This window comes from Neolamprologus multifasciatus, chromosome 14 (assembly GCF_963576455.1).
Source record: "Neolamprologus multifasciatus chromosome 14, fNeoMul1.2, whole genome shotgun sequence".
Classification (NCBI taxonomy): Eukaryota; Metazoa; Chordata; class Actinopteri; order Cichliformes; family Cichlidae; genus Neolamprologus; species Neolamprologus multifasciatus.
In genome coordinates this window covers 36,838,780-36,909,230 of record NC_140452.1, presented here as the reverse complement: position 1 = coordinate 36,909,230, position 70,451 = coordinate 36,838,780, and the positions used below count along the sequence as shown (strand labels likewise).

Genomic DNA, 70,451 nt, shown 5'->3' with positions numbered 1-70,451 from the left:
GTAAATACAAAAAAGTTGCACAAAATAGTTTCCCACCACAGGAAATTTATTTTGAGTGTCTTCATAGTTTTATTTTTGAAATACACCAATTTTTATACACTGCAGGAAAAACTAAAATAAATATTATAATGCAAATTTGCAAAAAAAAAAAGCATATGCATCAAAATAAACTATTTCCAGCAGTGCAATATGAGTCCTAAGCATCCCAGAAACCACACAGAAAGTCATAAAGTCAAACATAACTTTTAAAAACACCAGTATAGGCTCATGAGGCCCTGATGGTAAAAAAAACCCCTACATTTCTGCAAATTACATCACTTCCGGTTTCGGGCAGGTCATGGCGGACATGCGATAGTTCGCACTGATGGACGTAGGAAGTGTTACAAACAGCTGATCGGATCGGCAAAGCGTGTTTCTGGAATATTATGTTTTTGTTGCTGCAAGTGCTTTTTATGCAGTTTTTGCAAAGTTATATGTGGAAGGAAACTGTGACCGAGGACAAGCTGATGGCAGAAGATGTAAGTACAACTCCTCCGGTTTTATATGGAAAAAAAATTATTGCGCTAGCTCACGTGGTTGCAGAGCTACCAGGATTTAAAAATAGTTACGCAAAACAGAGCGTGCTGCTCTAACCGGCTTTAAAGGGTTAACACAGCCACACTCTCTACTTTAAAGCTTTCCCCGCATGTGACTGAAAACTGTCTCAGTGTCAAAAACGACTTTATTGTCGCACTAAAGGTTGAATAATGAGAAGACTTTACACTTTAACATGTGGGCTAAAGGAGTCAGGGATGATCTCCTGAAAATCAGCTGCCCGTGGCTGAGGAACAACACTGCATCATCCATAATGCTGAGGAATTCTAACTGAAACTCTACAGAATAACCCGACTGGATTAACTGGATTGAACAATCCTCCTACGAATCCAAAAGGACGGATTCACAGTTTTATCATGAGGACTTCTGGTCCTCGTCAGTCAGTGATGATCCTGTGGACGTGGAGCTTAACGCAAACTAATAAGAATAAAGAAGAAGAAATCAATAGTGCCAAGGTTACTTAAGGCTGAACAACCAGCATGTGCAGTCTGAGTCACTGCTCTTATACTACAGCGTTCCCCCACTGTGCACCTGACAGCAGTGCCACTCGTGTTATCACTGGTGTCACTGCTTGTGTGGGTGTGGAAAGGATGATCTTATTACTAAATCTTAAGTCAAAGATTCTTTGGTTCGGTCAACGAAGCGGACGAGCAGCTGACACGACCCAGACACCTGGGAAATTTTACCAGCAGGCAGCTTTTAGTCCTCAGGCATCATCTAAGGTCCTGCCAGGCTGAACCGTGGCCATCCATCGACACGCCGACTACTTAGTTTCATTTGAGAAAATTCAATTTTTAATTAAAAAAAAGCCTTTTCTTTTCATTTCAGTCTCTGTAAAGCATTTATAATAATAAAGGTTAAAGTAGCATATATATGAAATATCATTTTTCTGACATATATAGATGCGTGAGGAGTGGACAGGACAAATGGACAGGAGGTGAGAGCAGAGAAGGAGAGAAGGAGATGAGACAGTGTGCAGGTTACAGTTACTGAGGCTGAGAAGACATGAAGAGATGGAAACACGTTCAGGAAGCATCCGTTTAGGGGGAAAGCCAGATGAGGAATAACTGGGTGAATGAACGGCAGCCAGCAAGCTACCAGGTAACACCCAGTGGACGATTTCTGATATGTTTAAAAGAAAGAGTGACGTCCATATACGACTCCTGCTCTTAGAGTTTATCTGCTGTTCATATTCAGGGAGACAGAGAACCGTGGAAACAAGGATTTCTGATAGGACAGACCAGAAACACCTCGCCTGAACATCCCTAAACTACCCCACCTACCCTTGAGATGAAGCTCATTTCCACTGCTTGTGTCTGCAGAATTATTAGCCCCACTATGAACATGGATTTTTTTCATCCATCCATTCGCTTCCGCTTCTCCTTTTCAGGGTTGCGGGGGCGCTGGAGCCTATCCCAGCTGTCATAGGGCGAGAGGCGGGGTACACCCTTGACAGGTCGCCAGTCTGTCGCAGGGCCAACACACAGAGACTGGCTGTGTCCCAATTCAGGGTCTGCAGCCTTAAAGGCCACATTTTAAGGCCGATTACGTCACAGCGACGCGACGAAGGCTGTCCCAATTCGAAGGCTGCTCGAAATGCGGCCCTCAAATGCGTCCTTCATTTCCCTGAATTTTAAGGACGTGGCGGTGTAGACTTCGTGGCCCAACATATCCCAGAATGCATAGCGTGGCGGTGGGTGTGGATAATTTTGCCGGAAAAAAACGGCAGATGAGGGGCGCCGAAGAGTAAACTTTAAGTAAGTACTGAATATTATGTCACTTATTTATGTGCAAATGTTTAATAACGAAGAACATTAAAACATTACTGTTGGCCACATGTCAGCAAAGTCATGTGACATTAGCGACGTTTGTACTAACTTGGTTTTAAAGCCTTTACTTTAAAATATACGCCGTTCAATAGCTGAGCTTAATCAGAGAATGATCAAAGCTCATGTAGAAACAAACAAACAAATGAACAAAAGATGTTCTCCTTCATTTCTGTCAAACAAAGCTGTATGAAACGTTTCCAGCTGGTAGTAGCATGGTTGCTAGGCAACCTCGGCAGCGCAACGGAGGCTAGACCGTCCCATTTCACAAGCCTCGCACTTCCGGCCTTAGCGGTCTTTGAGGATCGCTGAGGCTGCGTACTTTAAGGCTGCAGACCCTGAATTGGGATACAGCCACAGACAACCATTCACACTCACATTCACTCGCACATTCACACCTAGTGGCAGTTTGGATTATCCAGTTAACCTATCCCCACTAACTGCATGTCTTTGGACGGTGGGAGGAAGCCGGAGTACCCGGAGGGAACCCACGCAAACACGGGGAGAACATGCAAACTCCACACAGAAAGACCTGATGGTGGAATTGAACTCAGGACCTTCTTGCTGTGCAGCAACAGTGCTAACCACCGTGCTGCCCTTTTTTAAAAATACATATTTCACAAATGCTCTGAACCACAGCAAATGATTTCTGATCCTTGTCTCACAAGCTCCTCTTCTGGCACAGACCTTCTTCAGTTCACAGGTCGGGTTTTGTGCAGGTCAGTCAGTAAGACTCACTTTGGTCTTCTGATGGTCTTCTTCATCAGGAGTGACGGATGTTTTGGGTCAGAGAATAAAGCAACGACTTATCAGAAGTCTCTACGTTTTCTGTTATATTTGGACATTTAATTAAATAGTCAGAGGCCAAAACCTCTTTGCAGCATTTGTCATACTCAGGTGACTTGGCTGATCTGCAGCTATAGGCGGAGGCAGCTTTGTAACCAGCATGGAAGCTGTGACTCATACAGTACTGCGAGCTCAACGAGCCGGTCAGGAGGGGCAACCCCCCTGTGTCCGGCCACACACACACACACACACAGGCTTAGAAAGGTTTTGTACAGCCTCTCTATGAAATTAGGTTTCCATTATCTCCATTGTGATTACTAACGCTCCACTGAGACAGCAGCACAGTGACGTCAAAGGAAGTCCTTGATGAAGAAGTAGCATTAAGTCACCTGGTAAGGAGTTCAACAAGTTTAAGTGTGTGTGTGTGTGTGTGTGTGTGTGTGTGTGTGTGTGCGCTAAATGATGTTTAGTGAGAACGTTTTACAGAAGGGAATGAAAATTACATTGACGTGAAAATGTGTCATCACCCCAGCAAATCCAGATAATCACTATAAGTCGATGTCACATCCTGTGAAGACACTCAACTGTACGTGTGGTGGAAAACGAGAGAAGAGGAAGAGTACTCACTGCAGAGAGCGATGATGTGGCTGCTGTCTTCGTGGACAAACTTCTTAGTCACTGCTTCCTCCATAATCTGCTTCACCTGCACACAGAAGAGCCGGAGTGACGCTAAGAGTCATCGTCTTTAACCTCAGCTGCATCGGTGCCTCGCTGAATAGAGATGGAAGCCGCAGCCAGTCTCACAGTCAAGCTGCATCAGTTTTACATAAAAGCTACAGGAACTGAACACACCCGCTCCAGATGATGGTACGGTAATGTTTGCAGTGCTTCCTCATCGCCACTCTTTTATGATGACATGTGGAAAGCACTTTGTACAAATAATAAGAAAAGATTTTATTTTAAAAAAACAACCATTGCCCGGTGCACCCGGCTGATGATGATTGGTCAGATTGATGGTGTGTGCTTTAAACAGGCTTCACTCATCCAATCAGATCACTGAGCTTCAGCTGTTGGACTGAGACTAAAGAGCAACTGTGCCGACTGAACAGGTGTGTGGGCAGGTGGGTGTTTGTTTTCTAAACTAACTGAGACATAAATCACATTTGTAACTAAAACTGAACCTTTGTGTAAACTATATGGACCAATAGTGCTTGAGTTTACACACTTGTGGCAATGGGACTGAAATACCAGATTTCATTGAGCTGTGGCCCAAAACTTTAGTCCACAGAGTGTATGATGGTGATAATGATGATGATAAAACAAGACCAACAATTATTAAAGTGATAAGCTTTAAGCATGATTTTCTGAAACGATGCAAAGGTAGGTAACTTATATAGACACAAATTTATATAACACAGTTCTTTGAACTGCAAAAGCTGGTGGGTGTCACACATGACTCCCACACAACACGTTCACACAGACGTGAGATTTGATCCCCTGTAAAAGCATCACGGTGAAGAGTTTTGCACTTTATTTCTTTCCCACCTGTTTTAAATATGAAATTAGAATATTTAGCTTCAGATATTTCGGTGGTATATTAGAATAAATAACACTGGTGCTAAAAAGCTGATTCACTATACTGTAGTTCTGTAAATGATCACAAAGAAAGAAGCAAACACACTTAAATCTGCTGAAAGGGCAAAAACCTTGAACAGGTAATAGACCAGTCAGAGACTGGACTGATACTGACTGAGTATGGGGCGATCGTGGCTCAAGAGTTGGGAGTTTGCCTTGTAATCGGAAGGTTGCCGGTTCGAGCCCCGGCTCCGACAGTCTCGGTCGTTGTGTCCTTGGGCAAGACACTCCACCCGTTGCCTACTGGTGGTGGTCAGAGGGCCCGGTGGCGCCAGTGTCCGGCAGCCTCGCCTCTGTCAGTGCGCCCCAGGGTGGCTGTGGCTACAATGTAGCTTGCCATCACCAGTGTGTGAATGGGTGGATGACTGGATATGTAAAGCGCTTTGGGGTTCTTAGGGACTAGTAAAGCGCTATATAAATACAGGCCATTTACCATTTACCATTTGATACTCTCATACATCAATGCAGTACCAACACTGTGACACGTGCCTGACGGTGTAGTTCTACTTTTCTTTTACTCTGTTAAAATAAAGATCACTGGCTTCATATCACCAAAGAATGTAAAGACGGCTCAGCAGCTGTTCATTGCTGTTTACTGATTGGTTATCGGTATGGAAACCAATGTTTTTCTATGGAACGTCAATTACCCCATTACCAAATATCTATCTATCTATCTATCTATCTATCTATCTATCTATTAGGGGTGCAACGATACTCGTATCGATATTGAACCGTTCGATACAGTGCTTTCGGTTCAGTACGCATATGTATCGAACAATACAAAATTTTTAATTTATTTGATCAACTTTTCTTCTGACGATGCTGTCTGTGTTGAGCGCTCAGTGGATCTGCGTTTGACTACTCCGCCTAGGCTGCACTGTCAAGTGCAGATCCACTGAGCGCAGCGCAAGCTAGCAAGACAGAAGCTAAGCTCGTTGCAACATGGCGAATTGAACCTCCCCCACCCTCATTCAGATCTGGCGTTTGGAACTATTTTGGTTTTCATGTGACGTATGACCCTGAAGGTAAGCGCGTCATGGACTAAAGTAAAACAGTATGTTGGATGTGCCACGCAATGTTCAATTACATTGGTGGGAACTAGTGCGTTAGCGCAGTTAGCTCGTTAACATGTTGGCCGTCCAGCCCCACGCACGGGGCGATCTGCGGTAGCTCGTTAACGGAGATTTGCCGTGTTGTGGCGTTAACGTCATTTCAGATTAACGCTGACAGCACTAGTGGGAACACAACGAATATGACTGCACATTTACTCCGACATCATCCTCGTGGAAAGAGAAGTGGAAGCAGACAAAAACAACAAGCACGCATGCTACAAACTTTACCCGAGTCATTTAGACAGCCGTTAGCACATGATTCTCCTTATGGGGACCTGATATGTTTAATATGCTGCTGAGAATATAGCCCAGAAGAAGCGTATAGTATAGCTTTTATTTTGGAAAGAGACATTTCTCTGTAATAAACTCTCTTTTCCAAAGATGAGGGATTTCTCCATCAGATTAATTTTTTTATTATGTTGTTGTTTCAGCAACATTAAATTTAAAAACTGTACTTTTGAGTTAAAATATATATTTATAATTTTAATAAATGACAAATTAAAAAAGCATGAACATTTTTTTGTATCAAAAAAATATCGAACCGTGACACCAAAGTATCGAACCGAACCGTGAATTTTGTGTATCGTTGCACCCCTAATATCTATCTATCGAGAGAGAACAACATCGGAGATCTTTGTCCAGAAGAGTCCAGGCACAGCTGAGATACTGAGCAGGACCGTCAAGCTCCCAGGCCTCTGGTAGAGGACCCGAGTTTGAAGGATCAACCACCCACAGGGGCGAGAGGGGAATTTTTTTTGAAAATATATATAAATAAGAGTGACGCAGTCTCCCCTTCAAATTGTGACACGTAGGAATAACAGCTCTGACAATCTCACCCAAACATCCGCACTGCTGACTTCCAATTAATATCTTGGCATCCTGGAAACATTCAAATGAGTGTTTCTGCTGCTATCTGTTGTGTCTCTGGGGAGGAGAGCCTGAGCGAGTTCAGCAACACTGACTCAATCTGCCGCTCGCTTGTCCAAGTTCGCTCTCTCCAAAAAATTAATTGCAGTCGGTAATTAATCCAGGATGTGTCTGGCACCTCCGCCTGGTTCGGGTCTAATTGATAAACAGAATGGATTTAATTGCTTGTGTGGTTGTGTTATAATGAATTTCTTACTACAATATCGTTCTTTCGCTCAAAACCTTTTCCCTGTATTGTGGAGGAGTGGGAGGTTAAGATTTTAGTGAGGGGTGGGCTAAATCGCTCGATTTGGAGAGCCAAACAAACAAACAGCTGCTATAGACTTGTTGTTCCTGAAAAGAAGAATAGGAGTTTAAAACAGCTCCAAACTTTCCTGTTTCTTAAAGCGTATAGTTCGGGCTGGATCAGGTGACCCTGAATCCTCCCTTAGTTGTAGGCTGCTGGGGATTCCCATGATGCACTGGGTGTTTCTTCTTCACTCACTATGTGTTAACAGACCTCTCTGCATTGAATCATATCTGTTATTAATCTCTGTCTCTCTTCCACAGCATGTCTTTATCCTGTCTTCCTTCTCTCATCCCAACCAATCACAGCAGATGGCCCCGCCCCTCCCTGAGCCTGGTTCTGCTGGAGGTTTCTTCCTGTTAAAAGGGAGTTTTTCCTTCCCACTGTCGCCAAAGTGCTGCTCATAGGGGGTCATATGATTGTTGGGTTTTTCTCTGTATGTAATATTCTAGGATCTACTGTACAATATAAAGCACCTTGAGGCGACTGTTGTTGTGTGATTGTGATTTGGTGCTGTATAAGGCTGCCACAAACGATTATTTTGATAGTCGACTAGTCACCGATTATTTTTGCGATTAGTCGACTAATCAGATCATCATCCATTGGACGTAAAACTACAGCTTATTGCACCAGCAGCATCTGCTCTTATATAACTATCATTAGCTTACAGCTTGAAGTGTTTAAGGTCTGTGCTAACTAAAAATAAAGACAAGATGATAGTTTATTAAATTTTAATGAAATTTGCAGATTGTTTCGGTGAAGTTTAATAAACTCCTTGCTATCTAAAATATAACAGGACACCGGAGTAAATTCTCGAGCATCTCACACTTCTGATAATCAGCTGTCTGCTTGATGTTTATTCAGCTGTGTAAAAACTATAACTTTAATCTCAGCCAAACCGATTTACTCAGGAACAAATAAAATACTGAAAAAAGCCAAACAACAACATTTTTAAGTTATCTAAGTGACTTATATATCATGTTTAACCTGAGTAGTGAAAGACGGCGGTGGGTTTGAAAACGATTAGCCGGGAGTCCGGTGTTCTCACGGCTCTAGTGAGCCTAGCCCCCGGCTAGCTATCGAGCTAGTGGCTAACAGACGTCTCCGAAAACATCGGAGCGCTTTTGAAAATATGTGGTGTCTTGATAAACTGAGCAGATATTTGAGGTTTACACAGCTACATTCTCGCCTGAAAATATGTTAAACGTTTATTTTGTGACCCAGAAAGAATAATAAGAGTAATATTAAAACTAACTAGCTGCCGCCATTGTTGGAAACTGAGCTGGGCTGCGCTATGAATTCTGGGACACAGCTTCTTCTTCTTCGGGGTTTAACGGCAGCTGGCATCCTTGTACATGCAGTGCTGCCATCTTCTGTTTCAGTCCGTTATTACACTCTTAAATCCTACTATTTATTCCTGCGTCTTTTGGGATCTTACAAAGCTTCAAACGACGCGTCGACTATTAAAGTAGTCGTCGACGATTTTGATAGTCGATGTAATCGTGACTAGTCGACTAATCGTGGCAGCCCTAATGCTATATAAATAACATTGAAATTTGCTGGACAGTCGACAGGTTAAACTGGTCACAAAGAGCTTATACGATGCTGCACTGAAAACCTGCAAATACAAATAGTCACTAAGACGTGTTTAACTCTGACTGAGGGTTAAATTTGTACTTGTTAAATAAAACTTCAGTGTGGTAAAAATAAATTTTTATTAACTGCTGGAAGGCGAAGCAAACAGCAGTTTCTACAGCAGTTTCTGGTGTCATGTGTTTGGTTCACTTAAGCTTTCACCCTGATCAGCTGTGACTTGTTATTTAAGGTCTTTTTTAGTATTACTACTACTAGTCTTATAGTATTATAGTAGTACTGCTGGGCTCTGGGGTCATTCCCTTAAAGGAAAGGAAATAAGCAATAAAAATAAAACTTCCTAATGACGGAGCCTGTTATGTTACCAGATGGACACGTGCCAGTAGCCCACAGATCCAGTCAAACTGGCTCTTTACCATTCCTGTCTCTGCGTAACAGTCAGTCATAGATGCCACAAGGAAAAACAAGGAAATGTCGTGGCATTTGAAGGTCAGAGTGGCAAACACTGAGTCATCTGTTAACACATATTCTAAATATTATATTTCTGCGATTACCTTTAACGAAAACAAAATGCTATTTTCAGTCTACCAACAAATCCCGCTCAGTTATAAAGGCTTCACTATTACCTGCTCCTGTATTTGCAGGTACATTTCCAGTCAGTATGCTCAAAGATCCACGACTCAGACGCTTGAATTAACATGTTCACAGAGACAGGAGCAGACCCATGAGTCAGGTCAGGGGAACTTTCTCCTTCTCATCCACTTTTATAGATGTGCAAGTAGATCCATATATTCACGCAGAGAGCAGCTCCACCCACACCAACAGCTCCACAGAGCGGGATCGATACCTTCACCTGGTGGGACGATGAAACTAACAAGTTTAATTAGTTCTAGTTGTCAGTGATTACACAGACTTACCGTGAGCTCTAGGAGTTTTAATTCCAGCAGATAAAGTAACATCACATTTGCAATAAACATGGTTAAAAATCCAAATTCATAATAAATGTTTCTTAAAAACACACAGATGTTAATAACTGCTCAGATCGGCCCACCTGTTAACGAGCAGGCGTATAAACACTGCAGGTCAAACTCACGTGACTGGAGTACGTTAGATAGGGGTGGGGGAAAAAATGGATACTGTGTAGTATGGTGATATTTGTTTGCTAATAATGTATGGATACAGGGACACCAGAAATCGATATTTTGTTACAAAAAAGGTTTTTGTGCTCTGACTTCAGAGCATGTTGATCCTTTTTCTGAGCAAGAATCCTGACATTCCTTCACTGTCCAAATGTGTTTAATAAACATGACAGTTTACTTATTTTAATTTAAGACATGTTTTATTTTAATTAAGTTTAAAACTTTTTTATTTAATGTAAAATTATATTTTGTTTTAATTTACTTTCAAATTCTTCAGTTGCTGAAGGGGCTGCATAGTTTTCATAAACTGCATAGTTCAGAATAGCTATAATTGTACCAGATGGTTGATTCAGTTAAGTTGGACTAGACTGTAATACAAACCGTTCAGTTTGTCAACAATCAAACTGAAATGAGAGAAAGACTGAGTGTGAGACTTTGATATTAGATAAAATGAATATTGATAAAGTTTACCTTTATGTACAGAATCTGAATATCGCAAAATATTTTTAAAAAATACAATAATATCGTATCGTGGGATGTATGGTGATTCCCACCTCTAACGTTAGAAGCTCGTTTTGTTGGCACAAAGTTCACATGACCTCAGAGATACCTGCATTTATGGACTTTAGCTTAAAGATGACGTTCCTGCATTAATAAGCACGCACTTCCAGGGACAACGTTGAAGACAAATTCACTGTGTTTGGGGTTTTTGTGCCGTTCATGGCTGAGCAGAGCTGGGTGATTCTGACACACTTCTACGAATCCTGAAGCTAATGCTTTCTGGGAGGAGAAAGGAGCTCATTAGCCCCCCTCTGCTACATAAGGAGACGTTTAATTTTCCCTTTATCTCGTGTTCGTGACTGGACAAACAAGCGAACACCAACAGTTTGTTTGTGCTCACCAAGAACCATGCTCCTGATGCAAACGTGCTCCACACAGTGGAAAATACAGTAAGTGACTGTGCAGCAGACAGTTTGCTGTTTATCGTCCACCCAGGGTGGTGCTGAGGTTATGATTAAGGGCTTGTTCACTTCCTGAGGTGGGTCAGTTCATCGGAGCACCAGCCTCTTTGGTTTGTGATAAATAACAATATTAAAGCATTTTTGTGCCACCTTTAAACGTGCTTCACTATTTTTACATGACCGTAAGGTGACAGCTGAGAATTTCATTCATTTGTCACATTTTCAGCTCATCATTTTGTAATTAGCGTGAAGCACGGCGCTCTTCTCTGAAAGGTGAACAACAGCGGCACGGCTGCGCACTGTTAGATACGAGTCGGGCTCATTAACGGCGGCACAGGTGTTTCCACTTCCTGCTGATTAGACATGTGTCTGAGAGTGGAACACGGGCAGCGCTGTGACGGGGATTACTCACGACTTTAACACAAATAATTAGTTTGAATGGATGCTGAAGCCCGAGCGGCTCAGTCGCCATTGTTCGTTTTTATCAATTACAAGTTTGTCCTCCTGTGAAACACACCTACGACCCAGGCGGGACCTTTGCTGCCCCAACAGGTGGAGGAGGCAACGACAGCCTGTGTCTCTATTAGGTGTGTTTGATAAAGGTGCACCATGTGTGGCTTTTAAAACAGCGCACTGCAAACATTAGGATGGTGTTAACTGCTCGCTCTTTTGTCAGCTCTTGCCGCTCGTCTCCGTGTCAGGTGGGAATTTAGAGGAAGCACCTTGCTTTGAGATGATGCAGAAATGACAAATGTCCAAAATAAGTGTGATTATGATTTTTGCAATAATCTCAGAGCCTCACGTGTGTTTTTAGATTCGTTTCCCAGTTGGAAAACCAGCCACACTGACTTTATCTAATCCTGGATGTTCAATTTGATGGCTTATAAAAACTGTAATAATAATGTTCATGTGTTTGTTTGTTTTTAAGACTTTTGGTTTCAAAACTGAGCGTCCCTGTTGTTGAAGAAGCCTCTAACTCAGGGGTGGGGGGGCCTCAGGGCCCGGTGTCCTGCAGGTTTAAATGTGTCCTTGATCCAACACGGCTCATTTAAAAACTTCTCCAGAGGCCTGATAACAAACTAATCATTTGATTCATGTGTGCTGACCCAGGGTGAGATCCTCACCCCTGCTCTAACTACTAAATACTTCTTTGGATCATTAATTAGGTAAAATTACGACAACCGGATTTTTCTGATGCCCGTGTTGTTTCTTCAAATACTGTTCTGAATCTGCTGCTGAATAACTCTGGTCTCTGATGTGGGCCCTCTACCCACATTATCCTCACACATATATGGTTTTAACTACTATCTAAGAAAATTGCGCTCTGGTTTGTTGTACTGCACGCCTTCACTGAAGAGCTGCTGTCAGGCCACAGAGACACCGTCATTACTGAGGTCATGAGCAATGCCCTCGTAACACTGGTGGTGGAAGAGGGAGGCTGAAGGATCAGTTCATTTGTCCTCACTCATAATGCAGTTGTTGACCTGATGCTGCTTTTCACAGATACTATGACCCTGAGATAACTCTCTCCTTAAAGAGACATATCCTGTATAGTGCTGCCACAAACGATTATTTTGATAGTCGACTAGTCACCGATTATTTGTGCGATTAGTCGACTAATCAGATCATCATCCATTGGACGTAAAACTACAGCTTATTGCACCAGCAGCATCTGCTCTTATATAACTATCATTAGCTTACAGCTTTAAGTGTTTAAGGTATGTGCTAACTAAAAATAAAGACAAGATGATAGTTTATTAAAGTTTAATGAAATTTGCAGATTGTTTCGGTGAAGTTTAATAAACTCCTTGCTATCTAAAATATAACAGGACACCGGAGTAAATTCTCGAGCATCTCACACTTCTGATAATCAGCTGTCTGCTTGATGTTTATTCAGCTGTGTAAAAACTATAACTTTAATCTCAGCCAAACCGATTTACTCAGGAACAAATAAAATACTAAAAAAAGCCAAACAATAGAATTTTTAAGTTATCTAAGTGACTTATATATCATGTTTAACCTGAGTAGCGAAAGACGGCGGTGGGTTTGAAAACGATTAGCCGGGAGTCCGGTGTTCTCACGGCTCTAGTGAGCCTAGCCCCCGGCTAGCTATCGAGCTAGTGGCTAACAGACGTCTCCGAAAACGTCGGAGCGCTTTTGAAAATATGTGGTGTCTTGATAAACTGAGCAGATATTTGAGGTTTACACAGCTACATTCTCACCTGAAAATATGTTAAACGTTTATTTTGTGACCCAGAAAGAATAATAAGAGTAATATTAAAACTAACTAGCTGCCGCCATTGTTGGAAACTGAGCTGGGCTGCGCTATGAATTCTGGGACACAGCTTCTTCTTCTTCGGGGTTTAACGGCAGCTGGCATCCTTGTACATGCAGTGCTGCCATCTTCTGTTTCAGTCCGTTATTACACTCTTAAATCCTACTACTTATTCCTGCGTCTTTTGGGATCTTACAAAGCTTCAAACGATGCGTCGACTATTAAATCAGTCGTCGACGATTTTGATAGTCGACGTAATCGTGGCAGCCCTAGTTGTAATGCTAGAATATTTCTTCAGAGAAGAAACTATTTAATGCTGTTACACAGCAGCATCCAAGGCTACCCAGTGTAGTACATAAAGGAAATGAAGGCCAACTTCCAACACTACGGTCACAGTATTGATGTTGGTCATGTGACCGTTTCCTGATCTTGAAGATGATTTTCCATTTCTGTGAGCAGCTGGAGAACTACTCATGAAGAGCTTTTACAACTATACAACTGTTCATGAGTGGAGTGTGTGTGTGTGTGTGTGTGTGTGTGTGCGCGCACATGCATTTCACCCGGCTCTCTGCTTCTTCTAAAGAGAGAGCCTTTATTTCTATCACAGAGCAAACGTGAGGCCAACATGTGGAGAGCTGTTACACTGACACGTGTAAACACTGCAGGATTTAATCCATCATATCAGCATGCATGGCTACAGTTACATGAGGGTAACAGTTCAGTACAGCTACATGCATACACTCGATTCAGCTCAGGTTTGAACAAAGTATCTTTTACTGCAGCAGTAAAACAGAAAAACCCAGGATGCTACATTTTAAGCACATATACTTTGATTTGTTATCTGACTAGTTAAGAAACTGCTAGAATAGCTCTGTGTTTAGGGGGAAATTAATTTCCTCCAAAAATCTTCTATGTTGTGGAGACAGAGAAAATTATGGATCTACAGGACGACTAAGCTGCTTCTGCAACCACCAGAAAACTACTACAGATTTTATAAAGGAGAAGGATGCTTAAGGAAACAGGTGACTACAGAAAAGCACTTTTTAACTCGGTATAAGAGACCACCTGACAGGGCCGCTCACTGCTCACTGCTGAGATATTAATCGCCAACTGATGCAATTTAACTTCTTAGGGAGCTGCACAGGCTTTCAGTTGCCAAGCAATAGTGAGCGAGCAGAGTGCCGCTTAAAGAGACAGAGAGCTTTAACGCAGGAGCCAGTCAGCCCGTTCAAACCAGGCTCTCTCCACACAGCTGGATTTACCATGCTTTAAAACATCCTGAGACAGTGACGGGCGTGCCATGGATGAACTCTGGGATAATCGTGTATACCAAATATATACAGAATGTGAAGAGTTTAGAGCAGATAGAGCAGATGGCAAAAAACAGATAACTGATCCTTTCTTAAGCAACAGCATCTCCTTCACGTGAGGGCACATTAATCCTCGTCTGAAGTTAAAAGATCTGCGTTTAATTGACAGAAAACAGGAAGTGGTGTGTATGAAAAAAAGAACCTGACAATAACCCCTGTGTTTGAGAAGCACTGCGCTGTATGAGGAGAAGCAGATGGTTCAATATTACATGTTGAACAAAGGACCACCTCATCACATGTAGAGAGGATTTTAATACAACTTCAATTATTTCAAAATTCAAACACAAAGACACTCCACCGAGGCGCCGAGGCGTTGTTTAAATGTTAACAGCCAGCATGCATTAACAATTGATGCTACTGCAGCACAAGACGGTGACCGGAGGTGTATTTGAAGATGCAGCTCGGCGTATCAACACCTTTCAGTGGCTCAGTCACCCAAGACTGCAGCAGTCTTTTTCTTTTCCCACGTGGTCTGTGTTTAGTAGACGCAGACCCCACCACCTGCAGTCATCCTGAGAACTGGAGCTATTTTGAGCCGGAGGCGATGCTATGACTCAATTATTTAAGACTCAAACCTGTAGGTGACTATGGAAGAGCTGGAGGAGAACACAAGTGTTTAGCCTGGATATTCAAAATGAGTCTTGCACCTCCGACTGCCAGTATGTGTGACAGGCAGGAGAAACACCCTTCAACCACGTAATTAATGCTGATGTTTCACAGTTTGTCCACCAGAGGGCACTCTGCAACCTCCCTTTGCTGGCAACACAAAGGCAGAGAGTGAAGAAGTATTCAATGACTTCTAACAATAAAAAAGGATATTTTTAAACTGCACTCATATATACAACACATTACAACTGTTAGGAAAATATGTTTATTATTGTGGGTCTGAAAAAAATTAACCAACATATCACATGTTTTAAAATCACTAAATATTAATATTGGCCTTAAAAATCCTGTCAATCAATCTATAATAATGATAAACCTGTATGTTCATGTTTAATGTTACTTGTTTGAAATACAGGTTTATCAGCCCAGAATTCTGCATCCTGACTGGACAGGAAGACAAAAGCTAACACGCTGTTAAGTGGTCAACACAGAATGAAAGAGAAACAACTGCAGGAGTAACGATCATGTTTAGGTCTCACTGCTCGTTCTGTTGATTCATGAATGTGCATGCTGTCAGCAGGCCGTCAGCATTTAGCATCTTTAGTCAGTTGTAAAAGATGAAAAGTGTGGTGAGGTTTGCAAGTCACACAATGGCTCCAAACGTCCAACTCAGCTGCAGCTTTTATCCCCTTAAAGTCAAAGTGTTTCCATTTTCTGCTTTCGTCTTCTTTTAGATGCAGCAGTGATATGAATCCACTAAACCACAATCTTCAGTCGATGTATCTGAATACTGGAGCAAACACGACAACTAAACGATATCAAGTCATTCGCTGCCTGAAGCGAAGCAGTGACGGAGAACTAATGAGGTTCTGTTTGATGAACGGGATACTTGAACTCACAGCACAGAGAACACTGATTAGGTAATCCCCCCACCTCTTCACTCTATCAGATTTTTGGCCTGTTATTTTTAGCCTGACCTTTCTTCTCCACTATAATGGCAGGAGCTTCAAGCTCAGACTGAGGTACAAGCAGTGAGCCACACCTCGCCACATCCAGCCTCCTAAGAGGCTGCTTTTGGTTTTTACTGACATGTCATCTGCAGGGAAATATCTCCAGTTGTAGCTTTCAGCATGAGGATTACGAGAGTGGGTAGAAAGGTTAAAGGGGTAATGATTTATTCCCCACTGGGGAGATGTGAGACATTCATCATGAGGAAGAGAAAAAGCCTGTAGCACAGTGTGCACCGTGGATGTTGGTGCTGCTGGTAGATGCCGCGGCTTATCACTTAAAACATGAGGTTTCTAATGCAATCCTCCTGCAGGGCCAGCTTATGATTGGATGCAAATTACGGACATCATCATGTTGATACAAATAGTTTGTAAATAAGGGGTTCCTCCTCCCCACTTTTGCCAAATGTTTGATGATGTTAGCTGTCAGATCATTAAATACTTGATATCATTTAAACATGATCGGGCTTTTACACACAGTCACATTTTAAAATGCCTTCATGTGCACTAGAAAGTGAATTACTGTGGACAAAATCAGACATGCTGACATATTTGAAATGTAACAGTAATAAACACGAAGCAAAGAAAGCAGGTGTTTTATTACTCACAGAGTGCAGCTGCATGAGCACTGATGCTGCGTTTATTTAACTGTTTGGCAACTTGAACTTGTGACGCTGACAACTGAGCCCCACACAGCACGAACACGCTCCCCTTCCACCCCAAACACCCCCCTCTCTGTGGGCATTTTTGAGTCCAATAAAGTAATAGAGTACTGATGTGCAGCTCGGCAGGCCGTCACGTGTGCGCGCCTACCTCTCGTTTGACGTTCCAGAGTAATTTCTCCTTGTACTCTTCCTCCGTGCAGCCCTCCATGTCCGCGGTGTTCCTCACGACGCGTCTGTATGTCCCCGTCACGCTCCGTGCGCTCTGCTCGGCCTTTCCGAAGCGCTCTCCTTTTATTTCTCGGTTCCTTCTTCCTTGGTTCAGCAGGACTCTGACGCAGCCGAGCAGCTTGACGGCGACGTCAGAGGATCCGCCTTCCTCGCGTTACTGATCAATGGAAGCGCAAGAAAGGAGGAAAACAATCACTGGAGCGCACAGCATCCAGCCCCTCCCCAACCTGCCGCCTGCAGCCACTCAGCATCCAACACACCAACCTGTAGAGCCTCGAGTTATTTATAGCTTATTCTGTGAAAACGTGTGAAAATGCTGCTCTGGCTCAGTCGATGTTTGCAGCTCCACTTTATGTTTGTGTGGAGCAAACGCCTCCTCACAGCTTTGCACCGGGACTCCGGTGCCGTGAGCGTGGAATGAGATGGTTAGGTGCAGTATTCCTTCTGTCTTTATCCACACGCTTACAGGAGGGCGCAGCATCTGATCACAGCACATGTGGACAGTGCAGTCGCCTCTGATGCCAGGTTGGCCTGATGCAAAATGAATGACGTCACGGTAACGTGACGCACAGTAATCTCTTGTGGAGACCCCGTCATGAAACATTGTGTTTGCGCCTCCGTGTGGACTGAGTGTGCACCTGCAGCACGACTTATGTAGTTTCACATGAATGTGACAGTGAAGTCAACTTGACAGCAAACGCATGCTGCATGTAAGTGACGTTAGAGGATGAGAGAAGATCAGTTGGTGCTTTTTACAGCACGGACTGCATCTCTGCATCACTCGGTGATTGGTCCAGAAGTGCCTTTAAACCTTTTCCATGTCGTGTTGACTCATAGGCTGCGTTCACTCTGCAGGTCTTGATGCTCAATTCCGATTTTTTGATCAAATCCGATTTTTTTGTCTGCTCGTTCACACTACAAATAAAATGCGACAGCAAACGCGCTCTAGTGTGACGCTCAAAGCGGCCGCATGCGCAAAAGAAGACGTCACACACAACGCACTCTGTTTAGACCCAGAGCAACAGTATTGTTTGACTGATGGCCTTAATATAAAGACTTCGGACTTTACGTTTCTCAATTTTTGCTTTAAGTTATTTTGTTATTTACATAATAATGTAAATAACCTAATAATGTTCATTATTGCTGTTTTAGAGGAGCACTGCTTCAAAGGATAGTTACAGATTTCTGTCAGAATCTGCAGATTATACAGTACAAATAAAATGTTCACGTTTCTCCAACGTTGTCTTCCCAACAGTTTCACCGGATGGACAGGAAGCGTTCGCGATGTCTTCTCCAGCGCTGATAATTGGCGTCTGTCTTGTGTCAGTGACGTAAAAGACGTTGAGATCAAGAATCTCTCACCCCAACCAATCACAGCAGATGGCCCCGCCCCTCCCTGAGCCTGGTTCTGTCGGAGGTTTCTTCCTGTTAAAAGGGAGTTTTTCCTTCCCACTGTCGCCAAAGTGCTGCTCATAGGGGGTCATATGATTGTTGGGCTTTTCTCTGTATCTATAAAGCGCCTTGAGGCAACTTTTGTTGTGATTTGGCGCTATATAAATAAAATTGAATTGAATTGAATAGAATCATCCTGAAATTGTGCAACAGGTAAAATTGGACCTTTCCCTCATGGAGCAGCTGTCATGCGTGGATCCAGATCCCTGCCAGTGTGAAGTGGAACAACTTTCATCAATGCCTGTTTGACTGCTGTCATCATAATCAGCGCTTCCTTATAAGAGAACTGAGTATAATTTTATATCAGCTGCCAAATGCCCCGTCCTACCTGAGCTCCATGGTGACCTCAGACCTGGTGATGTCAAAATCATTGACTCTGGCCCTGCACGTCCCATGTTTGCAGTGATTCTTGGTGTCTGTGTGCACATGGTTTGGTTCAGGGCACCAATTCAGTTTTATTTACATAGCACCAAATCACAACAACATTTGCCTCAAGGTGTTTTAGATTGTAAGATAAATGCTCAACAATAATACAGCAAAAAACCCAACAATCATATGAACCCCTATGAACAAGCACTTTGGCGACAGTGGGAAGGAAAAACTCCCTTTTAACAGGAAAGTTAAAAGGCAGTTTTTATGAAAATCTTAAAAGTAGAGATAGTGTCTGTCTCCTGAATCCAAACTGGAAGCTGGTTCCACAGAAGAGGGGCCTGAAAACTGAAGGCTCTCCCTCCCATTCTACTTTTAAATACTCTAGGAACAACAAGTAGGCCTGCAGAGCGGGAGCGAAGTGCTCTAATAGGGTGATATGGTACTACAAGGTCATTAAGATAAGATGGGGCCTGATTATTTAAGACCTTGCATGTGTGCTCTCACTGAAGCATTTTGTTTAGGAATCTACTCATCTTGTTGCATGCAGCCTCTATGTTGGTCGGACGCCCAGGTACTCCTCCATCACAACAGCCGATGTTTCCGCAAAATCCTCGGCGGGTGCTCCTGTCACTAACACATCCATCCAGTTGTATTTGTGAGTATTTGTGTGGGTGACATGACCCGAAGTCGTGCTGAAAGTCTTAGTTGATGGTGAACAGAAACAGAGATCACAGTCGCCTTGTACGGGTACGTTTCAAGACATGTTTTCACCTGTGGTCTGAGGTGGGCCGTGACCTGGTGATGTCATGGTTGTGGACCTCTATCAGTGTCTCCAGTACCTTCATCACATGTGATCGAGGGCAACTGACAACCTGTTAAACTTTGATGGCGGTGACTTCTTTGATGCAGGAACTAGACAGTATCTCAGTTTCCTGTAGCACAGTCAGGTTTGATCAGTCTTAATGTGTGCACACTCGCCCTCTTGTGGCCAAAGAGCGTATAACACATTTCCAGTGAACAGCTTTGTTCCATCGTCCATTTAAGACTAAATGAAATTTTACATCCACACAAAGAAACTGTATATTTGGTTGGGACAGGCCAAGGGTTCGGCATTAGTGAGCATTATGCCCACTATAATTTAATAATGACACCTGACTTGAACCCACAGGATGATGAGTGGATCCGTCTGTGTCACTGAAAGTGGGAACAAGCTCCAAGGCAGAGGACACAAGGTAAGTGTTGCAGTGAGTACTGTGATCCTGCAAAGGTACCAACACATTTGCTCTTTGAGCATTTATGCATCGGTGCTTTGGGTGAATAATAAAGAGCTGCAGTCACGCTGTAGCAGCCGTTCCTCCATCTACTGCGTCTGTTGCTTCAGGTGTTTCAATGCCAGCAGCTCAGAGTCACCATGGTTGACTTAGAATACTTGTTTGCACAATTTCCCTTTACACAAACACTTTGTATTGTACTCTATTACAAATGAATCAATATTAAACCTGTAAAAATCTTTAAAACACATTTTTCCCTCCCAAAACATCCATGCTCCTGCTACGGTTTGGAAACCCTTGGTGGGATGTGGTGCTGCTGTAGAGCTCAACCTTCATCTCTGCAGCTACAGCAATAGGATTGGTTGTGGAAGAAACTGCCAAAGTCTAAGTATCTGTTTAAGTGCTGCCCATTTGCACACATGTAGGTAAATGCTGTCTGTGAGCCACTCTGTGAACATCACCACAACTCCAGCTCCAAGTTTTGCGAGTTTCAACCTTCTTCATGCTTCAGTCCTCGAGGGCCGGCATCCTGAAACCTTTCCATGTGTCCCTGCTGCGACACACCGGACTAACACCAGTCGGTCATTAGCAAGACTGTAGAACCTGACTGATGCTGGGTTAGCAAACCTCTCACCCTGCCCTAAGTACTTTTATTGCCCCGTGTTCATTCAGTCATGAGCTGCTGTAACATGAATCAAGCGACTGAGCTGCCACCTCAGCATGTAGTCAGGTTCTATAGAGTCTTGCTAATGTTATTCAGGTGTGTTGCAGCAGAGACACGAGGAAAAGTTTCAGGACGCCGGCCCTCGAGGACTGGAGTTTGACACCTGTGCTTTAGAGCATCTCCCTGCTTCCCTTTTCCTTTATCCCGACGACAAAATCAACTCTCAGTTAGTGCTGCCACAAACGATTATTTTGATTGTCGACTAATCAGATCATCATCCATTGGACATAAAATGTACAGCTTATTGCACCAGCAGCATCTGCTCTTATATAACTATCATTAGCTTACAGCTGTAAGTGTTTAAGGTATGTGCTAACTAAAAATAAAGACAAGATGATAGTTTATTACATTTTAATGAAATTTGCAGATTGTTTCGGTGAAGTTTAATAAACTCCTTGCTATCTAAAATATAACAGGACACCGGAGTAAATTCTCGAGCATCTCACACTTCTGATAATCAGCTGTCTGCTTGACGTTTATTCAGCTGTGTAAAAACTATAACTTTAATCTCAGCCAAACCGATTTACTCAGGAACAAATAAAATACTGAAAAAAGCCAAACAATAACATTTTTAAGTTATCTAAGTGACTTATATATCATGTTTAACCTGAGTAGTGAAAGACGGCGGTGGGTTTGAAAACAATTAGCCGGGAGTCCGGTGTTCTCACGGCTCTAGTTAGCCTAGCCCCCGGCTAGCTATCGAGCTAGTGGGTAACAGACGTCTCCGAAAACGTCGGAGCGCTTTTGAAAATATGTGGTGTCTTGATAAACTGAGCAGATATTTGAGGTTTACACAGCTACATTCTCGCCTGAAAATATGTTAAACATTTATTTTGTGACCCAGAAAGAATAATAAGAGTAATATTAAAACTAACTAGCTGCCGCCATTGTTGGAAACTGAGCTGGGCTGCGCTATGAATTCTGGGACACAGCTTCGTCTTCTTCGGGGTTTAACGGCAGCTGGCATCCTTGTACATGCAGTGCTGCCATCTTCTGTTTCAGTCCGTTATTACACTCTTAAATCCTACTACTTATTCCTGCGTCTTTTGTGATCTTACAAAGCTTCAAACGACGCGTCGACTATTAAATCAGTCGTTGACGATTTTGATAGTCGACGTAATTGTGACTAGTCGACTAATCGTGGCAGCCCTACTCTCAGTGATCGAGAATCACCCTGTTCCTAGGTTCCTGTTTTTAAATGCTTGAATGACAAACAAAGACTCCAACAGTCCTCTGAAAATGGTCAAAGTCGTCTGAAGACTGAAATCTGAGGCGTTAGAATAGCTCAGCATCAGCTGGTCTCTGCGTTTGAATCCTCTGACAGCTGAGCTCAAACCACTGAGATTTAATAACACCTGCCTCCCACAAACAAAGACAAACAAATACAGAACAACAGTAACTTTTATCTTAGAGGCATTATGAAAAACTCCATTAAAACATCTTCGAGGCAAAGCATTTCCAGTAAACCTCCAACAGATTCGTCAGCGGCAAACAACGACCTGGAAACGTGTCTGTGAAAAATACAGTTTATAAATGTGAAACGTGCTTTGCTGCTATGATGGTTTAATAAACAATGCATAGTAGTGGTTCTCTTTGTTGCACTTCAAAATGTACATTTGATTAGAAAAAGCTGCAGGTATTCGATGTTTGCTCTGAATCCTGATGATGTGTAAAGTAAGAATGAGCAGAGAACATCTACAGTCACGTGCAGTTTCACTGAGGCATCAGTTGCACCTCTGAGACGACAGAAAGTAATAAAAGAAAAACATGAGCATCAATCGGACTTTAAGTTCATCATCATCATCAAAAAAAAGCTGCAGTCTGTGCGGCGGTCAGTGTCCCAGCTGCCTGTCGTCGTATGTGCTGTACCTCTTGACGTGGATTCTACGGACACGCTCGCGCAGTTCTGGACCTCCAGGCCCCTCCTCCTCCTCGCTGTGAGAGCCACAGTTGTTGTATCTCCGACGCGTGGCCTCGAGCAGGGAGTTGTCGGGCAGCGGCATCGTCTCGTAAAGCAACGTGTTCAGAGTCTCCTCGTAGATCCGCGCTTCAGGGAATTCCACCTGAGAAGGAGCGATCGAAAGGAAACGTTGAAATCCCACCACCCAGCTGAGTCACATCACCTGGAGTGTCACAGCAGGTCAAGCAATCCACCTTTGCTGCCACTCGCACCATACAACCTGTGCTAACCGCTGCAGGTCAGCAGTGTGTGTCCAGCGTTTAGCCTCATCCATTAGCGTGTGCTCAGTTTTTAATGTTTTCTTCCTTTTAGTTCAAACTCAACGACCTGTATGTGTGTAAAACAGCAACAAAGTGCACAAAGCTGCTGTCAAACAAGTGTGAAGTTTGAAATCTTTCATACTGAAGAAAAGCTTAAAAAGACAGCTCTTCTTTATGGAAGAGCTGGCAAACACAGCGCAGTCATCATCAGCCGGCAGCAGAGCCTTCAGTCCAGCGTCCATGATGAAGGCTCAGAGAGGTTATGGCTGTGACCAGAAACTATGCTGAGCATAAGAATCTGACTGGAGGAACTAGAGATGGCACGATACCACTTTTTTATGTCCGATACCGATATCATAAATTTGGATATCTGCCGATACCGATATGAATCCGATATAGTGTGTTTTTAAATCAATAAAACGTTTTTTTAATATCTCGCTGCTTTTTGTATAAGTTTATACTCAAGTTTAAATAAACAACAACACTAAAGCTATTCTGTTATACCTGTATGTAAAAAAAAAAACCACTGCACCCAAAATATTTCATAGTTCAGCAAAACTGATCAATCTAATAAAGTTAAACCTGCTCCATCCTCCCTATTCTGGTATTTTAAAGAGTACTTAGCAGAAATATTAAGCAACCTAACTAATAGGGCTGCAAACTCCCAGCAAAAGAAAAAATAGGGAACCACCCCCCACCCTCCACCTCATGATGCTTAATCGATGTAATCAAATTTAATTTGATGCAGTGTGAAAAAAAAAATGCACAGAAATAAATTATTTTTCAAGAATAATTAAATAGATTCAACATCTTTCTTCAACAGAACTGCAGACTGCACAGATGGTTCCCAAAGGAAAAAGTACTACAGCTTACTAGGGTATATTAGACTTAACAGTTACTATATACAGTAATGGACTTCTATACATTTTACATCAGATTAAAACTTTGGGTGTAAGATTCAGATAATTATTTATTAAAAGCTCGACATTTTAAATGAGAATAAGAAAGAAAAGTATGTCTTTGTGCCCCCTTTTCCCTGTTCATGCCCTATCGGCCCCCCTGGCTAAACTTTGCTAGATCCGCCCCTGCACAGTTACGTCAGCTGTAGAAAAAGATCCTGGTGCAGAAAGTAATATTAAATAAATTCTAACAACAGCTGATCAAGCTTAAACGTGCTGCTGTTGTTCAGCCGCTGGTTTCCTCTTTCTGGTGAGAAGTGGGCCAAAAACTAAGAAGAGAGACGATCAGCTGATCATTGATCAGTTTCATGATTGAAGGAGCAGCAAGAAGAGGCAGTCGCTCCATATATCTGTTGTTAAGCTTAACGTGGGAATGCTTTACAGACATTCAGAGATGAACTTACACACTTGCTTTACTTCTCTCTGGGAAAACTTCCTCGGAGATGAAATGCTGGTTTGGTAGCGACGCTACAAATACACACAGCCGCTCTATCACGTGACCACACTGCTGCGACGTGCAACGGTTATGAGCCGAGTTACGCCAAGTCGCAAGTTTTCTGAGGTGCTTTTTTGATATTTAATGGATCGGATTACATTTTTTATTTCTCTCCGATATCCAATCCAGTAATTTAGGTCAGTATCGGACCGATACCGATACGTAATATCGGATCGGTCCATCTCTAGGAGGAACTCGGTACCCCGAAGAAAACCCACAAAACACAAAGAGCAACACGGGAGATTCCCAGCAGCTGTTCCGCTCAGCCTCACCTTGGTCTGCTTCTTCTCGGTGGCGTAGACGATGGAGGTGCAGCAAACCTCCGCCAGCTTGCGACCCTGGCCATAGAAGGACCAGCAGCAGATCTCGTCCCCGATGACGTCTTTGATGAAGAGGATGCGGCCGTTGAAGCTGAGAGACAGCCGGTCGAACAGCTCGATGTTCTTCAACAGGTGGTCGTCAGAGTTGCTGTTGAGATAAAGGCAGAGTGATGAGCAGAGGCTCATTACAGTTTATCAGCTTCAAAACAATCAACAGTCTCCCCTCACAGAGCACTTTGACAGGAAGGGAAACAATTGTTCTTGCATTACGAGAGGCAATAAGATCTTTGGAAGAAGCTTTGTTACCTGGTGTAGGAGTACTTGTTGTTGCTTCTGTTGTATACCAGCTTCACGACAGGCTACCAGGAGCAAGCACAAAGATCCAACATCTGAATTCCACTGCGTTCATATTCAAGCAGGCATTTCAAATATATATAAATAAAAGTGCAGCCTCTAAATGATGAGTTATCAGCTGTGTCAGAGATCAGCTACAATGAAGTTTTACTGACATGTTTCTGCTGTAACAATGAAAATGACCGAGGCTGCACTGACACTGAAGCTACAATCACAAACACATCGTTTCAGCCTTACTTGATGCTGCAAAGACAACAGTGATGCTCTGCATGTACCTTGGTAGAGGACTGGATGAGCTTCTCTTCTTCCTTCATTGAGGTGACTACAGGTATAACACACATGGGCTGCTCTTTATTACCCTGTTAACAATAATTATAATTTACAGTTTACATCTGAGATCAGAACAGTCTTGATTTCCTGGAAGTTTAACAATAACCAACCAGACAGAGGTTGATCCACAGAGACGTTTGTAGCTTCACACAGAACCTGAGACAAACTGTGGGTGGTTACTAGGGATGCAACGATACCAATTTTTTCAAACCGATACGATACCGATACTTGGATCTGAGTACTTGCCGATACTGAGTACAAAAAACTATACTTCTACCACACACACACACACACACACACACACACACACAAATACAATTAATTGGAAGACAGGTTTTATTTTATTCTCTGCCGATAAAAAATAAAATCTTAATGAAAATGACCACAAAAAAATTTCAAGTAAAAAATAAGCACTTCTGTTAAATTATTGCAGAGTCTCCACATTGTAATTTAACAAAATATCACTGAACTATTGGCACTGTCTCGAGCTTTCAGAATAATAAATAAACACTTCTGTTTGGAATAAAATAAATACAAATTAGGTTTGAGAATAAAATAAACTTTTAAATTATTGCAGAGTGTCCATATTGTAAACAAACAAACAAAATAATTATTATAAAATAAATAATAAAATATAAAAATTATAAAATAAATAATAAATAAAATAATAATCGGCCCCCTAGTGGCCAATCTAAAAAACTACAACAGTAATGACAAGCCACCCTCTGATTAATGAAATAAGTTAGTATTGGTTCATGGTATCAGTTAACTTTTACGAGTAAGAGTACACACACATTTTACAGTATCGGCCCCGATACCAGTATCGGTATCGGTGCATCCCTAGTGGTTACAGTGGGGGGAGTTCTTACACAGGGCGGCGTTCCCGTCACGGCCCCAAACAAGACTGTGTTCCTGGCTGGAATTGGACCAGCAACCTTACACTTGCTAAGTAAATGTGAAAACCAGCACACTGAAGGCCAGCTGAATTTAAATGTAACTCCTCAGTGAGCACATGAGTAACACAAACTAGAATTTGGGGAGTCACATGATCAGACACTGCTCGCTTTACACCTCCGATATTTCTATTTTTTTAAAGTCAACAGCGAGATGAATATTTGATATTTTATCTCCACATGTTTTCTTCTCAGCACTTTCACGGCTCCTGCACAGCAAGAACAGAGTAATGTTTCCAGCACATGATACCAAAAGCCTTCACTAAATTCAAAAACACAGGGACGGGCCTCAGCTCACAAGAAACGTCACAGGCGAGACAGAGCTCGTCTTTGGGCCTGCACGTCTGCCAGGTGATAATCTCACTGCTAATGCTAATGTGCTGTGTGAGCAGGAGTAACCACAGAGGTCACATCGTGGAGAACTGGAGCCCTGCTGTGTTCATCACTTGATCCCAAAGCTGAAGATCAGACTAAAGGCTGTGTCCGCACAACCAACAAGAGTCAGTAATCTTATGATTATTAATGATGATGATAATATGAGTGTCTAGGGCTACTCCCATTTGTGTACTTAGATCACAGTTTGGCACTTGAAAGTAGTTTCCAGTGTTTCATTTTTGGGTCTGAAGAGCAACAAAGTGCCCAAACACTGCGTGGACCGTACGAGTCCGTATCTAATCAACATTTATTTAGAGAGCACATATTAAAACAACAATGTTGACCATAGTGCTTCACAGTCAGTAAAAGCACGAGACAATTAAAACAAACAATAAAACAGGACAACAAACAAACACACAACAAGCTAGAACAGCAACTAGTTAGAATCAAAAGCCAAAGTAGAAAGATCCGTTTTAAGACGTGATTTAAAAGACTGGATCGACTCGGCAGTACGAACATGAACAGGGAGGTTATTCCACGGATGCAAAGGCCCGGTCACCTCTCGACTTCATTCGAGACCTAGGTTGTACTAGGAGCCTGTGATTGGACGATCTAAGTGCTCTGTTGGGATTGTATAAGTGGAGTTGTTCAGAAAGATAGCTGGGCGCTAAATTATTCAGAATTTTAAAAGTGAACAAAAGAATTTTAAAATCTATGCGATATTTAACAGGGAGCCAATGTAATTTGGCTAAAATTGGAGTGATGCGTTTGGATGGAACTGACCTGCAGGGAGTTTTGGCAGAGCTCCACTAGGCCCTGGACCAGGAAATGCTTTGCCTCGACCAGCAGCTCCTGGACGGCCTGTCGACCTTTGGGTAAGGCAACTCTGCCATCTCGAAGGTAACACAGGATGCTGCCAAAGTGCTTCCCACTGCGGTCGATCAGGATCCAACCTGAGCAAAGAGACAGTGCTGAGAACATGGACCTGCTGTGGTACCTCAAAGGAAACAGCGTGTAGCCGACATGGCAGCAAACCCAACATCTCTGAGAGGAAGCTGTGTGCAAGTCTCGCTTACTGCTGTCAAAATGTCTTATCCACTGTTGGACCGCCTTTTATTATCAAGCCCATAGGTTTTTATTTCAGACACTGTCGGACACATTCATGACCTGTCTCTAGCAAATTATAAAGGTCATAAAACTTTAGATTTTAACTGGTCTGTGCAATCAAATAGAGTTTAGATCAGTGCAACTCTGCAGATGAGAAAGACGTCTCTATAAGAAAGACGTCTGCTGAAAAACTAATTGTTGCATAGTTGACGTCAACTAGCATTTTCCACAAACAGAGCGAGTTTAGAGCACGCCTCCCCACTATCCAAAAGCACCTGTTGTTTAATCAGTACAGATTGAAATAAATGAATAAATACTGGCAGCTAAAATTTAATTCAAAGTGACTGAAATTTAAAGTCAAGCTTTGATTTGTGAGCCAGAATCTCGACTAAAACATTTAGTGGAACTTTTGTAATCTTTCCTACTTTAAACACAATGAATGCATGCAGTGGATGTGAGGTTATACTTTGGGAAACTTGTGCTCACCGTCTTTATCTGTGAACACTTCCTTCTTTCCACTGAACATAGCCTTCAGCATGGAGTTTTGCTTGGTCAGCACCTGCAGCGTCGTATAAAACAGCATCCCTCCGACGTTGAGCCGAACATACTTGTTGCCCACTGCTCCGTAACGACTACAGGTCTTGGTCTTGGGACAAGCCAGAGGAAGGTCTGGGGAGGTGGTTTCGGACTTGCTGAGATCCTGGGGTAGGCAGCTGTCCCCAGACATGTCCCTTTGGAGATAGATGACCACCCTGCAGATGGAGGTCCGCAGGTCCCCCGCCGTGTTGACCACTATTGATGAGGCCACCACAACCTCCTGGTGCTCCAGGTCATTCCTGAAAACAACAAAACAAACAAGAGTCCTGAATTACACCCCAAACCTCTCTGTAGAGCTACACGGAGGTCAGCGTTGATCAAAACTGTTGCATTAATCATATAAAACACGCAGAGATGGAGGGAATCTTCCCAGCCCAGAGTGGAAACCACCTTCCCTACCTCTATCTCTGCCTCAGAGGAATGAGGCTGGACCGGAAACTGAAAGGGTGGGGAGGGGGCGCGTATAATTAGTCACTGAAAAGAGCCACATGAAAAGCTTTTTAGGTTTTTCTCGGGAATGGTAGTAAAAATATTTATTTTTCAACTTTAAAATCACTACTAACGGGTAAAAGGCTAATAATAATAATCTGGTACAGCTTTTGTTGAGTGCGCATGTCAAAGAAAGAGACCGTTTAGCAGCAGAATGACTTTCAGCAAACTAACCAGATGCATTCACGTGTCAGTGGGGGGTCAGGTCACTCGGCATGCTTTGTTCGGTCGAAACGTTATTATGTACTCATTTCACACCGTTACGTTATTACCGATAATTCACCGGATTCTTGAAATAGTAACGCTGCTGGATTATTAGCTTTGCGTCAATGCTTCACAGCTAGTTACTGCGCATGTGTGTTTCGCTAAGGTTAGCTAATGTTTGAGCAGGATGTCAAGACTTCGAACGCGAAAACCTGGAAATCCTAGATCTTGAAAATGTGTTTATGCGAGCACGTTTTGAATCTATTCAAAGATAGCAAAGCTTGAAACTTTACGTTGCCAAGGAAGTGTGTCACACTCAACAAGTCACATGAAACTGACAGATTTCAGTGGAAAGCTTAACGTTGTCGCCCTTCGCTACATCCTGAGAGTAAACGACACTAAATACGTCTACAAACATTTACTCACCGACCTCCCTGCGCTGTATTTCAGTTGTTAGATAAATGTACACAAGCAGTCAACTTTATCGCTGCTGCGTAACTGTTAAAAAAGAAGTTCAACCAACTCAAGCCCACGCCTTCTTCTTCCACCGAGTTTACTAGTGATGTGTCGGTCGCGAACGAAATGGCTCTTAGAGCTGGTTCTTTGACGTGAACGACGCGAGCCGGCTCCTTATCGCAAGCTGTGGGGTTTCTTTCTGAAAAGCTGAAAATTTAAATAGTTAAAAGTTGAAATGTAAATAGTTGTTTTTTGTATTATATGATTTATTCATTACATTTTATGTGGAGTAAATAAACAAAAGTATATTTACGGTGGCTCCCAGAGACAAAGCACGTACAAACTCCAAAACACATAAAAACTCCATAGCACGTACAAACCCCAAAGCACGTAAAAACTCCAAAACACGTAAAAACTCCAAAACACATATAAAACACAACAGAAGTGCTCCAGGATGCTAGCGGCAGTGTTGAGCTTTTCTTACCTAGTGGCTACACAAGCCAGGAAGTACGAACGACCGGATTTGGTGTGTGGTAGTAACAGGTAAATGAACATATTTTAAATTATTTGAATATATATGAGTGCTTGTGTATAAATACACAAACAATACACATATGCTTTCAATTGTGTAATTTAAGTGATCTAGGTAGCTCTGTTTTGGAAGTTCAGTTAACGCTAGAAATATGTTTTGGAATTTGTACGTGCTTTTTGGAGTTTGAACGTGCTTTGTCCCTAGGGGCCACTGTATATATTTATATATAAACATATATAAATAAAACCACGTTTTATTTGCATAATTTTATATTGTTGTTAATAATAAATTAATTAAAGCAACAAAACAACCTGAAGAGCCGGTTGGGAGCCGGATCTTTTTATTGAGACGAGCCGAAAGAACCGGTTCTCTAAAAAGATCCGGAAATCCCATCACTAGAGTTTACGCTGGCCAGGCCTTCAATTGCAAAGCACAATGCTGCCCTCGTCCGTCAGTAACAGGTATTGCAAGACAAACTGCCTTCATTGGATTGGAATGTTCGTGTACACGCCAGTCCCGTTCCATTTCATTCAGCTATCACGCCTCCCACAGGTCTTACCTTGGTTTTTCAGTTTTAACTCTTTGTTGTGACTGTAGGAAGCACCTTTTATAACATACAGAAGTGCCTTCATATTATAGGGCTCTGGATGAGGCAGGTTACGGAAACAAACGCGCGCGCGCACACACACACACACAAACACAGGGAGGAGCGTTTGGTTTCCCTGGCAGCGAGAAGATGAGGAGGAGCTTTGGTTGGTTGTTACTCTGCCACATAGTCAAACAACAGAGAACCATCTGTGACTGCGGTTAGAAGAGGTAAAAATCACACGTACAAGCGTTTTGAAATCATGTTAGGGGTTAATGAAACCGTGTTGTCCTATTAGCTTTAACGGAGTTAATGTGTTGCGTCCAACTAGCGTTAGTGAGCAGCTTAGCTAACTAGCTATTTGAATTAGCTAACTAATTTTAGCAAGCTAGCTAACAGTGTTAGCCTGGGTCACAGTTAGTGATTTCGACTGGCAAGAAATAGTGAGTAATACTACAGCTTTCTTTTGTTTTACTTACTCAGACTGTTTATAACGTTTTTGTACATTCAAATAAGTTCAGGTTAGTTTCCATTGTATCCGATGTTAATGTGATTCTGATGACTTGCCCTGGGGAAGCCTGTAGTTATGTGTACGTGTTTATTTAATGATAATTTGACGTGAACAGAGCTGCTTGTAAAATGTTCGTTTCGAACCTGTCTGTCACTGAAGACCACAGTTCAACGAAAAGTTCATTTTGCATGAACGGACCATATGTTACCGTTAGTGGCTAAACGTGACTGGACGTCTAGACATACGGTCAAAAACAAGGCTCCGACGTCTGGTTGGAAACACCGACGTCATGTGACCATGGCTACCTGAGGGCTTCCCTGCGGCGATATCTTTGATTGTTAGCCAGTAGAACAAACACGATGACACTAAACTCCCAGAAACCTTCAATCAGCAGCAGCAGAAACAACCACAACACAGGGCTCAACACATAGTGCTGTGGCACTATAGACGTCACAGTGACCTCATGAGACCTTCCAGTTTAGTTTGTTGGTTTCTTTACCTGCAGTTTGATCTATTTTGTGACTTTTGATGTTTTGGAAAACTGCAAATAATGAACAAAAAGACAATATTATTTTAGTATTATTCTAATTATTTTATAACGTATGTATATAATATATAATAATATTATTATATTGTTGTTGTTAGGCACCATAGGGTGAGACTCTATATGTCACTGATCTGTCACAGGGCTAACACAGAGAGACAGACATTTGCACTCACAGTCACATCTATGGGCAATTTTGATTCAGTTAACCTAACCCCACTAACTGCATGTCTCTGTGGGAGGAAGCTGAAGAAACCCGATGCAAACACAGTGTTAGTAAATGAGGGCCAGATGAAGTCATCTGTACTGTGAGAGTTTATATCGGGCTGGAAAGCCTGCTAACTACAGTAGCAGTTAAAGGACTTGTTCTGGATGCTGATATCAAAGCTATATGTTTTATACGTGTTTAACTTCTTCGTCTTCCTCTATCACTCTTTCTGTCTCCTTTGTGGCAGGCCCCGTGGCCATGGCTACAGACCCGTTAGCTGAGGCAGGCTTTTATTTTGATGAACTCAACAAGCTGCGAGTGTTGGAGCCTGATGTCAGCCAGCAGACTTCAGAGCTCAAAGAAGAGTGCAAAGAGTTTGTGGACAGTAAGCACAGACCACATTTAGTGTAACCTGCTCTCCTAACATTAGCAGGTCCTGCATGTACAGACACGTGTTCTTCTTTACAGAAATTGGCCAGTTTCAGAAGATAGTGGGAGGTCTGATTGAGCTCGTGGATGAACTGGCAAAAGAAGCAGAGACAGAAAAGATGAAGGTAAGCTCGATATTTGAAGACTTTTCATTGGCTCTTGCAAAAGAAGTTGTAGTGCTCGTGTACTAAAGCTTTATAACATCTGAGTGTGTCTGTATGATATGTGATCATAAGAATAAGACTTTTATCAGGTATGATTCTGTGTTATTCTCCTTCAGGCCATCGGAGCCAGAAACCTGCTGACGTCTGTAGCAAAGCAAAGAGAGGCCCAGCAGCAGCAGCTTCAGGCTCTCATAGCAGAGAAGAAGATGCAGCTTGAAAGGTAATATAGGAACAAAAAGAGTGGGTAAAGGGCAGTAGGCTATGGTGTCCCATGTGTATAATCAGGGATATGATAATTCTCCAAAACCTTAGTTTTTTTTGTTTGTTTGTTTACAGGATGTGAAACACAATAGGAAAAAAACACATTTAGCATAAACTTTCCAGCTTTCATCAGAGCAGCACGCTCCATGTTGTTGTTATTGTCACACAGTTATACAATATTGCATTTATATTGTATTCCAATGTTTGTTTAATTGTAACACTCCTAAAAAATTATAATAGTACTTGTGTGTGCCTAAATAAATGGCTTGTGTGGAGAACATGTATATTTTCTGTGCAGGAAACATTTCTGTACACATGCTAGCGGAGGAGGCCCAGTGCTGTCCTAATGTGTGCTAGGCGTAAGTAAAGGATAGTCAGGTATCCCTTTCTTATGCCTGTCTGCTGTTTTCTGTTGTCCCTGTCACAGATATCGTATAGAGTACGAAGCTTTGTCCAAAGTGGAGTCAGAGCAGAACGAGTTCATCGACCAGTTTATTCTCCAGAAGTAAGAACTCCCGAGACCAAACGACCTGCGACTTTCCTCAGTGCCTATCCCATTTTCAGAGAACTACTCCGCTGCAGCTCCTTTTCCGAAGCAGTCCCAAAACTCTGACGTCACGGACGCCTCCTCCTCCGACGTGCTGTGTGTGAACTGACCGCCTGCTGTTTCCCACTGTGGACAGCAGGTGTGTGCATTTACAGTGCAGCTTCACATGGTCATCTCTGCTGGCATCAAGTGTCTCGACATGTCACACCAACACTGACGACGATGGAGCTATTTATACAAAGAGAACCTATTTATACTATTTATACTTTAGTCTGTATATCTAGTTTTATTACTTTTTGTATCGATGGAGATTAATACTGCATGTGCACGTAGCTGCAAATACGTTTCAGTTCAAGAGAAACGAGATCAGGATGTTTTTGTTTTATTCCATTGGTTGGTGAAGCCAGTACAGAAGAAACATTCTCATTGTTTTCTTGTATGTGTATCCTTGTTATCCAGCATTCATTTGAGAAAAATGGTTATACTTGAATACTGTGTGTTACACAAAAGTATCACCTTTGCCTCCAAGCTGTAGAAGAGATGCGTGAGCAAAGTTTAACAATGTGCAATTAAGTATTGTGTTAATAAAGATGATGTGATATGCAAATATTCTGGCACTGTTTTACCTCCCATAGGGAAGAACATTCAAGCATGTCACAAGCCTAAAACTGCAGAGTTCACGTGTGCTTCTATATACTGTAGGTCCAGGATGGAGTCACCTAAACTCCTTCCTGGTTGTGACAAACTGGCTGAAATCTGATCAGTTCGTTTTCTTCTTTCAGTACTTAAATAGCAACACTTGATCCTCATTTACTAAAAGAAAAGAGAAATATCTTCTCTTCCCCTGCAATCCTGGATCGGACACCCTCCACTGATGCAACATGAGCAGCTTTTCTATTCGTACAACCACCGACTAGACATTGACCTGCAAATCTGCTGAAACAGGCGTTTAGGATCTGACCCAGGAAGTCTGACAGGGCGGCCTGACAGCTAAAGTTTGAATGATTTTCTTTCAGGTGATTAACATTGATTTTGTTGTTGACACCATCAATAGTGATACATTATATTACACGGTGTCCATCACCACTGTGCAGTACACTGACCGTAGCACTGAACTAAACATTTCATCTTTATTGCAACTACTGAATAATTATTTCATAAACACACACAGTGCAACAGGTCCGTATTAACAGCTCTTCACTTGTCCCACGTTTTGTCACGTTCCGGCCTTTTTCCAAACTAGATTCATTTTTCACTTCAAATCTCGACACACAACACAACACACCATAACCCCGCGAAGTCAGGTCGTACTGTAAACATGCGAACTGTTGAAGGTGGGATATTTTTAATTGGTGACACGATTGTCCTCCAAGCGTTGCGACAGATTTGTAGCGTTGTTGTCGGATGATGAAATGTTTTTCTCCCTTTTGTTTGAAGTCGTCTTTACTAAAGTCAAACGTGTCCAAACAACAGACGTGAGATTTGAAGTCGTGCACACAGCTCGACGTGTTGATTTGTTCGTTTTTCTCCATGATGCTGCAGAAGCCACAGAGTCACGTGACAACACAGAATTTAAACATAACCGACACGGGAAAGATTACGTGGATCAGAGATTCCCAGTGTTTTGACTGCCCAGCTTGAGTAAGGAACAGCTGATTTGATGCTAACTGTCTCAAACAAAGCAGTAAAGTGTGTTTCAGGACAAGAATGTAAAGTACTTCCATACCAGACTTTTACTATTAACACGTACGGGCAGCGATATGGTAGCAGCTGTACGTGCTGCCATCTTCCATGTTCTCCTTCTTCTTCTTCAGCGTGGAAGATAATCTAGAACCCTTGCAGGTCGTATGTCGTCCCCTTCAGTTCTGCTTCTACATCATTACATACGCAGCCTGAGGAACCTACGGCAGTAAAGGAAAAACAAACAAAAACAAGTACTGTAGCATTTCTCACAGTTCTGGTACGAACGTTAGCACCTTTTTCGTAGGCTGTAAACATATTTCAAGTTTTAAACGTGCATTAAGGTGGCAGTCACTGCTGGCACCATGCTCAGACAACACTGACCAACTACTGTGTGTTCATCGTTCAGACACAGGCTGTAGAGGATGCTGATATGTATATAAAGCATGAAACTCTTTGTAGCTCGCTGAATAGTTTCAGTTTCCATCTCCTGTTCGACTTTTGCTCCAAGGGACAAACAAAGTTCACGATTGCACATTTAATGGCACAGGTTGAGAACAGTATTTACAGCGAGTCATTGGTCATCTTTCAAAAAAACACCCTGAGCACTCGCAGACGGGACAGCACCTTCACCAGTGTGACTCCAGGACAGCCCTGCAAAAGGCACCGCCGTGGACACGCTGTCACTTCTTCTTGGTATACTGTGAACGACAAGCGACACGAACATGACGCTTTATGCTCATGTGTGGACCTCGGAGGTCTTCTTTCCTTTATCCTTACTTTATCCAGAATCCAGTCAGCATCTGCAATCGCTCTCCGGATGATCATCTGTATCCTCTCAGGGTCGTCTTCGTCTGAGTGGCTGTTGTAACCCTGGAAACAAACAGCAAACAAAGACTTTATGGTCTTGGCAGAAACTACTTTCAGCAGTAATGATGATGATGATACATTAATGGTGCATGAGTCACAGTTATTGGTTGTTATGGTGACCATAAACATGTCCGCACTATCTAATAATACAAATCAATAGTGCAGCACAAAGGTCAAAGGTCGGGAGGTTGCCTTCACAGGATTCAACTGTTCTACTGCTGCTGCCAGCCAATCACAACAGAAACTGAAAATAAGGTTAGTGATGAAGGCAGCGTTGGATCTTCACGTCACTGCAACAACCGTTTGTAGAAATGTGCACGAGTTATTTTTAAGATATTTTGTTGCTTTTCTCCACTTTATATTATTATCTGTTTAAAAATGGTCACATTTTAACATTTCTGTTGACTTAAAATACACAACACACGTGTGTAAAGTGGTCAGTGTGGACTCTGACTGGTGTTTTCAGTACAGTCAACAACAGATGAATTGTATTCAGCATCACCCAAATCTCCAGACACAAGTCATTTCTAATCCCCAGAACGACATCATCACAATATTGGCATTTTCTGTGAATCCAGTGAATAGTTTCTATAACCAACACATTGAAAGTCCTGCTGGTTTTTTACTTCATTGAAATAATAAAAAGTTAAATAAACATGATTATAAATAAACCCCACACAGTCACGTGTTGTGTGTTTTGATCAGTGAACAAAACCATATCTGTATATTTATCTTTGTGCTTCACATTCGTAAACACGCGATTCTTGCTTAGGTGGTGTCAGACGTCTGTGGTGTGGGTGTCTGTGGGGGGGGCCGGGTCAGCACAGTTTTCTGCTCCATGGTTACAGAGGTAACTCCTCGTCTAGCAACGAGCCCCTCGATTTGTTTTGTGTGGTCCTTCTGTGTTGCCGTGGTGACTACTGTCATCTAAAGCGGCGGTGAAAAAGTATCGCAGTTATCGGTGTATTTCGCACAATACAAAATAAACTGTAGAGTATAATATGAAACAATCGGCTTTGTCATTTGATATATTTCATCACATCACACGGCCATAAATTCAGTTTTATTTATAACGCGCTCCTCTCCTCAAGGCACTTTATATTGTAAGATCAAGACTCTACAGCAGGGGTCCCCAATCCAAGGCCTCGAGGGCCGGTGTCCCTGCAGGCTTTAGGCTGCGTTCACACTGCAGGTCTTGATGCTCAATTCCGATTTTTTGATCAAATCCGATTTTTTTGTCTGCTCGTTCACACTACAAATAAAATGCGACAGCAAACGCGCTCTAGTGTGAACGCTCAAAGCGGCCGCATGCGCACAAGAAGACGTCACACACAACGCGCTCTGTTTAGACCCAGACCAACAGTAATGTTTGACTGATGGACCTTTAATATAAAGACTTCGGACTTCACGTTTCCCAATTTTAGCTTTAAGTTATTTTGTTATTTACATAATAATGTAAATAACCTAATAATGATCCTTATTGCTGTTTTAGAGGAGCACTGCTTCAAAGGATAGCTGCAGATTTCTGTCAGAATCTGCAGATTATACAGTACAAATAAAATGTTCACGTTTCTCCAACGTTGTTCCCAACAGTTTCACTGGATGGTCAGGAAGCGTTCGCGATGTCTTATCGGGCGCTGATAATTGGCGTCTGTCTTGTGTCAGTGACGTAAAAGACGGATTTAATGCGACATGACCATCAAACAGCAGCTTTCTAAAACATCAGATATGTATCGGATTCAGCACCACATACCAAAGTGACCCAGATCGGATTTGTGCCGTTCACACTGTCACACCATGATCGGATAGATGGGTCGCAGAGGGTCAAAAAAATCGGATTTGATGCGCTTTCGCCTGCAGTGTGAACGTAGCCTTAGATGTGTCCTTGATCCATCACAGCTGATTTAAATGGATAAATGACCTCCTCAACATGTCTTGAAGTTCTCCAGAGAACTGGTAACAAACTAATCATTTGATCCAGTTGTGCTGACCCAGGGTGAGATCTAAAACCTGCAGGACACCGGCCCTCGTGGACTGGGATTGGGGACCCCTGCTCTACAGTAATACAAAGATTACTGAATTATCCCGAAAACACACCAGGTTGGGTGGGTCTCTTCCTGTTAAAGTGAAGTTCTTCCTCCCCACTGTCACCCCGTGATCATGTGACTGTTCTCTCTTTAATAATGCCAGGTCCCTAAAATAACTATTGCTGTGAACTGGTGCTTAATAAAGACGGCTCACTAATTCTGCATTGAGACAGTTTTCATTGTTTTCCTGATCCTCACTATGTGCAGGATTATACGAATACTTCATGAGCACAGATCTTGCCACTGATTCTCAATGAGCTGTTTAAAACCGTTTCTCTGTGTCAGATGTGACGTAGCTCAGTTCGTCTCGTCACACAAGAGTCCAAAAGCTATTAAAGTTACCGTCACAGTTTCACTTGGATGCATGAGATGACCTCACCTGTCTTATGGCATGTCGATAGTGTTGTTGCATTGCTGTGGACGGTAACTGCCTGCAGCACCTGAGCAGGTATCGATACAGCTGCAATGGAGTGTGGACCAACTCGGCTCCAGCTAAAGGTGGCATCCTGGTTAAACAGCTGTTGGTAAAAATAAAAACGGCCCCCTCTGTGAAAAATGTATGATACATTATGGAAATCTGTTACATTGTTTTGCACTTTGTCCAAGGCTTCAGGGTTTTTGGTGTGACATCTTTACCTACTTGTCTAATATTTTTAAGAGTAAGATTGAGACAAATCCGATAGTAATTATCTTTGGGATCTCCAAAGAAACACAAAATTTACAACACTCTCAAAAAAGGTTTATGTCATATGCATTGATTATTGCAAAGAAACTGATCCTGCAGCTTTGGAAAGACAAAGAGACTCCTGTATTAAAGACGTGGTTACAGAACTTACAAATACTCTTCATCTTGAAAAAATAAGATACACCATGAATGATAATGTGAAAGACTTTGAATTAATCTGGCATCCTTTACTTACATACCTTGGGAAAATATAAACTTTCCTTTTTTCTGGCAGTCGGGGGATTGGGGCCCATAGTGGGTGTTTTGTTTTTTTTCTCTTTCTTTCTTTTGATGTTGTTTATTTGTCTGTTTTGTAAGCTTAGAGAAAAAAAAGGGGCATAAGTTCTATCAATTTGTAACAACCATGATACTTGCTCCTAATAATAAAAGATATTTGAAACAAAAATAAAAACGGACTCTGTGTGTAGACTGCAGATGTGAGAACATCTGGGCTAAGTGTGTGTCAGCAGGGGAAAGCACAGGCGTATTAATATAATGTTGTGAAGTTTTTATAGAGATGATTCCCCAACAGCAGTAACACTAACAAGATGTCTGGAAACATGAATCTGGTGCAGGCGTGTGGTTAATGATGTCAGACAGACGAAGCATTAGTAATGCCAACACAGCGTTGTGCCAAAAACTGATTTCAAATGTTTCTGTGGGTTTTTTATGTTTAATATCTTTATGTATGTTGGTTAATAGACTTCAGTGAACAGATTACTCTGAAAAAAGACATTTTTAATGTCAACAAGATGTTTTTGACATGAATGTTGTTTGTGCCTCAAGATGACTTGATATCATTCATGAGGGATACATTTGACATTTGTTTCACATATTACAGACCAACAAGTTATTTATAGCAGTTTAAATACGAGCAATCATGTTTTGGCACAACACCGGCCTGGATCAGAAAGGACACTGGTTAGCTTGTGAGGTTTTGTGTAGGTTTGGCGACCTGGGGAAAAGAGAGCTGGGCTAAAGTAGTTCAAAGTACATTAAAAATAATAATACTGACAAATGGGGACAATACCCCAGATACAGCAGAGACGTGGACACCATAAAGATGGGCACTGTGTCCATCATTCAGTTTGCAGTTAATCAAGCAGGACTACTGTCAGTTAGCCAGCTAACATGAAAACTTATTCCAATGTAGCAATATTAAAAATTAAAAGGCTCCACGTGGCAGTAAAATATTTAGGTTTCGCTCTCGGTGTTTAGAAATTGCTTTCATCCTAACCTTCCAGATTTACGCTCGGCTGCTCTGGGTGTAAACAGTGTTGCTAACTGAGGCTAGCTGAGGCTAGCTACTCACTGACAGAAGCATCCTTTTCCACAGGTCGGAGGCTACACTGTTACTATAAAGCACGCGTGGGTGTGCTTACTGTAGCTGTGAACTGTAGCTGTCAGGGTGAAACATCCCACACTCTCCTCAGAGTGTTCTTACCAAACTCCTATGACCTGCATTCATAAGCGACCACAATATTACCCGGATGTACTTGATGCCCCGTCTTCTTCTATGGTTGGTAAATATGTTACATCGAACGAGCATCGACTCCTGTTGTTGGATCTATAAACTACAAACATGGGTACACACATCTGGACTTAAAGAGTCAAAGTAATGTGTAATACACAACCTTTGGTCATTGTTCATAAAGTTGTGTTTATCTCATTTAAGACCTGATAAGGACCTGAGGATTGTCTAATGTTCTGGTAGCTTAGAGTAGATCATCCAGATCTTTCTGTGGATTGTCCTTAGCCACTGTGGGCACTTTAAATGCAGAATCTTAAATCTTATTTCTTGGGATTTTGATTGGATATTTCATGTTTTGTTATTAATGCAACAAAGCATCTGTCATATCAGTGTTTATTGGAAGTTTACATAGCTGTACAGAACTGTTGGCTGTTATGTGTTTCAACATGGAATGGATTAATAAACATACAAGTGGTCATAACAAAAACAGAACACAATGTAAAAAATATGAAGACACGTGCAGATTCATTAGTCTTTGGTCGCTCAGTATGCTGTAATGTGCAGTCCCAACATCTGCTTTTTAAAAAAACGTGTAATTAAAATGAAATGTGAGATAGCACCAAGATCAGTGGCATTGCTGGACGTAGAGCGGACACAAAAACAGTAATGACAGTACAGTAACTCACCTATGTAGCTTAAATACAATAATGGATTTCGTAAGTGGTGAGTATCCTGGACCAGAGATATACTCTGCCAGAGCAGCAGCACAGTGTGGACTAAAGCAAGATGTCAGTTCTGCTCCTGCGTCCCGTCTGCTTGGCTCTAACTGAACTGCTTATGCATAGAATACTAAAGATAATAAAACATAGTGGAATATGATTAAGGCTTGTCCTCGTGATCATCACTAACAGATTTATTTAGATTCATGATTATAATGTGGAAGTACAAAAAATATAAAATTTCTTCAGGCGATCAAAGCAAAGCTCAATTTACAACTATCAATATGATAAAAACCACAGCTTTGAGAAGTTAATGTTTTTAGGGCAGGGTGAGCAACTCCAGGCCTCGAGTGCCGGTGTCCTGCAGGTTTTAGATCTCACCCTGGGTCAACACACCTGAATCACATGATTAGTTCATTACCAGACCTCTGGAGAACTTCAAGACATGTTGAGGAGCTAATTTAGCCATTCGAATCAGCTGTGTTGGATCAAGGACACATCTAAAACCTGCAGGACACCGGCACTCGAGGCCTGGAGTTGCCTACCCCTGTTTTAGGGCTACGGCCCAAATCCACTCTCTCTTTCAGTGATACAAAGACGCCGTGATTGTTGCTTTTTCACTCTTTCAGGCACATTATCAAACATCTTTAGTGCAACTTCATTTTTTTCGGCTTACAAAAGTAAACACTCTTTTTGCATTTGAATTTTGTAAGGGGTGAGTATCCTGGACCAGAGATATACTCTGCCAGAGCAGCAGCACAGTGTGGACTAAAGCAAGATGTCAGTTCTGCTCCTGCGTCCCGTCTGCTTGGCTCTAAAAACTTCTCTTAGTTATAAAACGTACAGCACGTGTAGCTGAATGTGGCTCAGTCTTTGTGCACACATTAGTTCTTGATGAGGTAAAACAGCTGTATGGTGGTTTAAAGGACTGTCACCAGCTGGCAGGAGAACACAACCAGAATTTGTTCTGTCCACTTAGCAGCAACATGTAAAATGAAATGAAACAAACTCCTACATGACGTGACAGGTTCTCTCTGCACAGGAAAGAGTCTAGGGGGGGTCGTGTGTTTTGGAGATGAGCTGAAGAGAATCTATCGCTCTGACTTGACCTTGTAGCGGAGGACAAGGTAAGTGGCCAGACGTAGGATGACGAAGAAACTTCCCAGGACAATAAAATCGACATAGAGCTTTGCATCCTCCACATCGAGCAGCTGCAGAACCTCTTCAGGCTGTTGGAACTTACACACCGGCCCTGGACACTCCAGCTCTGTGCGGTTCATCCCATAGATAGACAGGAGGACCCCTTCAAAGCCATACCTACGAGAGAGACAAAGTCTTATCTGTAAACAGCCCAGTCACAACAGCTCAAATGTTGCTTACTGTTTCTGTAAAACATGCTGATGACTTTGGTAATCAGGCCCAGCCATCGAGGATTTGAGTGCATCTTACAAATAGTTAGCATCCTGTGAATAACGTTTGGACAAAAAATGCTTGAAAGGATCAGTCAGATACATCTAAGTGTCAGTGTCAGCGCAGGTAGACCCTGTGGAGTGGAAAGTAGTGGACCCAAATGCACGAAACGTGGAAACGGAACTGGATTTTAACAAATGGAGTGCCTTTTATTGAGGCCGAAAAACAGAACATGAAACAAATACAAAAAAACAGATAAATGAGAAACTAATCACAAACCTAAACCGGAAAAACGAAATACACAAAAACCAGGAATACCAGGAAATAATGAATACCTGACACGTGGGAGGTTAGCAGTGGATGATAAGCAGACGAACCGATGGGTAAGAAAGCAGAACACACATAGACATAGGCTGTATCCCAATTCAGGGTCTGCAGCCTTAAAGGCCGCATTTTAAGGCCGATTACGTCACCGCGACGCGACGAAGGCTGTCCCAATGCGAAGGCTGCTCGAAATGCGGCCCTCAAACGCGTCCTTCATTTCCCTGAATTTTAAGGACGTGGCGGTGTAGACTTCGTGGCCCAACATATCCCAGAATGCATAGCGCGGCGGTGGGTGTGGATTATAAAAAAACGGCGGATGAGGGGCGCCCGAAGAGTAAACTTTAAGTAAGTACTGAATATTATGTCACTTATTTATGTGCAAATGTTTAATAACGAAGAACATTAAAACATTACTGTTGGCCACATGTCGGCAAAGTCATGTGACATTAGTGACGTTTGTACTAACTTGGTTTTAAAGCCTTTACTTTAAAATATACGCCGTTCAATAGCTGAGCTTAATCAGAGAATGATCAAAGCTCATGTAGAAACAAACAAATGAACAAAAGATTTTCTCCTTCATTTCTGTCAAACAAAGCTGTATGAAACGTTTCCAGCTGTTAGTATCATGGTTGCTAGGCAACCTAGGCAGCGCGACGGATGCTAGACCGTCCCATTTCACAAGCCTCGCACTTCCGACCTTAGCGGTCTTTACGTACGCGGCCCTTGAGGATCGTTGAGGCTGCAGACCCTGAATTGGGATACAGCCATACACAGAGGGTAACGAGGGAAATACACGACAGAAGAAAGACACAGCTGAACCTAATCAGACACGACGAGACAGAGGAAGCAAAACAGAATAGACTCACACGGGATGCAGAACTATCACAATAAAACAGGAAACCAGAGATGCAGACTGACAGAACATAAGGAACAGAGGCAGAAACGTGGGAAACAGAACCAAACCTACACCAGAGACACGACACACTAAACACGGGAGGCACAGGAACAAAACCTAAGAACTAGAAATCACTGAAACAGAACCAGAAACTGAAACGAAGCACATTAATAATCAAAAAGCACAAACACAGAGTCGCCATGACTCTGCACAGAACCAGATGTAAATGTGTTAACAGTGTTTCACCGTTAGTTATTTGTCCACTAATCTCCACTTATTACAGCAGGCTCAAGCATTTTGTGCTGGAGGGCAGCAGCTGGTGCTTCACTCGATTCTGCAGCAGCTTTGTGTTGCAGATTGTTTATATTTTTATGAGTGTGGTTTTTTATCCATGAGATTGACATCCTTGTCTTAAGTTAACATGAATGACTGAAAGTGACCAAATTAAGCAAAACACTTAAGATACCAAGTCTTCCAGGTTTTGGCAGCAAACTCAAATACTGTTAACTTCATAATCTTTGGGGCAAGAAAACATAGTTTTATAATTTTATGATTAAAGCTGAACGTCTGCACTTCAGTCTTTTCTTAAATGCTTGATGTAAAATGTGCTGTGATGGTGTACAGACAGAAAAGCAATGTGTCCTTCCTCAAAACCCCGTCGACCCGACTGAACCTGCAGCTGTGATGTTCCTCCCAGCCACACTCACCTGACGTAGGACACATAGGAGCTCCACTGCAGATACTTGGGGATGGTGTCAAAGTTGACAAAGAATCCAGAGAACAGCAGCACAGGCACAGCTGTAACAGGCCCTACAAATGTGGCTACCTGGGAGGTGTAGAGGATATACATCGTGTTACATATCAGCCAAGAAAATGTGTATTAAACAACGCAAACATGCACTACCTGTAGTGAGGTGGAGGCAGCGCCAACCAACAGCCCAAGAGACTGGGCTACCAGGGCAGTGCAGGTGGACAGGGCTATGAAGAGCAGGTAGCGACTTGCCTCAGGAGGCTGCTCTGTCATCCAGTACACTATGCTGCAGTACATGATGGGGCAGATCACCTAAAATAACACGTTCATTAACCGATGTTTAGTAGAGGAACAGCAAGGACACCCTGTCACAGTGTGCTGCAGCTACAGTCGCATCCAAACACAGAGCCCTCAGCTCCCGTGCCAGCCAATCACGATGACTGGAGTGCTGCACAATGGTTTATTTAATAGATATAAATGTTGATGGATTTAATACAAATTAAGGTTGTACTCAATGACAATGATGGTCAGCAGGATCAAAAGTAGCTTTCCAAATCACTGTCTCACTCAGTCTCACTCACTATGTATTAACAGACCTCTCTGCACTGAATCATATCTGTTATTAACCTCTGTCTCTCTTCCACAGCATGTCTTTATCCTGTCTTCCTTCTCTCACCCCAACCAATCGTGGCAGATGGCCCCGCCCCTCCCTGAGCCTGGTTCTGCCGGAGGTTTCTTCCTGTTAAAAGGGAGTTTTTCCTTCCCACTGTCGCCAAAGTGCTGCTCATAGGGGATCATATGATTGTTGGGTTTTTCTCTATGAAGCGCCTTGAGGCGACTTTTGTTGTGATTTGGCGCTATATAAATAAAATTGAATTGAATTGAATTGTGACGTTTACCTTGTTTCCATTTCAATCCATGATAACGCCCACGCATTACATCTGAGAACATCTGCCGCTACAGTGTAACCAATAACAGACACTTGGGTGACTTCTTTGACATAATGAGACCCAACAATGATGTTGGCAAACTAATCTGCTCCTACAACCTGCAAGCACCATCTGCTAACACTAGAGTGCAGTGTTGTGAAGCTAAGTGGATATATTTTGCTGTTTGTCAGCACTCAGGCCCTCAGTGAGTAAACCCACCAATCCAATCACAGCACTGCCAGCTCACCTGGAAGGGAATATCAGCCATGGTCTTGGCCAGGTAGTAGGCTTTCAGGCTGTACCAGTAGTTCAGATGCTCCCTCAGGAATACAGACATCTCCAGAGGAACTGCCAAAAGCCCAAAATGTTTACATACATTTATGAGATTTATCATAATAGTATCAACAGGGGAGGAAGTCCATAACCTCTGGATCATACTCACAGGTCAACACAGTAGGCATGAGTGCTCCAAACATGAGGAAGAGCATAGAGAAGAAGAGAAATCCAGTGTTGTTAAACACCCTGCTGGCATCATTGCCAATGTTGAGATAGAGCAAACCTATTAACACACCTATGCAGATGTGGGATATCACTCTGAGGTGGGTCAAAACCTGAGAACGGACGACAGCGGAGAAAACATCCATGATCAGGCTCGTTTCAGGTAAGAGCACATCTGATCTGTGACAGCTGTAATTATTGAAGCGATGCTTCCACCCACCTGGTCTCGACATACAGTTATGAAGGTTCTCTTGAAGAGGATGCAGAACTGTGTTAGCGTACTTGTGGCAAACGTGTGGCTTTCTATGTGCCTGGCATCCTGGAAAATGGAAGAAATGATCATCAACTCAGCACAAAGCATCCTGCAGTCAGAGCTGAATCAGCTGGGTAAAAATAGAGCAACAGACCATTTTTACGGGTTTCTGGTATTGCCAGAACATATTGGTTCTACTTCCTGCTGTCAGTTTGTCTTTATTGACACAGCTAGCATAGTGGCCTGGTGATTAGCACTGTCGTCTCACAACAAGAAGGTCCCGAGTCTGAATCCACTGCCTGGCCTTCCTGTGGGCAGTTTGCATGTTCTCCTCTGTGGATTCTCTCCAGGTACAGTTGCTGGAATTAGGTTAAACTGGTGATTCTAGGTTGTCCACAGGCGTCAATGGTTGTCTGTCTCGCTGAGTGTACCCTGCTTAGGACCATAGGACCATATCAGCTGAACACTGTGTTCTTCTGTTGGGACCTTTGAGGTCTCTGCAGGCTTTGGTAGTTCTTGGTTTTTATAGTTAGCTAAGATCCACCCATTTCCTGCATGCCCTTACTTTTCTATTATGACAGGTCTCAGTTTGGGTAATTGTTTCCTGCTTTGGTTCTGAGTTTAGGAAGCAACACAATCATTTCAAACAGAAATGGACACAGCGAAGCTAAACTGTTAATGTGAGAGGACTGTAAATCAATCTAAGACTAAATGGCGAATGCCTTGATGCAGTGGAGCGGGGCCACATTCTTGTGGTTGGCAGGGCACAGCAATGGTTCAGAGGAGTTTGATTTAATTTTAAATGTAATTTTAAAACAGCAGTACAAACACTGAGAGATCTGCTGAGCATTGGTGCTGCATGTTTTCTGGTCATCCTGGAGAAGAACTACCTGTGTTTATTGCACTGAATCACCCTCGTTTCAGTCATGACCACTAAGCTCCAGGTTCTCGTCTAGGAACTGCAGGAGCAAACTGCACCTAATGCACCCCACTCAGATAATGGTCAACATGGTTCTTTAAACTCTGTTGTAGTGATGTGTCGGTCACGAACGAAACGGCTCTTAGAGCCGGCTCCTTATCGCGAGCCGTGGGGTTTTTTTTCTTTCTCTCTCTCTCTCCCTTTTCCCGCTTCACTCTGCACGCGAACCTTGTGCTTTACGCTGGGCAGAGGGGGGAGGGGCGGTAGTTACACTCGCAGTAGCACAGGAACAGAGCAGGAGGGAGAGAGAGAGAAAGAGCCAGGGACAACAACGTCACATTAGAAAGGTATAGTAATCATCCACAACTATTTTCAGTTGCAGATGATAAAGGATTCAGAAAGTTTATTCATGCAGGTCCATATGACAGAGAATGTGCATCTTCTTTTTGTTTTCATATTATAATTTATATTTAATTGTGTTGTGGTTTGCAGTGTTTTGTGTTGTTTCACTTTAAATTTGTTTAAAAGGAAAAAGCTGAAAATGTAAATAGTTAAAAGTTGAAATGTGAATAGTTGGTTTTTGTATTATATGATTTATTTATTACATTTTATGTGGAGTGAATAAATAAAAGTATATTTACGGTGGCCCCTACAGACAAAACATGTACGAACTCCAAAACACATAAACTCAAAAAACGTACAAACACAACAGAAGTGCTCCAGGATGCTAGGGGGCAGTGTTGAGCTTTTGTTACCTCGTGGCTACACAAGCCAGCAAGTACCAACGACCAGATTTGGTGTGTGGTAGTAACAGGTAAATGAACATATTTTAAATTATTTGAATAAATATGAGTGCTTGTGTATAAATACACAAACAATACACATATGCTTTCATGCTTTCAATTGTGTAATTTAAGTGATCTAGTAGCTCTGTTTTGGAAGTTCAGTTCATGCTACAAATGTGTTTTGGAGTTTGTACGTGTTTTGTCTCTAGGGGCCACCACATATATTTATATATAAACATGTATAAATAAAACCACTTTTTTTTTACATTAGTAATTCCTTTTGTGCATAATTTTATATTATTGCCGGAAATCCCATCACTACTCTGTTGCAAATAATCTTCTCCTTCCAGAACAAGTGGCACTTTTATTCTCTGGTTGTATGGAGCAACCTTTAGTGCAGCATGTGGTTCTGCTGTGGAGGACTGGGTGGAAGAGATCAGGGACTTGTAGATCTGGCTAATTTTATTTATAATCTGGGCAGCGGGAATCTGTCTTCTAGATTGTTATAGCACCTCCCCACTGGTTGTTGCTGCCTTTCAGCCTTCAGGAGCCCCCCCAAGAGTGCCTTCAGACTCTTGGGGGGGCTGATAATACTGTGAGTAATAAAATAAATCAATAAAACAAAACGATTGACAAGAAGAGCGTACAGAGACTCTATAGTGGTCGTCTTGGCAGGGCAATATGTCCAAGCAAGTTTCTTCCTTGCTCGATGCTGCTGTCACTGTAACGTCTCTGCAGCACACTCTCCCACGTGTGGAATAGCATCTGTTACTTACAACGGGGCAGATTGTTGCACAGACTGATTGATTCTTCTCCTCTAAAGCACACAGTCCACCTTGGACTGCTTCAAACAGCACCGGGTTCATGTCTCCATACTCTCCTGATGCCACTTCAATGACTGAATCACAAGTAAAAGCAGAAAGACGTGAACAGAATGAACTCTCTGGAAATGCTGCTATCATGCAGAAAAGTTGGGGAACATGAACTAGCAATAACAGGTACTGTAAGGTGAACATACTGAAGTCTGCAGGGTTGTGGTAGGTAGGACAGTAGAGGCCGAGCGTCTTCAGATAGGGTATGAGGTAAGGGACGGTGCCTTTGTAGATGCACTGTCCCTGACTGAGGATGTAAAGCTGTGGAGCAAAAACATTCAGGTTTGACAAAAAGCAGCCTCTACAGAAGCTTACAGAACTGCAGCTTATTTTTCTTTACATGGCAGTGGTGTAGATTAAAAGATGGAGATAGCTATGGATGATATCACCCACTGGTTCTCAGACACTTGGCTCCAAATACCAACATGGTGGCTGCCAAAACAATACGCTGAGGTTTCAAAATACAGCGTCCATTATTTCCTCCTTCATTGGCAGATACACACCTTGTCAAACATCTCAAACAGTTTGGCACTGGGCTGGTGAATAGTGCAGATGATGGTACGCCCGCCCTGTGCCAGAGAACGCATTAGGGACACCACCTGGTAGCATGACACGCTGTCTAAGCCACTTAAAACACAGAGACAAGATCCATGAATACCAGTCTAAAAGAAACGGAAGAGTAGATAAATCACAATGACTTGCAGATTCCCTCTGTCACATAAGAGTTTAGCTAAACATGAGAAAGCTTGAGGATGATATCTTTCTATTAAAAAAATCAGTCGTTATTGTATCAGCTTAGTAATTTTGGAATCATGTTTTCTCAGTTGTCTGCAGATTTAAAAGGAAACGGACACACTAATGATACACTACCATACAGTATTTATACTGTTTAAGCTCCGTCCTACAACCAGAAAACGTGGCTTTATGTAAAAACTGGAAAACTGTGCAAAAAATAACATAATTAATACATAAAGTAAAATAACTGTATGATTTTAATTGTTAATCTGTTAAATTTAGATGAGTCTATAAACCTCAAAGCTCCCACATAAATGTTACTATAATGGTTAGCCATAGCGGCTAGCTGCTATCATGTTGGTTCATGTTGCTATCAGCTAACTGCTAATGCTAAAGCTAAAGCTAATGCTCTTGTTGCTGTTTACAACATCAGTGTTTTTCTTACATTTCTGTAATTGTTGAAATTCTAAGTTATTGAAGCTGCTGAAATGCACCGAATGGTTCTCTGGATAAAAGTTTATATGAGAAAAATCTAAGAATCCGAAACACAAACATGTGTAATGTTAGTTGAGAGGCTGGAAAACTGTGTAAAAAATAACATAATTAATACATAAAGTAAAATAACTGTATGATTTTAATTGTTAATCTGTTAAATTTAGATGAGTCTATAAACCTTAAAGCTCCCACATAAATGTTACTATAATGGCTAGCCATAGCAGCTAGCTGCTACCATGTTGGTTCATGTTGCTAACTGCTAATAGTTTGACAACTAAAGCTAATGCTCTTGTTGCTGTTTACAACATCAGTGTTTTTCTTACATTTCTGTAATTGTTGTTGTTATTGAAGCTGCTGAAATGCACCGAATGGTTCTCTGGATAAAAGTTTATATGAGAAAAATCTACGAATCTGAAACACAAACATGTGTAATGTTAGTTGAGAGGCTGGAAAACTGGATACCAAAATTGTACTAACAGCTGGAATGCTAACAGCAACCTTTTGAAGTGCTGAATCTAGTAAGCTATTGTGTAAAACTGTCGGAAGCTCAGGTCTGCACACAAAGATGAAGGAAAGTACTGACATTTCATCTGTATTTGAAAATGTCTCAAGCAGCAGCTGCATTTGATATAAAGAAACATGACGAGAGAGAGAGGTGCGATTTAAAACCAGGTGTTCCACTTGCTTTGAACCAGCAGTCAACTATCAGCATGTGATTTTATGGAAGCACATCTCACATAATAAAAAGATATAATTTAGGTATACAATCGGCAACACATCATCTCCTCCCCGTTCACCTGGTGGGCTCATCAAAGAACATGACTGGAGGATTGTTAACCAGTTCGAGGGCGATGGCCAGACGTTTACACTGACCACCTGACAGTGAGCTGGTACGAGTGTGGGCGCAGTCAAGGAGCCCTAAAGCAGTCAGAATCTCGTTCACCTGAACAGAGAAAAGAGAAAGGCACAGTGCCGGATTTCACTGATTCTCAAAGCACTAATAAAAAATGTCTTCTTTATATTTATATCTAAATGCCTGTTTGGGCAAAACAGGGAGAAAAAACATGAAAATGCTCGGCAGGAATAAGAAAGTGGTGCAACATAACAAAATAGATGGTGAGTAATAAAATCCTGCTTGTTGACGTTATGAGTAAACTGGCTGGTTCAGTTTACAGTGCATGGTAAACTGCTCTCACCAGTTCCTTCTTCACATCCATAGTTTCATCCAGCTTTAAGTTGGCTGAAACCTGAGCAAAGAGAAAATAGATTGCATTAACGTAATCAAGCTAAAAAAAGATTCAGATTCAGATGCTACGCAACAGCAACGCTTCAAAATGTGCTCCGAGGCTAAGTTGAAGTTTACCATCATGGCCTCCCTGGCAGTGAGGTGTGGCAGCAGCATGTCTTCCTGCATGATGTAGCAGGACATTTTCCTGAAGGTCCTCAGGTCCCTGGGTTTCCCATTTACCAGGATCTCACCCTTCATCCCTGTTTCCCTGAGCAGCACGAAGGACAGATACCAAACATTTCACTGCCCAGACAAACTTTACTAATTAACTACACCTTATGTTTGTATCACACAGGCCTCATTTATGTCATCATAAGTGTATCAGAGAGTCTGCTCACCTGTACCCTGCTAGAATGTTCATCAGGGTGGACTTCCCTGCCCCCGATGGCCCCATGATCCCTATAAGCTCCCTGCTGCAGAACCTTCCTGACAGGCACTTTAATAAGGCTTTGAAACCTGCAGATAAGTGACAGGGTATTCATGGGAATGAGCAGTGATATTATATTACTGCACAAGAACAAACTTTATGTAAGCATAATACAAATACTCATGTTAAATAGGAGCTACTAGTTCCAAAAAAAGCCACTTGGAATAAAAGACCTCAACACTGCCCCCAACACCGAACAGAGCGGGAGTCCGTGAACACATATGACACAGATGAAAGTCAGTCCTGGGTCAGAGGTGGGTTGTAAAGTGGTTTGCAGATGCACAGCAACTGTGGCTAAATAACATAAATATCGAGTCCTCAATTAAACACCCATAGAAGGGTTTCCACTGAGATATGAGCTGGTGGGGCCAGGTGTTCCCCACTGTGTTACTGGGCATGAGATGATCCCTGCTTTCCCTAAACATCCGGGGCAAGCAGGGACAAGAAATGAAACTGTTCAGTTAGCTAACATATCCTATTTTTCTGCTGCTCTGTTCATCATTTAACACATATAGGAACTGCTTAAAACTTTAAAAGAAATGTAAGCACAGGGGGAAATGTTCTGAGCTAATACAACAAGGTTCAATATCCAACCTTCCACTGATTATAACATCATGTCTTCAGAGCTACAGTCGCACGTTATTCTCTACTAGAAGTGGCTCATATGGAATAATATTAATGCATGTCTGACAGTAAAACTGACCAGTAAATTCAGCAGGCAGATGCATCAACACTTACAGTACAAATATGGTTGGTTAAAGTGGATGAATGTCCGCTGCACTTTGGGATGGTGATGACTGATGATCCCCAGTAAACTTCCCACACTCCCAACTCTGGATTCACCGGGGTCACATGTTCTGAGAGGTTGATAAATGCTTTTCCCACTACACAATCTGACAGCCTCAAACACATTGCTCTCTTAGTTCAAAGCTGGTTAAAAAGTAACAGTTGCCTCAAGGCGCTTAATTTTAGGTCCAAGTTTTAATGAATCTGAGATCGTTGTACAAATGAGCAGTAAAAACTGGCCCTTGCTTTTGACAGTAAGCTGTTATATTGCAGTAGACTGTACAGAATCACAGAATCAGTTTACCAGCATCAACATGGAGCACCAACTGTGCTGTGGGTGAGGGTGGTTGTTTATGGTTCCTTATACAAGTCTCTCATAATTTAAAAACATTCTTCGATGTCTTCTAGTTTATGGCTGAAGTGATTATTGAGTGTTTTTGCTTTCATATGTGTTTCTCTGCTTTCTGAGTCTCTGTACTAGTTTTTGAGCCTTTCTCACTCACTATGTATTAACAGACCTCTCTGCATTGAATCATATCTGTTATTAATCTCTGTCTCTCTTCCACAGCATGTCTTTATCCTGTCTTCCTTCTCTCACCCCAACCAATCGCGGCAGTTGGCCCCGCCCCTCCCTGAGCCTGGTTCTGCCGGAGGTTTCTTCCTGTTAAAAGGGAGTTTTTCCTTCCCACTGTCGCCAAAGTGCTGCTCATAGGGGGTCATATGATTGTTGCTCTGCATGTATTGTTGTAGGGTCTACCTTACAAGTCTTAAGGTGACAGTTGTTGTCATTTGGTGCTGTATAAATAAAATTGAATTGAATTTCATAATACCTTGGTTTCTTTCTAATTTTATTAATTTATTCTAGTATCCGCGGCACCATTTTTAGTGTGTTTTCCCTTAGTAAAGCTGTGACGTTGTCTTGTTATTCAGACAGATTTCTAGTTATGAGTTTGCGATCCCTGACTGAGCAGCACATCCCCAGTGTTATTGTTATCTGTAATCTTAAAATTCCTTATCTCTGTGTTCTGTAAAGCTTGTCATAAGTCTAAAGAGTGCATTTTTCTTTATATAGCCCAGAAGTAAAGTTAATTAAACAACACATATGTTTTGTGTCTGTTTGAGTTCAAAGTTAAAAAATAATCAATCTTAAAATGAACTCTCTGACTTACTGATTAGAAAATGAATTGTTTTGTTTTGGATGAAGATGTCTCTCTCTCTGGGTGGGGGTGAGTAAGGTGTACTGGGGGGCTAGGCATACAGCAAAGACAAAGGTGGCAAAGGAAATGGCCTGCTGTCAGTTATATGTAAGGCTGGACACCAAAGAAGGAGAGAAGGACTTGTATTCATTGGCTGGAAAAGATGTGCAGCTTGTTTGGATGATTAAGGATACAAATGGAAATAACACGTGAAGAGAGGCTGCTTAGAAATACAAGGAGGGCTTCAAGGAGCTGATGGTAAATGGCCTGTATTTGTACAGCGCTTAGCTGATGAATGTAGAACATAAGAGAGGAAGAAGATACGACCTGCCTCGACAAATGACCAACAAACTTTTGTACGAGTGTTAAAGACCGGTGGTGGAAATGTTCTTGAGTGAGGTTGGTTCAGGAATCTTGCATTCAATCATAAATTCAGTATCAGATCTAAAAGTTAAGTTAAATCAAATACACATAACTTTTTATTTGTACTGACTAAAGTAGATGCAGTGATAGCCACAGCATCTGTGTGTTAGTCTCTGTGAGCGATGTATGGTGTGGATTGATCGGTGGTGTGAACAGGGTGGATCGTGGGGAGGGCGGCGTGTCAGAAACAATCAGCCTCGCCTCCTCTGTGTGATGGGGAAATAAGGAAAATCAATAGAGATCAGGGTTACAACAGCTGGAAGCTGTCAGCGAATGTGTCACCGTTTCATCTTCTGCTGATTCAGTCACAAAGAAACACACGAGAGAAATATTAGTGAAAAAGGATGCAGCTGCAGAAAGCAGAGAAACGTCCAGCCCAAACAAAGAGTCATAATTTACCCACGATGTGTGTTATTGTAGGCTACACCGCTGGTAACAAAATAACAACAGTTTAAATGAATCTGCAAAACTACAGGAAATCATTGTCATTCATAACATGTGGAGTGTAGACCTCATGCTGTGTTAGAGCCAGTGTCATCAGAAACGTGAGGAGACATACCCGTGACTGCACTGCACCTCCTGCATCTTAAAGCTGACAGGCAAGGACAATGATTTGTGTACCTGAGTATCACTACAATGCACAAAACAACCGAGCAGCCCATCATGACACAACCAAATCCAGCTATGTGTTTTCTATATATTAAATAATATAGATGCCTCTGCAGCACGACTGATGAGCTTACACAACACATTCAGAAACCTTCCCAAACTGAAGGACTGAGTGCAGATTGAAACTTATTAATTATTTCTATCAGCGTTGCAAAACTGTTATTTCCACATCTCCAGTATCAAAAGTGAAACGTACACCCTGCCGTGTACTGTGCAGCATGAATGCGCTGCAAACAGAGAAGACACAGGCCAGAGGTTTCCTAAGACTTTATGTCACAGGCGCCTTTTAAGCCTGAAGGCAGCAAATATTTAACACAGCGCGGTGACAAAAGCTGAATGACTGAATGGAGAAACATGTGAGCCGAGCGTTCACCGACTGAAGCGAACACAGACTTGACTTGGGTGAACACCCACCGATACTGATGTTGGTCCAGGTTTATTTCTGTTTTTGACATCCATTAAATAACTCTTATTATTTAATTTCATTATTATTAGTTTGAAGAAGCACTACCGTGTCCATCTACAGTGATGTCTCCCGCTTAGAAACAATGAATGATCAGACTGTTCTCGACTTTTTAAGCATTGTGCTAGCTCGCTGGGAACACTTTTAGATACATGCGGCTTATTTTGGGGTTCATCCATCCACACATCTACTGTCTCGTGTCTTGATTAAACCTTTTCACAGAATCTTTACTCAGTTAGAAACTGGTTAAAGTGGAAAACTGTATATAAAGGATGCTCAGAAGTCCGTTACCTCTCCTCCTCCAGCACGGTCCCTCCCGAATGGTGTAGGAGATGTTGATGAACTCCAGGTCAACAGCTGAGCGTCGGGGTAGGTGGGTGAATCGCTGTGCCTCAGTGATCTGGTTCTCAACCTTCTTCAGGTGGGTCAGCATGGATACCTCCTGTTGGAGCTGAGGCTGAGCAGCAGGCTGGCTGTCACCATTACATGTGACCACCTCCTCCATAGGGAGGCTAACAGAGTCAAGTTCCAGCGCCTTATTATCCATATTAGATCACAGACTGTGGGTGGAGGAGCAAGGGGAGGAAAGAGAGATAAAAAGGAGAAGGGAGGTCATTCACGGTTCAACTGTCTGATTTTACAGGTGAGGTTTTGTGCTTGAGTTAAGTTATCTGTCAACGCTGAAACAACAGAATAGCAGAGAAGCTGAGCCAGCGAGCAGCTCTGCTCAGAACAGAGACGATGTTTTTGCCCTTTTCACTGCTGGCTTGCACACTGTTTCAGTTTCCCATCCACACTACTGTGAATTATGAGGCCAGCAACCAGCTAAGAATAGGCTGACCAATTCATGAAACGTTATTGGTGCTTAGGCAACAAGGCCTACCTGGATAGGTTCAGGTAAAAAAATAAATCAGTGATGTTATACCACAGAAATGTACCTGGTTAGGTTTACATCATGACTTATGTCATAATCCATAGTAAACCTGTATGTTAAAGGAGCATGCTGGGAGTGACAGCCACTAATACCACTGCACCAACACAAGTCACAACAACACAGCATCTTCTGATGGTGTCATCACAAACATCTGAGGTTGTATAATGTTCATTATTTATAATGAATGGGTTACATTTAATTAGGCATAGAGATATAATTATGACTGAGGCTGGAATATCATCTACAAGAGAATTAAAAAAATTGAATATGCATCAGAGAGCAGGGAGTCTTCCTCTTCCTCCTCACATGTATTCATCATCAAAACATGGGGAAAAAACAGAAGTCAGAACATAAAGAAGAAAGCAGAAAGAAAGCAAAGTGTAAATAAAAATATTCATCAGTTTATTGTTAATCCTGATGTGTTCAATTCTGGATTTGCATTTAGTTCTTACTTTCACGGCCTTACGAGGTGACGCCCTAACCTATGTTATCAATCTACTCTCGGTCTGCAGATACGGTTCAAACATGCGTCTGAAAACTAAGAGTGTGTCCAAAAACTCTGAAACAGCTCGCCACCCTCTCTTTTGCACCCTAAAAGTTAATGTGTGCGTTCCGGCTCTGCTTTGAATTTTGTTGTTTCACAGGTTCGCGTGTGTGTGTGTTTATTCTTGCACAAGCTTTGATTAAGTAATTTCTTTATTTCTTTATTTGTTGAGATCTCTGTATTTATTAGTGGCTGATTTCTTGCTCTGAAAAGCACTAATAAATAAACGTTACTTGCTAGGTTATATACTGCTGAGTATTTCTTTGTAAATACTATCATTTTACTTAAAGTACATGGAAATTCAATTAAATTCTTAGGAAATTAAAGCCTGCGGGGTTCCACAGGGTTCAGTTTTGGGTCCATTATTATTTTCTTTTTATATGCTTCCTTTAGCTGCATTATTCAGTCTTTTAGTGACCTGTCTTATCATTTCTATGCCGATGACATTCAGCTGTATATGTCCTTTAAGCCTCATCAGCTGGATACTGTCCACCCTAGTCCAGGCTTTAACTCAAATCTCTGATTGGCTTTCTAACAATTACCTTGTTTTAAACATGAACAAGACAGAGACCATGATCGTAGCTCCTCCTGATCTATATTCTAAAATCAGTCAGGTTCTTGCCCCTTTCTGTTCTTCTGCTGAGCCAAATATTCAAAATCTTGGAGTAATATTTGACTCTTCTTTGGGCCTTGACTCACACGTAAAAATCTCTGTCTTGTTCCTGTTTCTTTCATTTAAGGAACATTTCTAAATTGCGACATATGGTCTCCTCAGCTGAACTGGAAAAAATTGTCCATGCATTTGTGTCATCGCGTTTAGATTATTGTAATTCCCTGTTTACCAGCTTGGATAAATCATCTCTTTCTCGCCTCCAAGCTATACAAAACGCAGCAGCTAGACTACTAACTTGCTCTAGCAAGCGAGCTCACATCACTCCTATTTTATGTTCTTTACATTGGCTCCCAACAGATTTTAGAATTTGTTTTAAAATCATTGTTTTAACGTACAGAGCACTAAATGGCCCCAGATTATTTATCCAAGCTTCTCACAAAATACTCTACTGCTCGCCGTCTCCGCTCACAGACTCAGAGTTTGTTGGTTGCTCCCAGAACACGTCTGAAGACGAAAGGGGGCGGAGCCTTTCAGTCTGTGGCACCAAGGCTGTGGAACAGTCGACCTCTACAACTACGTTTGGTTGACTCTGTGGAATCCTTTAAAAAACAGTTAAAAACTTTACTGTTTAAACAAGCTTTCTGTTGACCAATGCTTTTTACATTTTTATATTTTAATTTACATTTAAACTCTATATTGTGTATATTGTGCATTTTGCTATTTATTGTACTGTTTATTTTAATCTCTGTGTGCAGCGCTTTGTGACTACCTGTCTATGAAAAGCGCTTAATAAATAAACTTTACTTACTTACTTACTAAAGCCGTAGTCCTGAGCGGTGTTATAAAATGCTATTAATAATATTATTAATGCTTCAGTAAGAGGATACTGATAGTTTGCAATCAGTATGAATTTTGTATTTGTAGCAGCTAACAATTAGTATTATCTATTAATCTCTCAGGTTTATATTTTATTAATTTAATTAAGTCTTTTGATCTATGTGATGTGATGCAATTAATGTTCCATTTTAATGTTGAAGTTAACTAATCTACTAGTTATGTTTTTTTAAAGTCCATTTCCCCAAACGTGAGAGTCACACAGAAATAATAAAAAGAATGATGGTTAGTAACAAAGACTGTCTCATCCACTTGGTTTGTATAAATCTGTCTTCTCAACATTGACACTCATGCAAATTAGAAATGTCAGGTGATTATTTTGATGATGTTGATCCAGTCTGCAGCACGTATAAAACGCCTGTAATTCCACTTCCTCTCCACTATCAGTTATAACATAAATTACATCCTGATTGTTCCTCAAAGTTTCATGAGCAGGTTTGTGAGCTTTATATTAATCATTTCATTTCCTTTTGATGCATTTCAGCCCATGGTGAATTATATCTTTGTGTTAAAGTTAAGATAATCCCAGGATCTGTAACGGCAGCAAGTTCTGGATCACAACAAGTGTTAACATTTTTTAATTTTCATGTCATCTATACAGAGGAAATTTCATGAAACACTGTAGTATCTAAAACTATGCTGCAGATAAACAGTGACTCCCAAAGTATCCAAAACTAATATGAGGGTTTCTTCCTGCTACAGTAGGTGTCACCATGGCAACTGACTGGTGAAAAAAACACCACCCACAACTGGTAACAATGGGTGCTTTTGAGGTATGTACTAGCCCTCGGTTTTCAGTCTAACAAAGGCAGTGCACTTCTTGCTGGCGTTCATCCCCATGGTAACCAAAGGAGGTGATGCTGAAGACGAGAGATCACAAAATCAGCAGTTACTGATTTCCTACATAATGAATTTATCGACCAATCAGTTCCAAGAATTATTAGAATTAACCGTGTTTCTATTTTTTTACCTGTTGGCTACATTTAGTTACGTTTTATTTATCTGGTGCAGTTGTGTTGACTTCAGCCTGTATCGTGTTTTTAACCTCTCAATATTTTTCTGATATTATAGTTTGTAAAATCAGCTCCTCGGCTGCTGGTAGACCTTTCTATGACTCAGGTCAAAAACCCGCCCTTTCATGTGAACACCACATTAGGAATATTGTAACTTATTGGGAAACCCTGGGCTGAGTGACCAGTTGATAAACACCTTTATGTGACCACATGATTCCTGATGTTAATGAAGCCGTATCCAGAAAAAGAAAATATATGTATGCTGAACTTGGACATGTACTTGGAGCTACGTCATGTCAACAACAGGTTTCCTGTGTAGTTTGAAGCCCAGTTTTGATTAGTTATCTGTGGACAACAACGAATACCTACACTATCCTAGAAAGGTATTACAGTAAGACTGTAACGTTCATTTTTTCCACTACCAAATTTGTTTTATTGGATTGTTGATCCAATTCCCCTTCATATGGTTTAGCGCAGTGGTCCCCAACCCCGGGGCCACGGACCCGTATCAGTCGTTTGGTACCGGGCCGTGAGAGTTGAGGCTTGGGTGTGAAATCTATGGTTTTCAGGATTTTTATCGGTTTTTAGCTTTAACTTGGTTTCCCTGGGTCTTTTCTCGTGTGTTATGAATAAATCTTCTCTTTTTTTTACCAGTACTGGTTTACATTTATCTGTGACACCTTAAAGGCCGGTCTGTGAAAACACTGTCGGACAAAAAAGGTTGGTAATCACTGGGTTAGCGCACTAGAAAAGCTTTCTGACAGAAGGTAAAGATCTCCCGTGTGCAATAACCTTCTTCTCAGTTGTCAAAATTCAGATCACTTGGGTGATAAGTCCCAGCCCGTCTGAAGCACTGACAGCAAAGACAGAATCAAGGGTTGCTTGTGTTGCCTTGTTTCAAACGATCTCGCAGCGCTGCCGTTTGACTGTTTGAACACAGATAGAGATCTCTGTGTAATTAACACTGTTCTTCTGTCCTGATCTTAATTCCATGTTACAAATAACCCAACAGTAGCACCACTTGTTAAATGATCTGCTGTATTACCAGAAATTAGATGACGAAGATTGATGCTAATCTTACAACTGTAGCTTGGTGTAAGTTCTGAAATCAGTGAGGAAAAACTGTCCTGGGTTACTCCTAAGACGGGTTGGCTGCTTTACTGAATACTGCTTCATATTTCCAACTGATATTGCCTTTGTTCAGTTTTGTACGTAATGCATCGCTATTCTAAAACACACCAGTACTCACAGTAGCCAGAACGTTTTTGATTTCACCATTCAAATACCTGAAGTACAACGCTGACTGTCTCCCATTCATTAAGCCAAGTATAAAACAAGACATGGCTTGTATGTTTCTTCAGTAAGACGTAGAAGTATTGCTGTTGTGCTCTGAAGTATTACTTGAGGAGCGCAAATGCAAGCTATTGATTTAATCAGTGACAACTGATAATTCAGTATAACTAAGTTGGAAATGTCCTGAATAGATTTTCTTGTGATTATTAGTTCATTAGTCTAGATTAAGTGTAAACATCTTTACATTTCCTGGGAAAAGACAGCTTAGCCAGCGTCACACAAAACCCACTTCTACTGTCCATGCAGAGCTTTAAGCAGCAGAAATATGCAATCTCCTGACGTGACTAATGATCACTGAAACTGAGATACGTCTAATCTACTTTGTTCTGCACAGACCACTGTAAAAATGGTTCCCAAGTCTGAGGTGGTACAGTAATTTGTCCTTTTTGAGACAGAAGCCTCATTTAATCACTCATGGGGTTCTTAATCCGCTTGGGGATTAAAATTAACTTTCTTTTATTTCCTTGATCTGCAGGAGGGGCTGTAGTTACTGCCTTGGGAAAAAATCTGCAGAGTCAGGCACACTACCAAGCACCAAACCGAGGTAACGTATGGGAATCGACTGCTCCTCTACGTGCCTTCCACGCACATGGGAGAAGCCAGAGGTCTTGGCGTCAAAGGGAACAAATGAGAAATGAGACATGTTACGTATGCCAACGTGTCACGAGTCAGCTTGGATGGTACTGTACTGCTCTGGAGAGAGGGAAGGTCCACGGAGGGAAGAGAGGATAAGGAAAGAACTCCATGACCTGGGATCAGACAGCTTTAGATTATCTACTGTACTGCTGTTACACTTTTTTCTGACTCCGAGGCTTACAGTTAGATGAAATAACTCCCGCTCTGCAGGCCTACTTGTTGTTCCTAGAGTATTTAAAAGTAGAATGGGAGGCAGAGCCTTCAGTTTTCAGGCTTTTCCACTTTATTCATGCTTTGTTAGCCTTTGGCTTTGTTATAGCTTCAAGGTGACAATTTTGTGACTGACCATTCAAAAGCATGTGTGGAGCACAAAAAATAGTAATCAAAGTTTCTAATCAATGATATACATAAGTGAAAAGTCCACAAGTATATTTTCTTTGTAGGAAAACTCATATCTTTAATAACACTCCAATAAGTGTCAGTGACTTTGTTTTGAGCTTGTCTACTGTAGTCTGGTGTGAAACACATCACTGTTCAGTTGTTTCGTTGCCTTGAGATTGCAGGTTAAATCTAAGTGGTTTTTCCTCCACGTGCTGGTCCTTCTGACCCCGGGATAATGGATTGCCTAGTTGGTGTTGATGAACCTTGTTCTGCTAATGAGAACTTTCAGCAGGCGAGGACTACCTCATGCGCCGCTACAGTACACCTACACCTATACGATGAGAAACTCACTGGAGAGAAAGACTTTTTATATGTATCGGGAAGCAAATCACACCAACAACTGCCTAAAAATAATTTGTATTATAATATTAAAGAGACAATCAGATGACCAAGGACTTAGCAACAGCGAGAAGTAAAAACTCTTAACTATGAGAAACATGCAGCCATAGACGGACTTTTCATACTTGAGAGGAAACAGACAGACAGATGGTTTAACTGATTTTTATCATTGGGCTTCATGGATAAACACAACTGGGTATCACCTGCAAAGCAATGACAAAGTTTGGCGTGTTCTGTTTAAGAAGTAATGTAAAAAGTGCAGGTCCCAGCACAGAACCTTGTGGAATCCCATGACTAACATTTGCATGTGAAAACTCCCCTCATGAAAAATTGTGTGTGGTTGTTTTTAAGCACACAACACTTCCAACACCCAAAAAAACAAATAGAGGTGCAAACACATAAACAGACTCGAAACATAAAGAAATTGAAAATGACGACAAAGAGAATCAAAACAACAACAAACTGAATCAAACAATGATGGAGAAATGACCGCAGCAAAACTGGATCTGTTTGCCTCATAATCCATCCACATTTCACACAAGTAGGGATGCAACGATACCAATTTTTTCAAACCGATACGATACCGATACTTGGATCTGAGTACTTGCCGATACAGAGTACAAAAAACGATACTTCTACCACACACACACACACACACACAAATGCAATGAATTGGAAGACAGGTTTTATTTTATTCTCTGCCGATAAAAAAATTAAATCTTAATAAAAATGACCACAAAAAAATTTCAAGTGAAAAATAAGCACTTCTGTTAAATTATTGCAGAGTCTCCACATTGTAATTTACAAAATATCACTGAACTATTGGCACTGTCTCGAGCTTTCAGAATAATAAATAAACACTTCTGTTTGGAATAAAATAAATACAAATTAGGTTTGAGAATAAAATAAACTTGTAATAAAATAAAAGTGTCCATATTGTAAACAAAGAAACAAAATAATTATTATAAAATAAATAATAAATAAAATAATAATTGGCCCCCTAGTGGCCAATCTAAAAAACTACAACAGAAATGACAAGCCACCCTCTGATTAATGAAATAAGTTGGTATCGGTTAACTTTTACGAGTATGAGTACACACACATTTTACAGTATCGGCCCCGATACCGATACCAGTATCGGTATCGCCCCCGATACCCGATACCACTATCGGTATCGGTGCATCCCTACACACAAGCAGATCAACCCATTAAAAATAAATAAAGCTTTTAATACATGGCATTACACTTGAGCCAACGAGCTTTGTAACACCCATCTGTGGTTGAAATGCCAAAGTACTTGTACTATTGCTCCTGTCTCCTACAAGCAGACACCAGGGCTGATTAAAGGATCTGAGATCTCTTTTTTAAAAATTTAAGACTTGCAATTAAAGATATCAAAAATTTAGCGGATAAAAACGTCACTTTCTATACAGTAAGGATAGCTCACATTATTGCACATGAACAAGTTGTCGAAGAGAAAGGAAAGATTACTACTACAGCTTTTCTGTGTGTTGCATCTCTGTGAAATATGACAGATCCTTACATCTGCTGGGAAAACAGGATTTCTCTTTGGAACTTAAACATGGTTGTTCTGCTAAAGCTTATAGTAGAGCAGGCTGTTCTTACATGAGAACAGTGACCATAAGGATAAGTTCCAACCCAAGAAAGTATGTTAATACTACGGGTCTCCCATGACTTTGAAAGAATGAAAACTAAATCACTGAAAAGGCTTTGGCTGAGAAAAAAAATCATGAAAGCTTGTGCACATTCCTACAGTCAGCGTTACAGCACAGAGAGGCTGATAAGCTATAATAATTTTTACATGTAGGGACTTGAAATTATTTGAGTGAAAACATGAATATGAATCTTCTTTTTTCTTCCTGTAATGTGAGTAAATTCAGCTAATCCATTTACTTCAAAGGAAACTTGTTTTCTTTCAGGGCTTCACTTCAGTTTTTACCCAACAGTTCATGTTTGAGCTGCTTTTCCATCCATATCCGTCTTACACTCATCCAATTCAGGGTTGCAGCAGCGCTGCAATTTTACTAAGATTGAGTTCAAATATTCTTCCACCAGTTTTTCTTTCTGTACTTGCATTTCAGACAAGTCAGTGTTTAGCTTCCATCTATGATTTTAGCTGCAACACATCAATGAACAAAATATACATCTTATTTTGAAAGTTTGCATTACTTCCCTGATTAGTACATCCTTGCTGAGCAACATGTTAGCATAACTGCAATTATTGTAAGCAGGAGTAATAAAAATACATAAATTGTGTTTTCGTATGTTTTGATTTTCTTTAAATGTTTCTGACCAGGTTTGACTCTAAATGCAGAGTCAGTGTACAAACTGATGCAGCTGGTGAGGCATCAATAAACCACAATATGTTATTCAATGAAAAGAAATCACCTGACATGCCACTGATACACAGGTATCGTCAGCTTGTTGTCTGTAGATGCAAATCATTAAATATACAAAATTTTTGTAACAGGCTTTGTTGTAGAATAAAATCTGCTTAGTGTCACTAATGTTAGCTCTTGATTATGTTAGACACAGGTTAGCTTTATAAAGCAGGATAAAACTGTCATTTTTAGCTAGGCCCATTCAAAACACAATGCTCTAGCTAAATGTTACACAATACAAACCCGGTTCAAAAAGACATTTTAAGTATTTTAAGTGAGCTTTAATATAAAGAGTGCAACACAGATTAAGACAGCCTGTCAGCAGGAACAGCCACCAGAGGGAAAAGATGAGATATTTGAGATAAAAAGTAAGACACGGAGAGAAGAGGGCAAACAAAAAGCTTACAATGACTGCTGTCGGGTGACTGTCCTTCTCGGTGTCTGTCAGTATGCTGTTATCTCTCCGGCTGCAGCATCCACTACCAAACACCTTCCAGTCTGCCGCATCTACAGCATCTCTGCACGCCGAGCAGGGCAGAGCAGGCTGGGAGGGGCGGGGTGGGGCCTGGTGAACTGATGGAGGAGGGACACTGGATCTGACAGGGGAGGACAATTCGCCTTTACTTCGTAGAAACGTGGATTTCTGCATTTCTAAGCTTTATCATGAGAGACAGGTGCCAGCTTATGTTTCTGTAACCCACATTTCCAAAAGCCTGTCCTTATTTTACACTAAGCCCTGCTTCACAATGTGCAGAGTGAAGTCATTGGGAAGGTAAAGAGATGGTTTAAAGATGATTTATGGTATTTGCAGGTCCTGCTGAACACTAAACAGTAGTAGCCACCATTAGTTTGTTGACTATTGCTAATGACCCGAAACCATTGAACTTAGCTAATTATCTTTATATGCTTACAGTTAATTAATAACTGAAAGTAAAATTATTCCATTAATTAATAAAATGATTCATGAAGTGGTGCAACAAAAGTCCAAATCTTAAATCTCAGATACGCTCTCCCTAACTAAGACTCCACCCACAGAGGACAACTACTGGATGCAATGGAAACTGTGCAGCCTGTATAATGTAGGGATACAGCAGATGCCACCGTATCTACTGAGTGAAAGTCAAGGATGTCTTCAAAGATGTGACAAGTACAGCAACATAGTAGTAGTCTTAAAATCATGAAATCATTATCTAAAAAGTGCATTTTGTATTTACTCAGGTTATCTTTGCCTAATATTAAAATTTGCTTGATGATCTGAAATGTGAGTGTGAAAGAAAGAAAGTGTCAAATACCTTTTCACAGCACATCCCTCTCTACCTGCCCTGAACACACCTGGTGTCAAACAGGGATGACGGGGCCCTTCAGACGTGTTGCTTCACTCCCAACAGTGACGAGATTTAAACACAACAGAAAAAAAGGCGACTTGCAAAGAGACATTTTGAAAACCTGTGTTTACAAAGTGAATGAAAACTTTATTTACTGAGTCAATTTCAGGTGAGAAGTTGCATTTCCACACTCTGCAGTTAAGATTTGTTTTCAACACTGTCATACAAAGGACGCACCAGGAAAATGACTAAGGCTTCCCCTAAAAAGAAGCGAATACTGAGAGATTAGCTCATTTTTGATAAGAGCAAGCTACGCAAGCAGTCATTGTTGCCGTGTGCTACTTTGGACACTAAATGAAGTTTAGAAGGAAGAATAAAAATCCACACATGTATGTAATCTGTCCAATTCTCCTCATAAAACAACATATACATTAAATATTTCGTCCTCTGTACCCTCGTAAAGATGCAACATGTGAAACTCAACAAGAGTCTGAAAATAGTTTTGTACTAACTGTCATAAAAGTAATAAAAATATTTATTTAGTAAAAACTTACAACCCTATTTAAGTAATGTATCATTCAGTCTTTAAATGCACATAGAGAACCCAGTATTAGTAGATCATCACAAACATGATTTTATTGATTGATTCATGAGTCACTTTAATGCTGTAGCTAGATATTATTTTAACAGCTGATACACTTACTGATGCAATAATACATCAACATATAGCAGCACACCTATATGTGACCAGTGGTAGGTCCCTATTTAAAATAGGACAGAGCCGTAGGCGCACAGTCAGTTAAAAAAGAATTTAATTTTTAATACAAAATAAAAGTAACAGTGTAACAGCGGCACCTAAAAACAATTAAAAACTTTACCTTATTAAAACCAATAAAACTGTATGATTGCCCGTGAGACGGGACAAGCGCTGCGGGGAACCGTTTAAGAACAAATCGACATAGTGCACTAGTTAAAAAGGGACGGCAACTCACACATCACCCCAAATGGGCAAAACTCGATAAAGAAAGGCAAATCTTCAGTGCTGTCTTCACTCAGGCCCACCGCTGGCATGCAAAAGCGGTGAAACAAAAAAGGATTTGTTTTCCCTGCAGCGCCTTCACCGTCTGCGACAATATATATGTATAAAAGGGGTTAAAATACTAAAAGAATCAATCTCTATGGTGCCTACTGATACAGAAAAATAAAACAAGAAACAAATAAAATCGACAGCCGCAGCAGTCAAAATTACACCAGTATAAAACAAATTAAAACACACTGATGTGTCGGGTCCTGTGCCCACAGCCGGAAATCCACTGGGCAAAGCAGCAGCTCGGTACTCTGTCCACAAGTTCACGTCACACCCTAATAAATGTGGGTCAGTGGCGGTGAAGTCCACTACACTGTTCTGACGGGAACGCAATGTTTGAGTTTAGAGGGACCCACATCAAGCTTTCATGGGAAGAAGTTAAAAACGCAAACTTTTCACAAACTGGTTTTTGAATTGGCGACCCGACAATGAAACGTTAAAGCCACGGTCTGTAAAAAGCTGTAACTGAATGTACACTAGGTGGCCTGGCTTCAGCTGATTGGGGCAGATGGTGTGGATTGGAATGGTGGCCAGCTGTTGAGCGTGTCGTTCTTCTAACTGTACCACTTTCAGCTAATGGAGTGGGGACACTACACTGTGGAGTCCGGGTACCAAGCTCAGTACCTCTGGACTGTGGCCTCATTACTATAGCCAGGTCCTCTGGGGGTTGTTGGGGACAAGGTGCAGAATCAGTTTGTACACTTTGGGGGCCACCTCTTGGGGACTCCCTTTGTTGCCACACATAAAAGTCTCCCTCATCCTCAGACAGGGGTAACCGGTCAGGTGAACTTCTAGGGTTAGGAATTTGCTGGAGCTCTGCCCTTATTTTCTCACAGATATCAGCAGGGATCGGCTTAATCAGTTGTCTGTTAACCTGTCTTTTCTGTTCTGGATCATGGAGTGGGGCCACTGTATACACAGGACCAGCTCCAGCAGGGGCACGGACAATACAATACGGTGTAGCGCCCCAAAAATCTTGGATTTTATTCCGGCCACGAATGCTATAATCTCTCAAATACACCAACTGATGCAATGGCAAGGGGTCAGAAGCTGGGGCAGGTTGGCGATCTGCACGCAGGGTCGCTGCTGCTTTGGTGCGGTTACTCACACCTTTATAAGCTACATCTAGACGTTTCTGATGCTCTTGGACCCAAGTGTGCACCGGGCCTTGGGTGGGTTCCTCCACTCTGCCTAACAGGAAGTCGATTGGGAGCTGGGGCTCTTGGCCAAACATAAGAAAATAGGGTGACTCACCCGTAGTTTGATGGATTGTGGTATTGTACGCAAAGGTGAGCTGCTGTAAATACATGGGCCAATGACGCTTTTGCTCAGGGGGCAGGGTTCTCAACAGATCATGCAGAGTCCGATTAAAACGCTCACACTGGCCATTACCTTGTGGGTGGTAAGGAGTGGTGCGAGTCTTTTCCACACCATATAACTGGCACAGCTGCTGAACTACGGCTCCTTCAAAACTCCTCCCCTGATCCGAGTGGATCCTAGAGGGAACACCAAAGCGATAAAACCACTCATAAACCAAAACACTGGCTACAGTAGTTGCCTTTTGATCCTTAGTGCAAATGGCCTGAGTGAACTTTGAAAACACATCAGTAAGAATCAATACATTTTCACGGCCATCAACGGAGGGTTCAAGGCATGAGAAATCAATTGCCAGAATCTGATTGGGCCTCGCAGCCATGAGGTGACCCATGGTTGTTTTAGGTTTCGGGTAAACTGCTTTAGCCTGTGCACAACGTTCACATTGCTGACAGTAATCCTGAACCTCTTTCAACATACCTGGCCAATAACACCTCTTGCGTATCAAGTCTGCAGTCCTATCTATTCCCTGGTGACCATGGTCATTATGCAAGCCATGTAAAACTTCATTCTTTAGACTATGAGGGACCACTAATTGGCACACGGGTTCCCCCCCATCTGGCTGAAAAATCTGCCGATAAAGCACACCCTCCTTCTCTACCAGTTTCCTCCACTGGCGCAACATTTCCAGTACTGCTGCTGGCAAATCTCTCCTCTCCTGACGAGTAGGGCCAGTCCCTCGGCGCCAAAACTTCAAAAAGCCACTAATTATGGGGTCATCCCTCTGCAAAGTAGCAAGGTCTGCAAGTGAATGAGAGGGTAAAACCGAAATCATAGATTGGATTACTTGCTGGGGTGGTAAAACTGGTTGGACTAAAGAGCCTGGAAGGGAAGTACCAGGAAGCAGTGTTTCCAAAGACACAGGTTGATCTGATGGCTGACACTGTCGAGACAAAGCATCTGCATTGCCATTTGTACGACCTGGACGATACTTAATTGAAAAATCAAAAGAAGAGAGCTGAGCGGCCCAGCGCTGTTCCAAAGCTCCGAGCTTTGCTGTAGTCAGATGGCTCAAGCGGTTGTTGTCGGTATAGACAACACACTTGTTACCCAGCAGATATTCTCTATATTTTTCAGTCATAGCCCATTTCAAGGCTAGGAATTCAAGTTTCATGGAGCTATAGTTGGACATGTTACGCTCCGTGGGCTTTAGTCCTCGACTAGCATAGGCTATAGGACGCACCTTGCCATCTGCTTGCCGTTGTGAAAGCACTGCCCCCAAACCCCAGTGACTGGCATCAACCTCCAAAATAAAAGGTTGTGAAAAATTAGCATAAGCCAACACGGGGGAATTCACCAACCGAGCCTTCAACTCTTGGAAGTTGTTTTCACACTGCTCAGTCCAAACTTCCTGCAATGCACTCTTGGAGGGGCGTTTGTGCTTAGTCCCAGCCAGTTCGGCCACCAGCTGGTGGAGCGGGGCAGCTAGGGATGCAAAACCTGGAACAAAGCGGCGATAGTAACTAGCAAACCCTAGGAATGACCTCAATTCAGCAACAGAGCTAGGAGTTTGCCAATTAGACACCGCAGATATTTTGTCTGGGTCCGTGGCTACCCCGTCCTTGGAGATCACATGCCCAAGGTACTTTACCTCTGTCTGCAAAAAACAACATTTTTCCAGCTTGGCCTTCAAATTTTGTACCCGCAAGGTCTCCAGTACAGTTCCTAGGCGCTGAATATGCTCATCTACTGTGGTAGAAAAGACAATCACATCATCCAGATACAACAACAAAGATTGGTGATTCTGGGAACCAAACATTCGCTCCATCAATCTCTGAAAGGTGCTTGGTGCATTACAGAGGCCAAACGGCATGCGGTTGAACTCAAATAGCCCAAAAGGAGTGCAGAAAGCAGTTTTCTTCTTATCTGGTTCAGCAACAGGGACTTGATTGTAGCCACTAGCCAAGTCCAAGGTGGAGAACCAGCATGCACCTGACAACACGTCCAAGGACTCCTCAATTCGGGGTAAGGGAAAAGCATCCTTCCTAGTCTTTGAGTTTAAAAGATGGTAATCCACGCAGAGCCTGATACTGGAGTCCTTCTTTTTTACTACCACAATTGGAGAGGCAAAAGGGCTACAACTTTCTCTGATCACCTGACTATCCAACAGGTGTTGAATATGGGCCTTAACACTCTCATACTCTGAAGGTGGAGTGCGTCGATACCGCTGGCGGACTGGAGTCTCATCTAAGAGTGGGATCTCATGAGTGATTAAATTGGTATACCCTAAATCACCATCATGAGAAGAAAAAACAGATTGGTAGTCATGTAAAAGGGCTCTTACCCTGTCCTGATCCTGTATAGTGAGAGCTGACAGATCAATTGCATCAATGGCAGTTTTCAGAGGGTTGGTTT

General features: G+C 41.9%; 5 protein-coding genes and 1 long non-coding RNA gene across 11 annotated transcripts in view; 1 reads left to right on the top strand and 5 right to left on the bottom strand.

The window, feature by feature from the left end:
• The window catches only part of sgsm2 (small G protein signaling modulator 2), a 113,171-nt gene extending 94,652 nt beyond the window's left edge, over positions 1–18,519 (bottom strand). For 2 of the 4 annotated variants that reach the window (XR_014877927.1, XM_085184688.1), the window contains exons 1-2: positions 16,932–18,138; positions 3,834–3,909 (exon numbers count right to left, since the gene is read on the bottom strand). Coding sequence is in view for 3 of the 4 variants with exons in the window: in XM_085184688.1 (XP_085040814.1) it covers positions 3,834–3,909; positions 16,932–16,991 (136 nt within the window). In the remaining variant the exon portion in view is untranslated. Of the gene's footprint in view, positions 1–3,833; positions 3,910–16,931 lie in introns of all 4 variants that reach the window. The other 2 variants (XM_085184689.1, XM_085184690.1) reach the window with 2 other exon arrangements.
• On the bottom strand, positions 8,266–16,925 carry LOC146504583 (uncharacterized). Its single transcript, XR_014877943.1, has 2 exons — positions 8,820–16,925; positions 8,266–8,784 (listed from the first exon to the last, which is right to left on the bottom strand). It is a non-coding gene; the product is annotated as an uncharacterized LOC146504583 (long non-coding RNA).
• A 3,694-nt stretch (positions 18,520–22,213) lies between the features above and the next one.
• Positions 22,214–29,813, bottom strand: tnfaip1 (tumor necrosis factor, alpha-induced protein 1 (endothelial)). The gene is made up of 7 exons (XM_085184719.1): positions 29,661–29,813; positions 28,431–28,780; positions 27,621–27,790; positions 25,455–25,538; positions 25,132–25,184; positions 24,778–24,973; positions 22,214–22,893 (listed from the first exon to the last, which is right to left on the bottom strand). Exons 2-7 carry the CDS (start codon positions 28,669–28,671, stop codon positions 22,663–22,665), a joined length of 975 nt encoding a protein of 324 aa, XP_085040845.1. The 5' UTR covers positions 28,672–28,780; positions 29,661–29,813; the 3' UTR covers positions 22,214–22,662.
• Positions 29,814–30,728: 915 nt separating this feature from the next.
• On the top strand, positions 30,729–34,079 carry ift20 (intraflagellar transport 20 homolog (Chlamydomonas)). Of its 2 annotated transcripts, none has more exons than XM_085184730.1 (5): positions 30,729–31,038; positions 32,319–32,456; positions 32,540–32,625; positions 32,781–32,884; positions 33,353–34,079. In XM_085184730.1, exons 2-5 carry the CDS (start codon positions 32,330–32,332, stop codon positions 33,432–33,434), a joined length of 399 nt encoding a protein of 132 aa, XP_085040856.1. In that variant the 5' UTR covers positions 30,729–31,038; positions 32,319–32,329; the 3' UTR covers positions 33,435–34,079. The 2 variants fall into 2 exon arrangements, with proteins under 2 accessions (XP_085040856.1, XP_085040857.1); XM_085184731.1 differs by lacking the exon at positions 30,729–31,038 and adding an exon at positions 31,045–31,251.
• On the bottom strand, positions 33,344–40,340 carry lyrm9 (LYR motif containing 9). Of its 2 annotated transcripts, XR_014877934.1 has the most exons (5): positions 40,216–40,340; positions 38,489–38,627; positions 35,933–36,025; positions 35,780–35,853; positions 33,344–35,373 (listed from the first exon to the last, which is right to left on the bottom strand). XR_014877934.1 is itself a non-coding variant. In XM_085184732.1 (4 exons), the coding sequence occupies exons 1-4, from the start codon at positions 40,248–40,250 to the stop codon at positions 35,836–35,838; spliced, it is 285 nt and encodes a 94-aa protein (XP_085040858.1). In that variant the 5' UTR covers positions 40,251–40,309; the 3' UTR covers positions 35,676–35,835. The 2 variants fall into 2 exon arrangements, 1 of the variants encoding a protein (XP_085040858.1); XM_085184732.1 differs by lacking the exon at positions 33,344–35,373 and having other exon boundaries at positions 35,676–35,853; positions 40,216–40,309.
• A 322-nt stretch (positions 40,341–40,662) lies between these two features.
• Positions 40,663–64,861, bottom strand: LOC146504578 (ATP-binding cassette sub-family G member 4-like). Its single transcript, XM_085184701.1, has 15 exons — positions 64,717–64,861; positions 55,433–55,701; positions 51,516–51,633; positions 51,253–51,385; positions 51,086–51,136; positions 50,687–50,832; positions 49,163–49,286; positions 48,806–48,920; positions 48,564–48,685; positions 46,051–46,149; positions 45,775–45,943; positions 45,580–45,680; positions 44,557–44,715; positions 44,360–44,478; positions 40,663–42,340 (listed from the first exon to the last, which is right to left on the bottom strand). Exons 2-15 carry the CDS (start codon positions 55,686–55,688, stop codon positions 42,115–42,117), a joined length of 1,938 nt encoding a protein of 645 aa, XP_085040827.1. The 5' UTR covers positions 55,689–55,701; positions 64,717–64,861; the 3' UTR covers positions 40,663–42,114.
• Between the last annotated feature and the right edge of the window lie 5,590 nt (positions 64,862–70,451).

What these genes read in the sequence shown, in the direction of transcription:
- tnfaip1 (XM_085184719.1), bottom strand. Translation starts at nt 28,671, where the DNA reads ATGTCTGGGGACAGCTGCCTACCCCAGGATCTCAGCAAGTCCGAAACC. An exon ending in TCTGCCAAAACTCCCTGCAG is followed by an intron (nt 25,539 to 27,620) that starts GTCAGTTCCATC and finishes TATTGTTAACAG; the next exon opens with GGTAATAAAGAGCAGCCCAT. An exon ending in AACAAGTACTCCTACACCAG is followed by an intron (nt 24,974 to 25,131) that starts GTAACAAAGCTT and finishes TTATCTCAACAG; the next exon opens with CAACTCTGACGACCACCTGT.
- ift20 (XM_085184730.1), top strand. Translation starts at nt 32,330, where the DNA reads ATGGCTACAGACCCGTTAGCTGAGGCAGGCTTTTATTTTGATGAACTC. An exon ending in GTGCAAAGAGTTTGTGGACA is followed by an intron (nt 32,457 to 32,539) that starts GTAAGCACAGAC and finishes TCTTCTTTACAG; the next exon opens with AAATTGGCCAGTTTCAGAAG. An exon ending in AAGAAGATGCAGCTTGAAAG is followed by an intron (nt 32,885 to 33,352) that starts GTAATATAGGAA and finishes TCCCTGTCACAG; the next exon opens with ATATCGTATAGAGTACGAAG.
- lyrm9 (XM_085184732.1), bottom strand. Translation starts at nt 40,250, where the DNA reads ATGTTTCACCCTGACAGCTACAGTTCACAGCTACA. An exon ending in AGCTACAGTTCACAGCTACA is followed by an intron (nt 38,628 to 40,215) that starts GTAAGCACACCC and finishes TTTTACCAACAG; the next exon opens with CTGTTTAACCAGGATGCCAC. An exon ending in ATCGACATGCCATAAGACAG is followed by an intron (nt 36,026 to 38,488) that starts GTGAGGTCATCT and finishes GTTTGTTTCCAG; the next exon opens with GGTTACAACAGCCACTCAGA.
- LOC146504578 (XM_085184701.1), bottom strand. Translation starts at nt 55,688, where the DNA reads ATGGATAATAAGGCGCTGGAACTTGACTCTGTTAGCCTCCCTATGGAG. An exon ending in CTGCCAGGGAGGCCATGATG is followed by an intron (nt 51,137 to 51,252) that starts GTAAACTTCAAC and finishes CTCTTTGCTCAG; the next exon opens with GTTTCAGCCAACTTAAAGCT. An exon ending in CCACAACCCTGCAGACTTCA is followed by an intron (nt 48,686 to 48,805) that starts GTATGTTCACCT and finishes CTTGTGATTCAG; the next exon opens with TCATTGAAGTGGCATCAGGA.